Genomic DNA, 72,089 nt, shown 5'->3' with positions numbered 1-72,089 from the left:
ATATAGCCCCGATGGGCTCTCTCTCTGGAACATATTTACATATATGTCCCTTCATCTGGTGAGAGGTTCTCACTGGGCCTGCAACATCCGGTTCTCACCGGGTCTTCCGTTGCCGGGTACTCCACATCCGGTTCTCACCGGGTCTTCCGTTGTCGGGTACTCCACATCTGGTTCTCACCGGGTCTTCCGTTGTCGAGTACTCCACATCCGGTTCTCACCGGGTCTTTCGTTGTCGGGTACTCCACATCCGGTTCTCACCGGGTCTTCCGTTGCCGGGTACTCCACATCCAGATTCGGCCTCGGCCAAGTTGCTCATCAACACTGTTCTTCTCACTTCCCATCCAGAGGGACCTATTTCCTAACAAACTCCCCCTTCACTCCGGCATGGGATGTCATACTAGTCCGATCCGCATCCGACATGCATCCAGCTTGTCGGGTATTAGTATTTTGGTCAGCATATCTCACCCGTTCTCGGCCATGTGGATCTTCGTCAGTGCGAACTCTCAATCTTCTACTCGCTCCCGGATCCAGTGATACCTACACTGGATGTGCTTCGTCCTGGAATGGTACGTTGTGTTCTTAGCAAGGTGGATGGCACTTTGATTGTCGCAATAGAGCCGGTATTCATCTTGCCGGATACCGAGCTCACCGATGAAGTCCTTCATCCATAATATTTCCTTGCCGGCTTCCACAGATTCCATGTACTCCGCCTCCGTGGTTGACAACGCAACCGTCTTCTGCAGCCTCGACTGCCACGAAACAGCTCCCCCTACATATGTCATTACATACCCGGATGTAGACCGGCTGGTATCCACATCAGCCGACATGTCCGAATCGGTGAAACCGTCAAGTTGAGGTTTACCGGAGCCAAATCGGAGACACATATTCGAAGTGCCCTTCAAGTACCGAAGTATCCATTTGACCACGTTGTCGTGAAGAAAACCGTCCACAAGCAGAATCGGTGCACCAGAGCGTAGGAACTAGCTCTTCATGCCCGTACGCCTTATATTGTACATAAGGGAGAATTAGGTACATAGGAGATCCTAGGTAGGTAGATTTACTGGGTAGGAAGTAAAGGGGAAACGGCTCCTTCCTTGCCTATAAAAGGAGGGAGACGAGAAGGGGGAGAGGATCGCGTTTTAGAGAGGGGACGAAGTGTTGTCGGGTTGTCGACCGAAGGCTTCTCTCTCTTCCATACTCGGCAGCTTCTTTCTGTGCAGGTTTTCGGGAGGCTCGCGCTGCTCTGAGGAATGCCCGAGTGCTTCCGGCAGCACCTACAATCTACTCCTTTCTTTCTGTGCGTTTACGAACAGGCATCGGCATCTGTTCGCCGGCCTGTTCGGTTGTAACCGACTTTGTGCTTCTTGTTGTTTGTTTTGTTAATATATATATTTACATACATTCGTGTCTCTCTGTGTCGGTGTCCCACTCGCGTCTTTGTGTCGAAGGGCCGTGTCCCTGTGAATCTACGCTCGCACGTAGTGGGTCCCCTCCCTTCTCCTTTCTCTCTTGCTCTTCGGTACAAGACCCCCGAGGTCCCGCCTCATTCCACGCATCCGCGAGGAATACCTCGACATCTTGGTGAACCCGACGTGAAGGAGGCGGCAGAAGAGCAGAAGATGAAGGGGTCGGATCTTGCGGAGGCCATGGCTTTGGTCGTGGATCGGATATTGAGCACACGCGAGGGCACCGGCGCCCTCGACAGAGCCATTGAGGTGGTTGTCGGTACGATCGGCCGGTTCAGCGGAAAGGATGCTACGAAGTATTTGGCGTCCTACGGGGCGGAAATGCCGATGCGGGACATTCCGGAAGAGAGGTGTCTTGCCGGGTTTCCTCGAGTGGCGATGCCGAGCATCCATGCGGAGGTGCTCGAGGTACGGGCGGAGAGCCGTACCTGGGAGGAGTTCGACGGCCGACTCCTAGAGAAATACGGGTTGGACGACGCGCTCCGGCTTTCGAAACGGGACTTCATGGAATGGGTGGAGTCCCCCGGCAAAGGAAGAAACGCGTCAGCACTCCTCCGGGAGTTTGAGGAACGCTTGGCGCGCCTTTCGGCGCTTGACCGAACTGTTCTGGATACGAGCCGGGTCCTACTGTTCGTCAAGTCGGTGGACGAGCGGGACCGGGATCAAGTCGGCTCCTTGCTAGAAACCGAAGACGGGCTGACGACCGACTGGACTGCGGTTAAGAGAGTCTGTGGCCGTTTCGACAAACGGCGAGAATGGGCTGACAACGGGGCGACCGGAGCGAGCTCTGTCACAGCAAGGAGGCCTTAACCGGCACCACAAGGGCGAAGGGCAGAGACCCAGGAGTGGCTCGAAACCGGTTCGGCTTCGACCGGCATGGTCATTGACTCGTCCGGAGGAGCAGCGCCGGAGGAGTTGACACGGGCGATAAAGGATCTCCAGATCGCCCAGACTCGAAGGGAAGGCGGCGAACCGGCTCGTGACCGACGACCGGCAGCAGGGAACAGGTGCATGTGGTGTGACGAGGTCAGCCACATTCGGAAGGACTGCGGCGATTTCGCAGAGGCGTTGAGGAACCGGGTGGTGTACCTATGGGAAGGCCGGGTGCACGCCGGCGACACCAGAAGGGCCCTAAACCGAAACGACGGGCGAGAAGGTATGAAGAGACTGATGGAAGAGGCAGCGGCCCGACACGTGGAGGCCGTCCACTACTCGGCGTCGGCCGGCATTCGGGTCGGGGGCAGCGAGGCCCGAAAGGAGAGCAAAGACGGATTCTGGTCGGCAATGTTGGAAGGCCTCGCCGGCGCACGGTTGAGGAAAGATGAAGCGGACCGCGCTGAGAGACAGGTCCGGGAAGTAACCGGGTGGAGCGACCCGGTCGAGGAGAAGACGGGCTTCGTAGAAGCCGCCTGCCGGAACTACGAGGCTCTGGTAGAAGACAAACGAGTGGGGAAAGCCGGAGCGGCCGGGCCCTCACAACGGTACGAGACCCGATTCGGGCAACGCCGGAACGATGCCGGTGGGTCCAGCTCGCAAGATAACCCCAGGAAGGGCGGATACCGACTGGGAACGGAAATAGAAAGAACCACGGACCTACGAAAGGTCCTAGAAGAACGGATCCTCGACAGCAAGGTGGAGCTGTCATTGCGGGAGGTGCTAGGGATCGCCAAGAAGGAGTTCCACGACTCCATTGTAGACTTAGTGAAACGGAAGAGGCTGTCGACGGAGACGGAACCGGAAAGACCGGTGGAGGTGTGGACAACACACATCGACGACTTGGCGCTGGAAGATGAGTGGGCGGAGAGCCACTATTCGAGGCCACACTGGGCCCGAGCGACCACGGAGACCCCGGTAAAGATCGGAGATGTTCAGGAACCGGTGGTAGCACTGGTGGACCACGGTTCGGAAATAAACCTGATGTCCATGGACTTCTATAAGAAGGGAAAATGGCCGATCAACACCAAGCACAGGTGGAAGATACGGGCGGCGACGCGCGCCACCGAGGAACTACACGGGGCCTGCCCGAATGTCTGAGTCAAGATCGGCGACGTCGAGATTGACCAGCACTTCTTCGTGCAGGAGACGTCCTCGCATCCGGTCATATTAGGGGAACCATACATCACGGCGGCGAGAATGGAGACCAAAGTGCTAGACAACGGTTCGGCCTACGCGAGGGTCAAAAGCCAGGACGGGCGCCATTCGGTCCAATTTCTGACGGTGCAGCCGAACCACGAGCGAAACCGCGAATCCCTCGGTGGCGAGAACCGGGAGGATTTTTAGAGAGGGCTGCCAAGGCGTGGGGCCGAGACAATCCAGACACTCGGGAAAGACCCCACAGCTGTACAATAGAACCGAAACCGAAGAATCCTTGTACGATGGGTAGAATATTTTGCTTCTCCAACAACGGAGGGTGTATGATAGTCGGCATCGTTGGCCGAGAGAAGGCAAGGGCGGAAGAGCGACTTCGAGCGTGCGGAGTCCTCGGCCCGGACGAGGAAATCAGCGCAGCCGTGGAGGCAGTCTCCTTCGACGACACCTTGGGTATGCTGAGGAAGGTAGCCGGAGAAGACCTAAACGAAGACCGGACGATACCGGTATGTTCCGAAGAGATGTATGAAGTCATCGCGAACTTCAGTCAGGGGCTCGAGCCGGATCGGACGGCCCGAGTTAGCACGAAGTACAAGACTGTGGACCGGAAGGTAAGGCCAGTCGCGGCACCCTTACCGGAGGGTAGCGAGTCCCGAATCAGAGGGGTTGCGTCGGACCCCAGTTTGCGAGATCCGGTCTGCATAGGACACACCTTCACCGACGGGACGCTCCGGGAGCTCAAAATGGGTGGGGGCGGGTTCCTACTGCCGGCGGAGGAAGACCGGTTTCGGAGAATGCTCGGAAGGCACGGGAAAGCCTTCGCATTCTCACCGGAAGAGATCGGGTGCGTAGACCCAACAATCGTGGAGCCGATGGTGATATTCACAGTACCGCATGTACCGTGGAATCTCAAGCCGATTCCGGTACCAAGAGCTCACATCCCAAAGTTGATGGAGCTACTGAGGCAGAAAGTCGATATGGGCATTCTCGAACCGTCGAGTGCCCCATACTCGAACCGATGGTTTCCCGTACCGAAGCAAAACGGAACATTGCGCTTCATTCAAGACCTGCAGCCGGTCAACAGAGTGACCATTCGGAACGCAGGAATCGGACCGACCATAGACGAGTTCGCAGAGGCCTTCGCCGGAAGGTCGATTTACTCGGTCGGTGATCTGTACTCAGGGTACGACCAGTTCCAGCTAGCCGTGGAGAGCAGAGACATTACGACGATGCGAACTCCCCTCGGCCTAGTGCGAATGTGTACCCTGCCACAAGGAGGGACTAACTCGGTGGCCCACATGGTGAATGCAATGAACAAGGTACTGAGGGATTGCATCCCGGACGTCACCATGCCGTTTCTAGACGACATCCCGATCAAGGGGTGCCCGGTGGAAGAGAAGACGAGACACTCGGGCCGGACGGATGCCGGCGATTCGTGACAGCACACATCGACGACTGCGAGAAGGTGCTACAAAGGCTAGAGGATGCGAGGCTCACCTTCTCTGGGGAGAAATCGGCCTTCGGGCAATCAGAAATCCTGGTGGTCGAACACCTATGTGGACCATATGGCCGGAGGCCGTCTCCGGCAAAGGTAGAAGCCATCTCCGCGATGAAGACCGACTGTAGCTCGGTTACGGAAGTTCGGAGGTTCCTGGGGGCGTGCGCGTTCTACCACATATGGATCCCGCATTACGCCCACGTTGCGGAGCCGCTATACGGGTTGCTGAAGAAGGGACGAAAATTCGAGTGGCGAGACGAGCACACGGAGTCGGTCCGGAAGCTCAAGGAAGCTCTTGCGGCAGCACCGGCGCTCCGGAAGGCTGTCTACGAGAAGGGTACCCCAGTATACATAACGGTGGATACGAGCCCGACCGGGATCGGATGGGTCGTCAACCAAGAAGACTAGGACGGCATTCGGTTCCTGATCCGATTCGGCGCGAAGGTTCTCAGTGAGCGACAGCGAGGGTACGCCCAGGTTAAACGCGAACTCTGGGGTATCATTTCGGCAGTAAAGGCCGACAAAGACTACCTAATCGGGACAGAAGTGGTTATCGAGACGGATTGCCTGCCAATTCTCGGCATGGTTTCCGGATGCGCGACACCGGACCTGGCGATGCTCAGGTGGATAGCGTACATCAAGTCCCTGGACCCGGAAATACGACACATTTCCGGAAAGGACAACGCCATGGCCGACATGCTTTCGAGGGCGAGGTTTGATGACAAGGGCGGCATGGTTTCGGAGGACGAAGAAGTCGGCGTGGACTTCTTTGAGGCAGCGTACGTGACGACCGATGGGACGAGCACTCCGGCGCTTAACGGCTTCGACGAGAGCAAGTACAACGGCGAGTGGCTACAGATCAGTGGGTTCTTAAGGACCATGACGCCGGATGCGTCATGGACGAGGGACAAGACCAGCCGGATCCGGAAGAAAGCATACCGATTCTTTCTCCGGGACGGATACTTATGGAAGCACCCGAAGAAAAGGAACGGCGTCCCGCTCCGGGTGGTCGCGATGAAGGAAGAACAGGAGGAGCTGCTGACGGCCTACCACGACAGCCCTTGGGCTGGACACCATGGAACGTGGGCCACGTTCGAGAAGATAAAGGGGAAGTACTGGTGGCCGGGACTGTACCGGGATGTGCATCGGTTCGTGACAACTTGCGAGAGCTGTCAGATGCACTCCGTAGTCCGACATCGGGACGAGCTTCACCCTACGTACCCTCCGACCATCCACTTCAAATGGATGGTAGATCTCGTGACGATGCCGATGGGAATAGGACAGATGCGGTATCTGGTCCTGGCTCGGGAAGATCTGACGAACTAGGTAGAAGGCCGAGCCCTTCAAAACAAAACGATCGCGGTCGTATGTCGGTTCCTGATTGAGGACGTGATATGCCGGTACGGGTGCGTCGGGAAGATAGTGGCTGATCGCGGGGAGTTGGACGCCGAAGAGGCCGAGGAGCTGTTCGACCGGCTAGGAGTCAAGCTCTCGCTCACCACTACATACAATCCGGAGGCGAATGGGAAGGTGGAGCGCGGACACGGACCGATCGTCAAGGCGTTAGTTCAGGCATGCGGAGGTCAAGTCGGGAACTGGCCGCGGCTGTTGCCTTACGCGTTGTGGGCGGACCGAACTACGCACAGTTCGGTAACCGGATTCATGCCGACAGAGCTCATGTTTGGGCAGAAGCCGATCATGCCGATGGAACGTACGATCTCCTCCTGGGCAACCGTGGACTGGAGAGACGAGATGAGCCGGGAGGAACTGTTGACGGCACGCATACGGCAGCTCGAGCAAAGACCGGAGGACGTGGAGCAGGCTGCGGAAAAGCTTCGGGTGGCAAGGACGAAGAACAAAGCCCGGTTTGACCGGACGCACCGGCTCCGACCGAAGAAGATCGAGGAAGGTGACTAGGTGCTAGTCTACGACAACAGCCTCGACAACCAGCACCGAGCGACACGAAAGTTCGCAAGAAGGTGGTTCGGGCCTTACGTGGTACAAAGCGCCAACGACAACGGGACGTACCATCTGGAGGAACTCGACGGTACGAGAATGGCGATACCGGTAGCTGGGAAGCGGATCAAAGCGTTCAAGAAGCGTCACGACGACGAGCCGGATCCGGTTAACCTGGACTGCGACGACGAACGATCCGAAACCGAGGAAGAACCGACGGACGGGGAATGAAGGCTGGACCGGTTTTCTCCGTCCCGACTCAATTTGGCGCATGTCGGAGGATGCGCGGTTAGGTGGGGGCGGATGTCGTGAAGAAAACCGTCCACAAGCGGAATCGGTGCACCGGAGCGTAGGAACCAGCTCTTCATGCCCGTACGCCTTATATTGTACATAAGGGAGAATTAGGTACATAGGAGATCCTAGGTAGGTAGATTTAGTGGGTAGGAAGTAAAGGGGAAACGGCTCCTTCCTTGCCTATAAAAGGAGGGAGACGAGAAGGGGGAGAGGATCGCGTTTTAGAGAGGGGACGAAGTGTTGTCGGGTTGTCGATCGAAGGCTTCTCTCTCTTCCATACTCGGCAGCTTCTTTCTGTGCAGGTTTTCGGGAGGCTCGCGCTGCTCTGAGGAATGCCCGAGTGCTTCCGGCAGCACCTCCAATCTACTCCTTTCTTTCTGTGCGTTTACGAACAGGCATCGGCATCTGTTCGCCGGCCTGTTCGGTTGTAACCGACTTCGTGCTTCTTGTTGTTTGTTTTGTTAATATATATATTTACATACATTTGTGTCTCTCTGTGTCGGTGTCCCACTCGCGTCTTTGTGTCGAAGGGCCGTGTCCCTGTGAATCTACGCTCGCACGTAGTGGGTCCCCTCCCTTCTCCTTTCTCTCTTGCTCTTCGGTACAAGACCCCTGAGGTCCCGCCTCATTCCACGCATCCGCGAGGAATACCTCGACAGCGTTCTAGTGCTCCTTGCTGGGATTGCTCATAAACTGGCTCACCACTCCGACTGCTTATCCAAATCGGAGACACATATTCGAAGTGCCCTTCAAGTACCGAAGTATCCATTTGACCGCGTTCCAGTGCTCCTTGCCGGGATTGCTCATAAACTGGCTCACCACTCCGACTGCGTATCCAATATCCGGTTGAGTACACACCATTGTGAACATTAAGCTCCCGACAGAAGAAGCATATGGAACCTTCATCATATCTGCCTTCTATGCTTTCGTCTTCAGGCTTTGCTTACCGGATAATCTGCAATTTGTCGGGAGTGTCGATCCAACCGGTTTCGCTTCTAACATGTTGAACCGCTGAAGCACCTTTGTCATGTATTTCTCCTGTGACAACCACAATTGCTTCTTTGACCGGTTCCGAATGATGTGCATCCCCAGTATCTGTCTTGCCGGGCCCAAGTCTTTCATTGCGAAGGTTCGATTTAGAGCCTTCTTCAGCATCTGTATTTTGGCTTGGTTCCGTCCGACAATCAACATGTCGTCCACGTACAGAAGGAGTATCAGGAAGTCACCTTCTTCGAACTTCTTTACAAACACGCAGTGATCGGTTTGCGTTTTGTGATACCCTTGGTCGGTCATGAAGGAGTCAAACTTCCAGTACCATTGTCGGGGAGCCTGCTTCAGTCCGTATAGGCTCTTCTTCAACCGGCAAACCAGGTGCTCCTTCCCTTTCTCCACGAATCCTTCCGGTTGCTGCATGTAGATCTCCTCTTCGAGGTCACCGTGAAGGAATGTCGTCTTCACGTCCAGCTGTTCTACCTCGAGGTTCATGCTTGCCGCTATACTCAGCACCGTTCGGATGGAAGTCATCTTTACTACCGGGGCAAATATCTCGTCGAAGTCCACACCCTTCTTCTGCTGGAACCCCTTCACCACGATCCTGGCTTTGTATCTCGGGGGTTTGCCGGCATCTCCCAGTTTCAACTTGTACACCCACTTATTTCGGAGTGCCCGCTTTTCTTTCGGCAACTCCACCAATTCGTACGTATAGTTCTCATGTAGGGAATCCATCTCATCTTGCATGGCACTTAACCATTTGCGGTTGTGGGTGTCATCCTTCGCTTCTTCGAATCTTTCCGGCTCTCCCTCATCGGTCAACAGCACGTGCTCTACATCCGGAAATCTCCGGGGGGGGCTTCTCTCTCTGAGAGGATATCTCCGTCTTTGGCTTGCGGTAACCGGCTCCACTATTTGTTCTTCATCCGAATCTGATTCAGGGTCTTGGCCGGTTCCGATTTCAGCTTCCGCTACTTCTTCTTCTGTCGGTTCGGTATCCTCACCGTAACCGGTTGGTTCCTCGAGTGTCAACCGGCTCTTAGCCGGGTGGGTCGAATCTCATCGGAGTTCATTATCTTCTTCTTCGACTCCCAGTCGGCAAGGGTCTTGTCCTCCATGAAGATAATATCTCGGCTCCGGAAAGCTTTCTTGTCAACCGGATCCCACACTCAGTAGCCGAACTCATCATCGCCGTATCAGAGGAATATGCATGGTCGGGTCTTTGGATCCAACTTTCCTCTCCGGTCCTTAGCAGCATGCACGTACGCGAGACACTCGAACACCTTCAGATGCCGATAGGACACTTCCTTACTGGTCCAGACCTTCTGCGGCGTGTCTCCATCCAAGGGCACTGAGGGTGATCTGTTTATCACATACGTCGTTGTCGACAGCGCCTCAGCCCAAAACATCTTGGGTAGCTTAGCATGTGCTAGTATACTCCGAACCCTCTCCATTATGGTCCGGTTCATCCTCTCGGCTAGCCCGTTTAGTTCCGGCATCTTCGGCACGGTAAATTCAACCCAGATTCCCTTCGAGCTGCAGTACTCCTCAAACTGCCCCCGATATTCACCTCCGTTATCTACTCGAACCGCCTTCAGCTTCCGGCCGGGTTCTCTTTCCACTCTTGTGTGGAGCTCCTTGAAGACAGATAACACTTGATCCTTCGTCTTCAACGGTGTGGCCCACAGCCTCCTATTGTGGTCATCTATGAACGTCACGAAGTACTGCAATCCTGCATGTGACTTCGTGTCCACTTGACACACATCAATATGCACCAACTCCAGTGGTGCATTACGTCTCATTGGTGTCCTCGATCCGAAGGAGGTCCAATTTGTTTACCGGCTAGGCAATCGATGCACCTCTCAAGATGCACGTTCTTCACTGGAATGTGGTTGTCATCGGCAAGCCTCTTCATCCCCTTCATGCTCATGTGACACAGTCTCTTGCGCCACAGCTCACCGGCAGTGTCGGAAGCCACGTTCACTTTTTCCGGGCATAACCGGGCATTCATCAGGTACAGCGTGTTGACCTTCCGAGCCCGAGCCACAATCAGGCTCCCTTTGCTGAACTTCATAACACCGTTCCGGATGCTACCCGTGTAGCCTTCATCATCTAGCCGACCGGCTTATATCAGGTTCAGTTGAACCTCCGGAACGTGTCGGACATCCTTCAGCAGCAGCTTGCATCTGGTTGGTGTTGTCAACCACACGTCTCCTATGCTGACAATTCGGCATGTACCTTCATTCCCCATCCGGACACAGTCGTGATCACCGGCTGAGTAGGATGAGAAGCATTTCTGGTCCAGGGTAAGGTGGAACGACGCTCCGGAATCGACCACCCAAGTCATCTCGTCGCCGGCAAGGTTTAGCTCACTCTCCTCGGTGATGAGCATCAACTCTTCTTCACTTGCCGTGATTGCCGTCGTTCCCTTTCAGTCCGGCCCCCTCCGGTGTTTACCGTTTCGGTCCAGTGTCCACTTCGAATCGGTACCGTCGGTTTCCTTGTCTTTTCGGAAGTGCCGACAGTTCTTTTGGAAGTGTCTCGGCTTGCCGCAATAGAAGCAAGTAGGCCTCCCCCTTGACTTTGACCGTGTCCCCGACTTTTCCCGGTTCTGGGGACTACGGTTCCTTTGCCTTCCGTGTTCCGATTCGGTAAGGAGCGCTTTGGAGTCGCAGTTCGTATCCTTGTCTTTCCGATGCGCCTCCTCATCTAGCAAGCTTGACTTCACCCTTGCTAGGGATAACCATTTCCCTTCCAACCCAGCGTTGCCCAAAGTGACAACCAACGTCTCCCAACTATCTGGGAGGGAACCGAGCAGGAGTAGTGCTAGTACCTCATCGGCGAGAGGTACTTCTAATGATGTTGCCTGGTGGATCAGCCCCTAGAAGGCATTCATGTGCTCCGCCATGCTAGAGCCGTCTTGGTACCGGAGTCTTACTAGCTTCCGAAATACCGAAACCTGATTCACAGCATTTTTGTTTTGAAACATAATGTCGATCTTCTCCCAGAGCTCATGAGCCTTGCTCTCTTCATTGAAGTTTTTGTATAGACTCATGTCGATGAAGCACCGTATGTACGCCATTCTCTTCATGTGCATCACTTCCCATATCGTGGCATTGATTTTGTCTGGCCTCTTGTCCCCGAACTAAACCGGCAACCAAATATCTTTAACCACGAGCATGTCCCTCATCTTCGACTTCCACACTGAATAGTTGGAGCCGGTGAGCTTGAATATGCCTCCCAACGAATCGTCCATTTTTCTGTATCATTTCGCTCTGATACCAATTTGACGAGAAATGCGCGGAATAATCTCCAACCACAACCGAAGCGTAGATCACTTGATGACAATAATAATAATAAACACAGAAGAAATGGGAATGGAGGTAAGTTGACAAAACAGAAAGAGAATACACAAGATATTAACGTGGAAAACCCTGAGAGGGAAAAACCACAGGAGTCCACAGACTCCAAACTATCACTCTATAAAGTAATACAACAGGGAACACAGAGGCAACGACCTCTTGCTCACAATCTTCGCCTAGCGGCGGTTACAACAAAGACATGCTTTGTATCGCTCTCTCTGTCTCTCTCTTTGTACAGTCGTTACACCAATAACTCTATCATCATACAATTAAGTTTGCCCTAGGTCATATTTATACTAATATGACTTTCGGGTTATATACAAATATAGCCCCGGTGGGCTCTCTCTCTGGAACATATTTACATATATGTCCCTTCATCCAGTGAGAGGTTCTCACCGGGCCTGCAACATCCGGTTCTCACCGATTCTTCCGTTGCCGGGTACTCCACATCTGGTTCTCACCGGGTCTTCCGTTGCCGGGTACTCCACATCCGGTTCTCACCGGCCTATCGGCCTCGGCCGAGTTGCTCATCAACATTGTTCTTCTCACTTCCCATCCGGAGGGACCTGTTTCCTAACACGTTATTCTGCACACGCAGGAGAAACCAAGACGGAACCGCGGGGGTCCTAAACCGGGGAATTACCGAACAAAAGGAGGAGCACCACGAACCAACGGCCGAGCCACGCACACACAGATACACAAAGAACTCACAACAAGGTCAGACAACACGTGAGGCAAATGTATATATATATATATATATATATCAAGATTACAGGCGGTTGGCCGGCAAGCGCCAACTCACTAACACCAACTCACACAACGCACACAACAAAAAGAGATGGAGCCTCTACCGGAAGCACTCGGGCTTTCCACGAAGCGGAGGCAGCCTCCCCAACCCTGCAGAAAACGATGAAAGACAAAGGAGAAGAGCTTGGTTCCAAACTCCAGTCCGACAACACTTAGTCCTCGACAGAAAGCAATTCCCTCTCAGCCTTCTCCCCTCCCTTTTATAGGCCTTTGGGGATAGACTGTTATACCCTGGTTACATCATCTTTATTCCCTGTCACCTCGGACAAAGATACACTACGATTTCCTAAACAATAAATGCGTACAACCTAGTATCTTCACATCAATAGAATCACCCCTAAGTATGTACAAGTAATTAAATAGCGTACCCACATGTAAGGGCCAATTCTTGTGCATATTTCCTTGATTCCTCCTAGGGGCGGTTTTCTCCACTACAGCGTCTGGAAGGTTGTTTTCCACTCATCCCCAGGCTTGATGCGCACCAAATTGTAGGCGCCTCGAAGGTCGATTTTGGAGAAGATATGCCTTTTTAAGAGTCGATCGAGGAGCGCTGAAATTAAGGGCAGGGGGTAACGATTATGCATCGTAACTTTGTTGAGATCCCGATAATCCACACATAAGCATAAGGAGTCGTCCTTCTTTTTGACAAATAAGATTGGTGCCCCAGCTGGTGATTTGGAGGGTTGAATGAAGCCCTTCGCGAGATTCTCAGCCAGATATGTGTGGAGAACCTCAAGTTCGGGTTCAGATAACCTATAGATAGGACCAAATGGGGGATGCTCGCCAGCTTGGAGTTCGATTGGGCAATCATAGGGGTGGTGAGTTGGTAACCGATATGTTGGCATAAAAGGTCGACTCCTTCCACTTTGTATCCTAGTGTGAACTCATCCATATAGTTAGGGCTTAGTATATAAGCAATAACCTAACGTTGTAAAGAAGAGATCACTTGATCATCCTGTACATCGAGTCTCTTTGAGAGAGAGAGAACAGAAATAAAGAGAGCTTCCATTAAAGCTTTATCTGTGTGTATCTATCATTTGTCTATATCTTCTTGCCTCCCCTCTCTGTTGTTCACTGAGCACAACCGACAGGTCCTCACATACGTTTCCGCGCATATCTGTCTTTCAATTGGTATCAGAGCGATCCACGGTTCGGCCACAACAAACAGCAAAAAAAGCTTAAAGGAAAAAGACCAGGTTAGCAAATCTCACTTTCAAAAGAATCATGGCATCAACATCTGGTACAGGTGTTGAGATCCAAAAATTCAACGACAAAAACTTTGCCCTATGGAAGGAGATGATGCAGGACGTAATATTCGAAGATAGTTCGAGACCATTCAACACTCCGAAAATTCTGCTTCAATGTTAGCCGATGAGTGGAGATTAATCGACAAAATCGCACACTCCACCATTCAAATGCACCTAGCCGAAAATGTCTACTTCAACATGGCAAAAGAGACGATAACGTTCTCATTATGGGAGAAGCTACAAGCCGTGTACGAGAAAAAGTCCTCATCTTCAAAATTGATCTTGATCAAACAACTGTTCAACATCAAGATGAGAGAGACCGATCCGGCTACCTCTCACATCAACACCTTCATCCGGGTGTTGTCAGGACTCTCATCACAAGGGATCAACTTCGAAGAAGAAGTGAAAGCCCTTGCCCTCCTATCGACCTTGTCGACGAGTGGGAGGTATTTTGCACTATATACGCCAATAGCCGACCGATCCTAAATCTGGATGAGACAATCGGCCAAGTCCTCACCGAGGACATTCGGCGAAAATCGATGGGACTTACCATCGATGAATCGGCATAAGCCCATCACTCGACCGACAAAGTCGAATGAGAGAACAAGCCGACAAAACCGGTCGCAATACCAATTGATCAAAAACAAGGGGGGACTGGCAACAGTCGAAGTTGAGAACGGGCTGATCAAGCGAATTCTACACACACTGCAAAAAAGTTGGCCACAATGTTTCCGACTGCTGGTCGATCAAGAGGAAAGAGAGTAGTCAGCGATCTGAGCGAAATCGTGGACAACCCGACTCAGACCACTCTCCAGTAGGCAACCAAATCAACGTTGCCGACACCTGATCAAGAGAAATCCTTTGTTTAGATCGGAGAAGTCCTCTACACTGCACAGGATGCACTCACGTGGCTACTGGATTCCGGTGCCACATTTCACGTGACCCCCAACATTGAATGGTTTTCGAACTATTCAGTTGACGCCAACGCCATAGTTTGACTAGGCAACGGGCAGGAGTGTAGAGTCGCAGGGACCGGAGAGGTTCCCATCCGATTGCCCAATGACAACATGATCACCCTCCACCGAGTTCAGCACGTACATGATCTGAAAAGGAGTATGGTCTCCATCGGCATGCTAGCCGAAGACGAGTACAAAACGACTCTAAGTGAGTCGGTATGGATGATCAGCCGAAGAAGCCTGAAGATAGGGGGCGGGCACAAGTACAATAACTTGTACCCAATTATGGCGATCAATCCAGAAGGGGCCGTGAGTAATGGGAAGCGTCCAGCGGCATGGATGCTACTACAACCGGACTTGGTTGTTTTCCTGTTGTTGAGGAACCTCCACAAGACGTGCACGATGGAATTGATGTCGTGGGCCCCGCACCGAGCAGTGGCGGATGACATGGCCGGGGTTGCCACAATAGAGACAGAGTCCATTGTCCTGACGATGTTGGCGTTGGACTTTAGTTAGTGGTTGGAGATGGTCATTAAAACACAATACCCATCCATGGTTCACATATAGTCCTATGTATGGTTTTTGGCTAAGATGGTCTATAGAGGTCAATGCCTAGGAGCTAAGAATATATGCCAATCTTGAACTTGTGTTTCATCCACAAATCAAGGCAAGGAGATATAGTTTAAAGTCAGTTGTTGAACAAAGACACTTGTGATGTATACGAAGGCCGTGTCTCCATCTTATTATTGGAAAAGACAATATATTGTCATCAAATGTGACTATATTTTGTATGTCGTATATCTTTGCAAGAGAATAAACCCACAGTTTTTCTATCTTGTTCTTGAAAACATTACTCAAACATAAAATTCCACACCTCACATAATCACTTCAATAATGAATCTTCTCTATTGAGCTTAGATTTTCGTAACTTTTTCCAATTCGCAATCAAGTTGGTGCTAGCTTAACCCTCTTGATGTCTCCAAAAAAGACATTGTAATTGAAAAACTTTATTTATAGGTCCAATGCATAAAAGTATAAGCATTTGCATTTAGATTTGCTTCTAAGACACACTGTTGAGGAGAAAAGTTGCATTCCAAGCTAAGACATGGATATTAATATTCTTTTCAATAAGCCAAAGCCTTTCCAATTATGTTTAGTTTAATGTAGAAAATACTCGAGCATAACGACCAGGAAATTCCCTCGATGCTTTCTTTGCCAAGGAATCAATTAGAAGAAAATTTTATGTTAGCCATAAGCATAAATTGCACCATTTGTAGAACCATACATGCATAGATCCGATCTCTAATTTTTAATGTTGAACTTATCTTTAATCTTTTTGGCTATCCAATCCACATTATCTCTAGTGAAAACACTAAAATTCTAGGGAATACCCAAGTTTTGCCAAAAAAATTGATTAGGAAGATATCATTATTTGTTCAAGCCAACAGAGGGGCCAACCAAGATTGACTAAAGTCTATCATCAATCTTGTAGTGAAAGAAAGGTTAGAGTGAGATTATCATAGTTTGTAGATCTTGAGTCATACGCTTTGGTGTGAAAAAGAGTAATCAACAAGTGTAATTGTTAGACCAGTTTTGGATCACAAAATTGATTATCATGGTTATATTATGGATCTTATGTAAGTTTAATTATGTTACAAATTACATTTGAGAAACTTATTTTTTAGCAAACTATTTAAACGGTTGCAAATAAAAAATTCTCATGCCTTTTCAAATTTGGATGGTGCATAAAATTTTACCTTTAAGGTATAACAAAAGTTGTAAGCTCTTATTTAACAAAAGATAATGAATTTACAATTATTGTTTGCATCTAGATTAAGGATGTGCATATGATCCTTTTTATCACAAGTAACTTGAAAAGTTAGCAAGAATTATATGAGATACATACACACGTTGTGTATATATATTCAAGTGAGGGGTTACATATTGTATTTGCATTGAGGTGGGAAGACATAAATAAATACACATCATTTATTCTTTGTGAGTTTAATGGTCTTAAATGAAGAGACATTACAATACTTTTCTTCTACTCTAAGAGTGTCCATGAAATTTGAAGAACACTACTTTAAATATAGCTTATAACAAACTTATGTGCATGGGCCCTAATCCTAAGTTCTAGTTACTATTTACACCACAATGTAAATGTCTTGAATATTTTTTTGAAATGGGATGAACCAACTTGTGACAAGCAAAACCAACTCGAAGAGATGAATCGTCATAATATAACTTTGTTTTTTCCTCTTTATTCTGTTTTGTTTATCTAATGTCTGCATTAATTAAATGTCTAGATCATGTGTTCATAGGAAATGGATCTACAACATGTAGCACATTTTATTTCAAAATAACTTATATTATCGCTCAAGTAATTATGTAGATCGCTATAACAAGTTTACCTACCTAGGATTCATTGGTAACTTTTCTTGTGTGAACACAAAGACCTAATAGCTAGCCAAAGCAATAATATATAAAAGCGAGAGCTACTATCTTATTAGAGTAGAGAATGTTATAAAGACCATGTTGACAATCTATTAACCTCATCTAGATTTTGAAAATTCTAGCTCGAACATGTTGACCAATCCAACCCATTGAAGTTTCCTGTGGTAAATTAGATTTTTCAAAATATTATCATGTTGTTTTGCATTGTGAATGTTTGTTCTCATGGCATATTATATATCTATAGGTTCATATTAAATTTCATTTATGTATATGCCAATATGTGTGTGTGTGTGTGTGTGTGTGTGTGTGTGTGTGTGTGTGTGTGTGTGTGTGTGTGTGTGTGTGTATTTGTATAGACATGTCAATAAGAATTAGCATTTAGGTGTGGGTACGTATATGAGTGTTTGTTATATGTATGTCAAGGATGAATGTAAGTCTAAATATTTTGGATATACATATGGATGTCTTGGCTCAAAGATCATATTTACTCCACTTTGCAACTCAAAAAACAATCCTTGACACAAGCACTCGTTGCTTTATGCAATGAAGCTACGAGAAAATATTTTTGGATACGAGCCAAATGTTTTTTTAAGATATTGGGTTTTAGCTATCAAGAAGATAATAAAAAAAAACCCTAGTGCCCATTCAACACCGTATTGATTTCTTATTGGAAAAGAGTGATGAAACATCTATTGCTAGGTAGGTAGGGAAGGATGTTGGTAAGGTAATTCGATGAAGCTATGAAGTATCCATTGGAGTTTTCCTTCTTTTCAAAAGTTGGTAGCCAACTTAAGCACTATGAGGTATATTTTTGTCTCATGAAATGGATAAAAACTGTAGTGGATGTGATGTTGTCACAAATGTTGGAAATTTATTGTCTTTCCTGAATTGAAGACGGAGATATGGGTTTGGTATGCATCATAAACGCTTGTGGCATGAAATCTAAATGATTAATTTGGACCATAATCCCCAGCCCCCCTTTTCCATTGTTGAATGAAAAGCTTGAGAATGGTCAAATGTTTGAGTGTCTCCCTCAATTGCTTTACATATGGAACAATTAATGGAGTATGGCATGTTCAAATGTGCAGAAATCACTAGGCATAACAATATATTCTACTTGGTTTTGCTATTTTTCACAACCGTCTTTTGGCTCTTGCTAATTTATCTTTCAATGCTTGTCTAGAGTAATCACAGTCTAATGGATAAAGGAATTTGTGGTAAAAATTTTAATACTATTAATTTAACTCTTGTGGTGAATGGGAAGAAAGGTTTTAACAAAAAAACATTTAACAAAGGTATAGCTGATATTGCCCCTTATAGTATAGACCAATTATTTATAATTGATTAGTTAATCTCTAATATAAATCACTCCATTTTTATATTTGGCTCCAAACACGCAAATGAAAACAACTTTAGCTTCACAAAACAAAGGGATACATATATGCCAATCTTCACCAATTGGTTTAACAAACCACATATTAATAGCACTCAAGCAAAACAAAGTTCAAATCACACTTTTGGATGTGGTGTGAACTCTTCATAAAAAACTATCTTAGGCAACTAGCTAAGATGGTAACCCTGGTCAACGAGATGATAGTGATGGACAAAAATAAACATATTGTGACCAAACTTTATGTAAAGCAAGACGTGATTTTGATCGTGTTAGAAAGAAACCTTGATGTATACATCTTCCTTTATTAAAAAGAAAACATTTATTGTAAACCTTTAAAACATAATACATAGGTATCGTTAGAAAGTAGGCATAAAATTATTAAACAAACGATATCAAATATATGTATATGTGACTGTTTGTATGTGTGAATGTATAAGAGAGAAAGACCTCAAATGTTCATAGTCTCTAAGCTAAATGATATGCTTAAATATTTGTCTCGGAAACTATTGTTGTCAAACTTACTCCTATATGTATAATGCCTTTCATTTATACAACTCAAACCATCACAATTTTTGTCTAAAGTATCTTTAAAGTTTAACCATGAATTTAGATTTACATATACTACCATTATGTATGGTATGCATATATGTGGGGGATACTCTAATGATGTTCTTATGATGTTTTGAAAATTACAGAAGTTTTGGTTTTAAGTTTTATAATTGCTCTCTCGTTTTGCCTATTTTTTAGTGATATATGGATGGGTGAATCTAAAGAAAAAATGTCCGAGATAGTTGTAGATAATTGTCTTAGGATTAATTTTGTCTCTTTGGACGGCATCTAATCCCTTTGTCTCCATGCCTATATGATGGTGGAAAAAAAAATGAAAATTCATGTTCATGTCCTCTATAAAGAGAAAAGTTGACATTGAGAAGTTGTTTTTGTAACCTAGGAATGGTTAGGGAAAGATGGATCACACCAGCACAAGGTTTAGGTTATAATTGCCCTAGTTAAAATTTTTGTGTATTACAAATCACGATATAGAAACCTCAAGAAGTGCCTCTTTCTCATACTTCACTCATTCTAAGAAATGCATGTTGGTGTTCCATATGTGCTTAGTCTTAATAGTTGGACGTATCCCAATACCATTTTCGAAAAAGAAAGAGACAAAGTCGATAGCCAGATAGATAACGAGATATTTTTAGCATCCATAGAGAAGCCAATATTGACCCATGGGACCTAAGTACAAAAGTTTTCTTGATGTGGGTGTCCTTCCTAATAAGGGATATTCATACTTAGAGGCACCAATTCTTGATGTGTGAATAAGGCATACACATATGAGCTCAACCTTCTAGGTGTTCTCTTTAGTGTGACACTCAAGTCATCGCCCCTCTTCAATAGAGAACAAAGGGGGTGGGTGCCCAACTTCTAGAGAGCCACAAAAAATGCAAAGAAAAGAAGAAAAACCCCAAGAGAAGAATACATTTTTTAGGGAAGAAGGAAAAAAGCAATAGAAAAAACAAGAATATTTGCATAAAAAAGGAGGAGCTTGTGGGAGGTGGTCAATAGGATTGAGCTCTTAAATAAAGTACTGTTGCTTGTCGTCAAGACAAATAATCATATCAACCAATACAACTCTTTACATATTCTACATCTTCGTTTAGACAATTTTATTCATACTTGTTGAGTGAGAGTGAGAGTGCGAGCACGCCCACAAGGCGTGTCACAATTTAAAAAGTATCACTTCAAGAGAAAATCACCTATGAGCCTAAATGGCAAAGTATGTCTACTTTTCTCCTTCGTTTAGGACTGTACACAGCTAGCAGTTGGGAACAAAGTGATCCTCCAAGAATGCTTTACAATTTCAGTTCCCCAATCTTAACACTTTTTTTTAAAACCATGGCTTTATAGATTGATGTTCCACAAACAAAGGGCCGAAAAACAGTGCTAACAACCAAGTTCATGACAAGGTAATGAGTACCGATCTACTAAAGGGACATATTGTGTCTTGTTATGCATTTGCCACATACGAGTGTTGGCTAAGTGTGTTTTGATGTAGAAGTACCCCGACGATAACTTCTTATATCACGTGCAATTTCAAGGTGTTATCGATAGATGTGTATATCTATCTACATATCTTAAATTATTTTCATTCAACAATATGCAGTGTACTCATCACATTGAAATGATAACTTGTTTAGATGTCCATATTCTAACACTCAACATTCATATGTGATTGGTATTGTATCTTTAGATTTGAATAATGCATAACAATGTCTCACATGTTTGATTAGTCTTGAAGGATTCAATTGGCTCGTTCTAGGTGTATAGTTTCATTTTTTAACTTACATTTTGAAGCTCCTTTGTTGCATACAAAATCTTTAAACCATCATAGACCACATCTCTACTTATATGTATTTCCTCTAGTATTTCAACCCTAGCATGCATATGCTTCCCTAATAAACTTATATGAAGAGGTTCTCTTCAACTTGTACATGACCCTAATGCAACTTAGAGTGGAGTAATCATGTTTGTGGGAACATTGGTGTTCATTACAATATTCCATACTAGACACCCTCAAAGTAAACTACTATTCAGACCATCAAAGCATTCCATGACACCTTCAACACAAGAAGTCTCAAAGCATGCATATTCTTTATGTTACATTTTTAATAGACGTGCATTCTTACTCATGTAGAAATACATATTGTCGGTAGTACCTATATAATTTATGTGCCTTCTTCCAATACATATTCTTTATATATATTCACATGAGACATCTTTTTTTGAAGAATATTTTAGCGTTATAGGTTTATGCGGGTCCTCTTCTTTAATTTTGAATCATCAAGCATTTTTTGGCTTGTGCTTTAGTGCTATTTAGTTTTATTTTAGAATGAACAATGTGTGTTGGTGCTAAGATTGGTGGAGCACCATCCCAAAGTCTTCGAGGTTTGGACCATTTTGGGTAGCCATTAAGATGCTCCGAAAACACTAAAGTATGGGAAGGAAACATTGTTGTCAATGCATTCTCTTGGAACTAAATCCTATTCTTCCTAGATGGACGATTTTCCCCATTTGGTGCTACTATTTTTCACAAGGAAATCATACCTTATCACTCACCTAAACCGAATGATTAGGTGGGATTCAACAGTATCTCATGAAACATACCTTCTTTAGATTCAAAATTGTGATATCCTCTTCTACACCGAAAAGGACTAATACTAATTCTATGATTATACAAGCCTTCCCTTCTTCTTCTTTTCTTATTTGTTTATACTACTTTAGTATTTTTTATCTTTTGGCTCGCCCGAAGGCTACAACTCACACGAAGTCATGTTTTATTAGCAGTACATAGTCCATCAGGGGGTGTACCGAATGGTACGAGTGAGATACATGCACAGGATGACCTCTAGGATATTCCATCATGCAACTTGTAGACAAGCTACATTTTACCTTCTTCATCATCGAAACCGTCATTGTTATCACCATCCCGTAAACCCTTCATTGTCACCATTTGCGTCATCGCCACTTAAGGGCACAAACTTTTTTAGGTACCACATGTATGTTGGTGCGGGGAGACTCGAACCTCCAACCTAGCGGTTGGAGTGTCCCCCCATTACCATTACACCAACACATCACGGGTTACAAGCCTTCCCTTTTAGATTCAGCCTCACAAAATAAAATATTTTTGTATGTTGACATGGCATATGTTGTTATGAGATCTTGTTAACAAATTGACTGATGACTAAGATTAATGAGATTTTCACTTATATTCGCAAGAAGAAACAAGTTGTTTTTTCTTGCAACAATCTTGAATCAATTTAGTATCATGCGCTTTCAATGTGATTGGGGGCCCATGTTTTATTCTTTTTGTACAAATGGTGAAAGTAACCAAACTTCTAGTTGAAGTTGTGAATTGAACATTTGTGAACTTTGTCGGTTGGAAATAATTATATAAGGTGATATAGGGAACATAAAGTTCCCTATTTAAAGTTTCCAACAAAATGTATAAAAGTTTTTGCTAGATCCTTATTTATTTGTGGTATTTTTTTATATTTTTTCCATTGTTTATGCAAGGGAGCCCGATCGATTACTTAAAACAAAAGAGAAAATGCACAGACTTTGGTAGTGATCACTATTGTGCAAGAATTTCAAATGCCAATCAAGTGATCGAAACTTCTCATTAATTGTTGCAAGCTTTTTAAAAATCACAAAAGCATAATTATGTAGCTATCACAATTACTTTTAATGCCATGAAATATGATGCCTTATGTGTCATCATGTGTATATATAAATACGTTATGTTTAATTAGAAATTGTTCACTATTGTGAATACCATACCATCGTTTCTCATCTCATAAATAGACTGTGGGCATTGTCAAGGGACCATACCCTTTATACTTATGTTTGCTTGTATTAAACGCATGCATATAGAGAGTAACATATATTATGGGGCATTAGACTCTATGATGAGTATTTTTTCCCCATAGTGATGACATGCTCATGTGATTTTGTCCCTATCTCAAGAGGAGGGATCGATAACTTTTGAGGAGACCTACTTTGTACTAGATTTAATCTAGATCCCACCTTTACTTGAAACTTTAAAATGCAACATGGTGGTGACCATACACCTAATCTCATTCACATATGAGAGGACATTATGTAAAGGAATGACCTCAAGTCGCAGAAATGTTGTAAAAATCCTTGGCTTATTATTGTGTTTCCACATTTTTTTGGGACAAAGTAACCATAATTAGGATTACATTGCCGACACACTTGAACCAATGATACGTCTATGTCAAACAACATGACAACTTTTTAATTATGTACAATTCAACATAAGTTTATATGAAATATATAGAATAAATGTTTCTAGAACATAGTTACCGACGAACAGACCCAACCACAATGGCATGTTCAAATATTGGTGGTTGTAATATTTGGTTACTCCGAGAACCTTTGGGATGATAACATTCGAACATAACTTTTTGTACACATGTGAACATAACTTGATGGATCATAGGAAAATTGTTGCACATGCATATGCCATACTAATTGTGTTTTAATAATAGGTGGAAAACAAATTCAATCATTGAATGGATAATAATGTAAGAGAGTAAGAGCAACGTTTGGAAAATTTGAAATACGGTAGTTTGAGTGAGTGCTACATCAACAAAAGCACAACAGTATCAATAGATGTAGATTGAACAAATGCATAAGAGGTCATGCCATTTTGGGAAAAAGAAGAAGAAAAAAAAAGAGGTAATGCCAATCAAGACATCTAAATTTAATCGCATCTTCTATTATAGTAACTTAAATGATGGAGAAGTTCAAAACATCACTAGTATTCACTATGTCCATCCTATATCATGAACATTACATTTTAGATTCGACCTTTGATTTGGTAATTCAAATAAATTCATGAATGGCCTCAGCAATGCTAGCGATGATATTGAACGGTCAAAACATCACTAGTACTCACTATGTCCATCCTATGTCATGCACATTACATTTTAGATTGGACCTTTGATTTGGTAATTCAAATAAACTCATGAATGGCCTCAGTGATGCTAGGGATGATATTGACACAGTTAAAATGTCACTGGTACTCATCATGTCCAACCTATATCATGCACACTACATGTTAGATTGAATCATTGATGTGATAACGTAAATAAATTCATTGAATGGCCTCACACATGCCAAGGATGACATCAATAAGGTAATTTCCTCATTTAACTCCATAAGGAGTTCACAAAGAACTATAGGAGCAATAACATTGACAATATCATGCTTGTAGCCTTGAGCACGTGTTGCATTAACATGACACTATTCATTATCAAACTCTTACAAGTTACACGGAAGTACACACAATATGCCAAAGAAGTTGGCTTGATCAAAAAACCATATTCCTTTCTCTTACAAGTCATGACATTGACGAGGCTATTGTATCAAATCGATCTTCATGAACATCTATCAACTCATAACATTGAAAAGATATCATGTGAAAAGTGAACGAATGATCATGGGGAATGTGGGAGGACCGACTACAACTAATCATATAACACATATTTGGTTCACGGTCTTCCATTAATTTTACCAACTTGATCAAGTTAAAGTTCTCGAGTACATAACAACTAAAGTGATATAAGCAAGGATGACGCGGTTCCTTGGGATTGAAACTATAGATCATAGTGCAAGGGTGAGCGTTTGTGTGAGAGTTCCACCATCTTGGAGGAAGGTAAAGCAAAGCCAAGATGGTGGAACTCTCACACGAGGGATGATATCAAGTAGCTAGTGCCAACGCTGACACCAACATGAACACGAATACAAACGCCAAAACAAACCCCAATGTCAATGCCATCCCCAATGTTGAAGCCAATGCCAAGACCAAGACCAAGACCAAGGCCCAGGCCCAGGCCCAGGCTAAGACCTGTGCAAACTCCAAGACCAAGACTAAGGCAAAGCCCTAGACCCAGGCCACGACAAAGCCCAAAACCAATCCCAATACTCAGACCAAGGCAAAGCCCAAGACCAAGTTCAAGACCTAGACCTAGACCTAGACCAAGACCAAGACTAAGGCCAAGACCAAGGCAATGCCCAAGACCAAGCCCAATACCTAGACCAAGACCAAGACCAAGACATGTACAAACTCCAAGACCAAGACCAAGACCTATACAAAGTCCGCCTCGAAGGACGAACATGAACACGAACAAGAAGAGAGGAAGGTCTGAGGGGTCACTTTGGGACTCCCTACAAATTGCATTGATTTGAGTGATATTCCATTAACCATATCCTCCATAAATATCACTCCTCTTTCACTAACTTCACTCTTTTCTTCTTCTTCTTCTTCTTCAACTCTTCTTTTCCTTGTCTTTGGTACTCTCTCGCCATAGCTGAAAAAGAAAGAAGAAATAAAGAACAGAAAACCTTCATCTCCACCTTCGTCTTCTGCTTCACTAATCTCCCCCCAAAAATAAAATGCCCTTTCTGTTGTTAAAGAAATCTACCCCTCTCTTCTGAACCCTTCTTCTTCATCTTCATCTTCATCTTCATCGTCTTCTTCTTCTCCTTCTTTCATTGATTCATTCTTTACTAAATTATTTCTAATCCCTCAGGCTTTGTTTCTGCTATCAAAAACCACTTTCCGATATGTAATTCCTCCCTTCGCCATTCCCGATCTTTACTACTGCCGGCTGCTGTTGCTGCTATCTCACATTCTGGTTCTCAGATCAGCGATTTCTCTTCTTCTTTTATCGTAACGATTTGGGTTCTTCAGATCAGAGGTTAGATGAACTGGGTCGTCTTCAGATCCTCGTTTTTTTCTTCAGACAATATTGGCAGATCAGAAGCTACGGAATCTTGATCTTTTCATTAAATAATTTGACGCATTGCTGATGGAATATAGACCTGATCGACACATCCAAGGATTCCTCCTCAACTTCTTCGACAATTATATCTTCTCTCTCAAGGCAACTACATCCAGAATGGCAATATCATCAATTCTCAGAATCACCTCTTAATTCCTCTGTCAGGACAGTTGCTACTTCGGAAGGTACAATGGCCATCATGGGAATCCTGTCATTAAATTCCTTCTTTCAATAGACAGCTGCTTGCAAAGCTTAAGAGGTTTGCGAGTTATAAATTTACATGATTCTTCCTTTCAAAAGAACACATAATTTGTAACCTTCTCTCTGACAGTCTATTGCATTTTCTCATGCATTAATTTCTTGAGTTAAATTCATAGTTGATTCAGGCTTCACTTGAATTTGAATCCATCCTCACAGAATTGATTTTATCCATCCCATCCATCCAACAATCCATATATATATATATATATTTTCATTAAATCATTCACTCATCCATAATCATCATTCATATACACATATTATCTCTGTGTGTGTACATAGATTCTGCAATGTGGCACATGGGCCTAGCACATGAACCTCCACAAGGAAGGCCGGGGTCGGGATCAGGATCGGGGTCGTTTCCTGAGCGACCCGGACAACCCAATTGTGCCCACTACATGCGCACCGGACTCTGCTCATTTGGATCTCGCTGCAAATTCAACCATCCAACCCCCAAAAGCCTGGTATGCTAATATATATATATATATATATATATATATATATCTCATCACCACTTCATACCTTCTTTTTAATGCCCATGGCTCTACTTGTTTTGACATGTTCCTGTTGCTGCAAACCTTCAATCCCACAAAACAAGAGACATGGATCCCTTAGTTTTTTGAACTTCTATTTCTAGGGTTTCTTAGTAGCATGGTCTCTAAGAGCGCCTCTGTGGAGAAACAAATCAACATTGAAAGCAAAAAAAAAAACATAGAAAGTCTCTAAGTTTGTGAAATGCTTGTTGGTCAATGAATGATCACCAATAAGAGGGCTTGTGCTTTGCAATATGTATGTAGTTACATCTCAGTTTTCTTTTCTCTTTGTTTCGCAGGCGGCCATTGAGACAGGGACATGGACCAAAGGAGATTACCCCGAGCGAATTGGCGAGCCGGAATGTCAAGTAAACTAATCAGCCCATTACAAAGATAATGCCATAACTATATTTAATAAGTGGAAAACATCATGCATTGATCATTACAAAGATAATGACATAACTATATTTAAGTGGAAGACATCATGCATTGATCAAACAAGTGTTGTTCATCATGAACTTGTCATACACACATTCCTTGGATCAAATCCTTGGATTAATATATGCATCGAATCTTTTTTCTTTTCTTTTTTGCCTGTAACAGTATTATCTCAAAACCGGCACTTGCAAATTCGGAATGACATGCAAGTTCGATCATCCACGAGACAAAGGCCAAACTCAATTGAATGTCTTGAATCTACCTTTGCGCCCGGTATGTGGATTCATCGATAGGCATGCATACAAAGGTCCGATCCCGATGCATCTTGCATATACATATGTAAACCATTTACACATGCATATAATTTCATTTATGTATTCCCAAAAGTTCTAAATTTTCAAAGGATTTTTTGGAAACCTGGGGTTGTTTTGATGACCAAGGTCCTTAAAAGATATAGGATAGGCCCACAGTTGTTACCAAAAACAACTAGCAATATTCACCAAAAAAGTAAGTCTAAATGTTTTGAAACAGTAAATTTAGCCCCCAAATTTTCATACCTCCTAGGAGTTTCATAGCCTAAAACATCCACCCAAATCTGGAGGGATTTCTTTAACTTTTTACTCCATAGATTCCATACCACATATATATATATATACACACAACCAAAAAAAGAGAAAAACATCTATGCATGCCATGCTCATATGCTTGCAATGGGGGAATGTTAACAAAGTTTATCATGAATAATTAATTTAGTGTGTGTGGAATGAGCAGGGTGAGAAGGACTGTGCTTATTACATGAGGACAGGGTCATGCAAATATGAGATTACATGTAAATATAATCACCCACAACCATATGTTTCTCTACAAGGTGCTCCTCCTGTGCTCCCCTCCATTGGCATGGCATCAAATTCATCGTCACCACTTCAACTCTACCCGACCAGTTTTCCCACATGGCCTATTGCGAGGGGTCCCTACCCACCGCGTTTTCCCGCAAGTCCGTCCGCTTTCACACCTGCCGTCTTACCTTCCCGACAAGGTGTCATTGCTTGGAACCCATATCCGGTAGGTCCTTTTTCTCGTCCTAGCCTAGCGGATTATGGAAAATTACCTTTGTTTTGGGGTGTCATATACAAGTAGTGCCAGGACGGGCAAGTCGGTTTCATTGCATTTCTAATTTAATTAGAGGGAGGGAGTTCGGATAATACCCTTTTGATGTCCTTTTACCTCATCTTAAGAGGAAGGTTCCAAAAACAACATTCATTTTTGGGTTGTCATACATATAGGGGTTTAAATCCATTTTCTCGGACAGAGAGCAATTTTGTAAAGATACCTAGGAATCGGCAACGGTACGGTTTTGGTTTAATCCGTTTGGCCTAGTCCAAACCAAACCGGCGAAGCCTTAACTGGTCTGGGAGTTTTCAAACTTGAACCAAATTGGCTCTTAAACCGGTTTATCGAAACCGATTAAGCCTAATTGGTTTAGCCCAAAACGGCTCGGTTTGGCTTCAACCATCCCAAATTGAGCTCAAACCGGTTATGGAAGCTCAAGCCTGAACCAAGCCAATTTGAACCACCAAAATGTTTAATGCTCGGTTTAGGCTTGAGCGGAGCTAGTGCCGACTCCTAGAGATACCCTTTCATTTTTGGGTGTATTATGAAAAGGCATCTTGGAAAGTTTAAAAAATGCTGGACATTTGTAACCCTCGATCAAGAATTAGTCATCAAACTTAACGTAAAAATCTAATAAAGTAAAAATTTTGGCCCATAAGACAAGGGCATAAACTATTCGATCTTTCTTTTGCTAATTGTGTTACTCTTCTCCCATTCTTTATTGAGGATATAATTGGGTAGCTCCAAAGACATCAAGAGAGTGATTTTCATGTTACGCCCGTAGTGGAAGGGCATTATCCAAAGTTTCCCATTATTTCTATTAGAAAAGGATATTTTTTGATACTATTGACGACTATTGCAGACCACATCACCAACGGGGAATCCTCATGATACACAACATGCATTACGTGTGGACTACACATATAATGCCTTGATACCACCTCAACCATCTCGGGATCCAATGGCCATGAACCTCTATCCTTCATTTATAACTGGGCCAATGGCATTACGATTACCTACTCATCCCTCACCCACGTTGGGAAATAAGGAAATTATTATTTACCCAGAACGACCGGATCAACTTGAGTGCCAACACTACATGAAGACTGGTGAGTGTGGATATGGTGCAAATTGTAAGTTCCATCACCCTCGAGATCGTAATGTCTCGAGTCGAGGTGTACTTGTAAATTATGTGGGTTTGCCATATTTGTCTCCAAAGGCTCTATGAAATTTATCGTTACCCATGTTATTGTTGTAATCAAATCAGGTTGTGTTTTTTTGGTATAATTCTCTTATCGACTCATGACACTTACATATATATGTCTATTACATGTAAGTGCTAAGCTAAATTGTTACAGCCCCTACATGTCCACTATGTGCTTAAGATTGCTTGTTCGCCTAGGCTCCAAGGTGTGAGCACACAATGATGTGAACATTTGATAGTTAGAAATCAATAAACCAAACTATGGGCATGTTATGTTGTGAAAAAGGTTTAATTGATAGTTGAAACCAATAAATCAAACGATGGGCATGATATGTTATGAAAAAGGTTTTATGGGATATGGTAATTTCAAACTTCCAAGGAATCACAAGTTGGTGTTCATCACAACATAATCCAAACTTGCTTAAATTGTCATAAGGTGGCTCTAGGCCTTATTTTTACATGGTAAATTCAACTACACATTATTATATTTAGGTCAAGATATCTTGAGCATTACGCATTCACGATGACATCATGAAGTTTCAAAGTAACGTTTAAATCATCATGTTCGATGCACATATTTTTGTAGTAGTAATAAGTCTCATTGTTAAGTAGATCAAGTCACATGTATGCATAAACACCACAAATCATGCATGAGGCTATTGTAGAACATATGAGTAATTCTTCCAAGTGTGTGGCATAATATAAGGATATATTGTTGAATGCCTAAAGGCGAGAATAAAGACTTTGTTAGTTACATGGTGCTAGGTTATTCATGAACTCAAGGTTATTTATAACAAACTTTGCTAGGTAGTTTTTCGAATTTAATGTCTAGAAAGTACTGGAGGATTGATTGGCAAGACAACGTTTGCCTCTATAATGTGAGAAACTAAACCTCGTGCAACTTTGACTTGCCTTAGCTACATCAATTGGAAGATAGTTACAGGGATTTTTGTGGCGTCATTCAAGAATCAACATTTGATGGGGTTTACCCTAGATCATTAGATGGCGTATGGAATTGGACATAATAAATTTCAAACCTTCCAAGGAGGTCCCGCAAAATTATTAGGAAGTGATGGGTTTTCTGTATTCAAAATCATGGCTATTTTTAATTCAATCACACTTTGTATTGTGCTATAATCTAAAACCGACAAACGGGTAGAAATTGAAATGTTCGGAGTTATGTGTCGAGAGTGGGCGATTCGTAGAATTCTCTTCAAAAGCCCGCCTTACCACCCCTAGTGTGAAAGAAGCATCTGTAGAGATGCTTCTATGATGAAAGGGCACGCAAAATGGTGTAAGAATCAAATAGCCTTTGCAGAGTAAAATTTGTTAAAATGACTATATACGACACAGTCTCTCTCTCTCTGTTCAAAAATCAGGAACAAAAGCAAGTAGGAAAGGAAAAGAAACAAAATCCATTCATGGCAACAACTTATGGGCGATTTAGAATCTCTGAATGAGTATGTCAAAGCATGAAACGCTTGTGGGCGATTTTAGAATCTGTATAAATGATGATGAGCAAATGCAGAAAACGATGGTTTAATTTATGGTGGGCAAAATGACGACGACGAAGACTGTAACCAACAGAGATTAGATGGATCTGAGTTATAATTTGGATTGCTTTCATGGGTGTGATGATGACCAAATTGTAGCCTTGATCTTGAAACAAGAGAGAAAGAGAGCCAAGGTAAGAAAGAAGTTCCAACACTTTCCAATGAATCTACATCTATTATGTATATATATATATATATATATATATATATATGTATTGATGAATGTGTTTTTTCATAGGATCTCAAGACTAGTAGGTTTTATCTATGAGATTTCAAAAAATGAGTTTCTTAATCGAAGAACACACATGTTTGATGCATATTTGTGACACCACCCAAGACCTTCGTGATCACCTAGCCATGTCCAAGAACCTTTAGTCGGTTGCCCAATGTCTTTGCCTGTTGGATAGTCCAGACTCCACACCAACCTATTGTACGTTTTTTCGAAGGATTGTGCATTTAATTTCCCGATCGAGATCATCTCGTGACACTCCCATCTTGATTCCCAAGCTTCCATATCTTGGATGTGGCTACTTGGATTAGTCAAGAATCTTCCCGGGGAGATAAGGACATGGGTCTTAAGAGGATTAAAAGATAAGTCTAGTTTCATTTCATAGATACAAGAATTCCCACCTTGTCCACACTTAGAGACTCCAACGCCAAATGTCTTATATTGTTTACCACACAATAAGACATCATCAAAATTTAGGGTTATGGGTAGGTTCAATTCCTCAAAAGGATGATTGGTGGAGGATGAAATTTCCATTAAAAAATATACTTTCGTATTCAAGGATATGAGCGTGAAATGCTAACCCATTCGAAGAGACATTGTGATTGGTAGACGTTCTATGAGTATACAACTTGTCAAACGGCAATGCTCAACTTTTTCTAGCTCTAAAAAATTTGTTCCATGATCTTCAACTTCCATCTATAAGAGCTTCCAACTTTTAGCTTTTCTAGTTTGGTTAGAAGGATGTCTCTAGTATATGAAGTTGTTAGATTAGGTATTCTATATTTGTCGATGCAAAGGGTGTCAATGCGGGAAATGAATATCATGATGGGTCTATTACCTTATTCATAAGATAAATTTTAATGTTCTTGTTGAATATAGAGTAAGGAAATACTCTCATTTATTTACTAGTGACATTATAACAGTATGGACAATAAGTAATGTTAACTTGTATTTAGAAATTGTAGCTTGGTGCCTTTAGTAATCTCAATTTAAGGTAATAAGTAATTTCTTGAATTTTGAATGAATTAACAAGAAATTGGAGGCTCGAATAGTGGAGTTGGAGAGTTCTCTGAGAAGAAACGATGATTACATCGAACATTACAAGAAGAAGGAGGAGACAACACGGAAGGATTTAAAGAAGCAAAATCAACGACTCCTTAGGAAGGCTAATTTCACATGGATGCTTGCTTCCTTATTAGGTGTAAACCACATTCCACTTATGATACACGCACATTAGTTTACATTCACATGTTTTGTAAGAAGGAATATATCTGGAAATGAGGATAACATATATTAAGTGATCAAGTTCATAATCATTTATGAAAAGAACATTAGTAAAAATGTGCTATTATGTGCATTTTCTAACTCTTTTAATTGCCAAATTGGTTCTTCATTTCCCTTCCTATTAGATCCTTCTTTGGAGTTTCAAGCATCCATAGATGTATCTCAACTTGAACTTGCTCAAAGATTACAAGAAGATAAAGAATATGAGAGCCTACTTGCAAATAGACCTTACGAGAAGACAAGATCCCTAAAATCAAAGTACAAAGATGTTCATCATGATACTAGACAAAAATTAAACAAATCAAACTCTTCGAGCGACAAATACGTAAGGATTCTTACCTTGTTGGAGCTATATCACACACACACACACATTCATTCTACGGTGCATAAAAAAAGGTATAACATGTCGGTTCAACATAAGGTTTTCCTTACATATGTAAAGGCTTTATAAATGCATAAACATAATAATTTAAGAGATACTTGTGGAAAAATATAGAAATTTAGAGGTTATGGATAATTTAAGTAGGCTATGAATGCACCCAGTGCCCACTATAGTAGCCCATATTGGCTATTTGAACCTTAGTAACTTTGGGTTATTTCATACATTTCATTGTAGTCTTTGTGCAAGGATATCATTTGTTTGCGTGAGTATTTACGCGAATCATGCATAGTGTCTAACAAGGTGTTTCCGTTTGTGCGTGCATTGGCTTGTGAATATATGAAATGCTTGAAACTTAGGGATTTGAACTCCTCACCATCTTGTTAATGCATGTTGAAGCTCATAAGACAACATTGGTATCTGCTTGTTATTATGCAAGTTGAAGCTCACAGGACAACATTGCTATGTGCACCTTAATAATGTTGTTAATGCATGTTGAACCTCATAGAGGGGGCGATGCAACTATGTCACATATATCAACGTAAAGATCATGTCAAATTTTCCAAATTGGTCAAGTGCTTGTGAAAAACGTAGTGTGTTGCTAGTCCCCTTTGTCCAAATATATTGCTTGAAGAGGTCATCTTCCTAAACCATTTTTCTTCTCACATGCAATGCCATCTCATTCTTATATTCCATTTCACAAGAGCCACAAGGGGTAACATAATCATTATGAAATCGTAATCTACAAATATTGTCTTCCCATTATTCAAAGGCATGAGATGTTCCCCTTTTGTGCTATATGTATCCTTGGGAGTTTCAAAAACCATCTTCATACATGCCATGGTCACATGAATCATGTTTTCCTTCTTGTTAGACGCATCTCTCTTAAGTTTTGGATATAGTGGGGGTCTCATAGACTTTTTGGTGCACCTTCCAATCTTCTAATACAAATAAGTAGATTCCTTCAATATAAACAAAACTCTCTCTTTTTTTTTTTCCAAAGAAGAATATACTCCATTAGTTAAAATGACATACAATACACAACTTTAGACATTACCTATTTCCATATGGGCTACATCACTTATTTATCTTACACTAAATAGCCCACATGTTTGTCATGTCATTCACGCCCCTCTATCATCTAATGGGAGGGGGGAACAACCATCTCGGTACTACCTACTGCCATCGTATATCCACTCCAATTTCTACAGCCATTGGTGTAGTACACCATCGTTTTCTAAAATTCAACCTCATTAAATCTGAAGCATCATTTGTTCCATCAATCCGCTCATAGTACACCATTCCATTTTAGAGGGACTTATGGCTACATCTGTTCCAACTAAACTCTTGTGCAAGATAATCATCAACGTGCTTAATTTGCTTTAGACTTTGATGAATAGTCCAATAACAAATATGCATCATCCTCCATTACACCTTTGGCATGCTCAATAATGTCTAATGTCATGGAATATATTTGCCCACCCACCAACTTCCCTTACCAAGCCTAAATGACCTCATTCTCAACTTCAACTTGCATTTGTCTATACAGATCAAATTATATATGTGATAGATAAACATGAGTTTCTTTGAGCTACAAGATCTTCACATTCTTTACTCTTCACTATTAGCATGCCTCAATTGTCGTGAGTTAAGAATATCTTTCTAGGTTAGTTCTCCTTGCATGTGGGTGTACATAAATTAATAAGTACATGTGGACGTTGGTCAAATTTGTCCTAACCTAAGATTAAAGTTTAAGATTCAACGCAAGTGTAATTATGTCACTATGCTATTGTGACTTGTCATTCAATCAACTATATTCATACATTATAATAACAACACTTCTTGATGCTTTACTATATTGTGACTATGGTGCACATTAGGTCGTATATATATATATATACATGATGACGTACTATTATTATATGCATCCTTACTATTTCATGCACTCTTTGTACGACATGAATAAAACCTTTATGTTTCTGGAAGTTGGAGACTAATTATCATCCCAATTAGGCACGCCTACATTCAATGTGTGACAACAATTATGACCAAGAAAGCAACTTTAGTGATCAACGAAATACTAATGGAGCACACCCCTATAAGAAGTAAGTGTGACAACTCTACTATATCAAGAAAGACACATAGAGTATATAAAACAATGCCCTAATCAACCTACAAATATTTTTTTCATGATTTGATTTCAAGAAAGACACATAGGGTATATAAAACAATGCCCTAATCAACCTACAAATATTTTCCATGATTTGATTTTGCAGACAATGTAGAAGTATGAAGTACAACAATAATGATCATAAACAGGGAGAAGTAGATCATTCCACATTCATTTCTAACTCTCTTGAGGAAAATTATATGCAAGGAGACTTGAGCACCAAACAAGGTGCTAATTATTTGCATCACCATGAAGATAAACACAACCAACAACAAAATAGATGGAGTAATCAGGCGGTTTTGAAGGAACGTCAAGCACAACGACAATGCATCATTGATTGCCACAACGATATCATGACGATGCTCCACAACATTAAAGATAATATGAACTATCTAATTGAAGATCACCATAAACATCGATATTGATTCTATATATACATTCACATATTCATGTATATAATTGTTACTCTTGGTCCTTACAATCTACTAATATTTTAGACAATAAGGGCACATGTGCAACAAAAATTTCACAACACGAAATACTACAACAAAAATAAAACATGAGCATTATCTCAAACAATGTAATCAATGACAATTTCATTATACCAAATAGTTAAAACTTATTCTAAAAAATAAACATGAATGTTCGTTTTGGTAGATCATGAGTCATGAGTCATGAGTTACAACTTTGTTAAAATATTGAACTTGCAAATAGCTTGATCAACCTCATCATAGTAGTCTTCAGTTTGACCTTTGTAGATATTATGAGGCTCAAAAGCCTCAAAATCACTACGGAAAATTCTCATGTACTATGAAGTTGAAGTTCTCCATATATGGTGTGACATTGAGATGTTGATACACTAATGGTACAAGGTGGTCACCTAGGGGTTCAAGGTGGTTCTTAATCTTAACGCGCCTTTATTGTGCCTTCGAACCAATGACCTTTTCCTTCCAATAGTCTCAAGCATTGTTTCGTTATACATGTACCTAAAATTGTTGTTAATGAAGAATGATAATCAAGCAAGAATTCTTTAATTTCGATAAAGCATTACATAGATTGTCTGAGGTCTCCTTCTATAATTCTCATTAAGGTCAATGAAATGTTTTTACCCATGGAACGCAATATAATTAGTTTCTTGTAAAATGAGTCTAGTTAAGTGATGGTCATTATCAACAATTAATTTCTTTTTTGGAAAAAAAAACAAAACAATTAATTTCTAGTTGTTTAAATTCAAGTTATATTCGTAAGAGTTTTCTCAAATACCATCATCAATCATTTTCAATGGCTGGCATACATTGGGCATCCCTGATGAGGTGCTCATTACCTTTTGGAAGGGTCTCTAGCGTCTCCACTTGCCGGAAAAGATAAAAAACATTTGGTGGCAAATCTGTCATAATGTGGTTCCCGTTGGCGAATGGCTAAGTAAACGTGGCGGCTCGTTAGGCTGCCCACTTTGCCATTCACTTATTGAGACTCTGAGGCATTGTTTGTGGGATTGCCCTCATGCTCAAAAGGTATGGGATAGAGTGACTTGCCTCCTTGCAACATGTGAAGTGGAAGGAACAACATCGTGGAGTGTTGTGGCATGGCTTGATCACTCTGTTGATAGGTGGACAGACACCTTCAATGCGGATAGTTGGTGTTACGTATGCATGAGAGGCAAAATCGCCAAGATTCGATTTGAGAGAGGCTTGCAGTCCGCATCCCCTAGGTTCCCGGACATTTGGATGTTGATCGCAAGCTTCACCCTGTGGTATGTATGGAAAGCGCGTTGCCTTAAGGTCTTCCAAGATCTGGTGCAGCCCTCGGAGGAAGTGATCATGGACATATGGTTTGCACTTATTAGCTGCCTACAAGGGCAATTGGACGAGGTTTGCAGTCATTCCTCTGACGTGGGTACTGCCCGTTTGCGCTTTTGGCAGAAATGGCGGAACACGCCTATGGTGACACAAGGAGGAAGTGGCCCGAGGTGGAACTACTAGCCCCCACGCTGGCTGTTTCCGGCTCACTTACCACCCTCCCTTCGTTGTCTACCCCAAGAGTTGTCTCGTACTAGCCATCACTGCAGGGCACCGTTTTAGTCGTAGGTACTTACATTAAGTAGTCAGTCTGAAAGGCAATGTAACTAGTCTCATTTTCTTGAACTTGATCGGAGGGAGATTCCCCAATTTATGTTTAAGCCTCCTTGTACAGTCTCTTTGTAATAATCCTTCCGAACTAATGGGAAAGTAGCTTCATTTTGGAAAAAAAATAAATTTATCTAGTAAGAGATTAATTATTTACTCACTACCTCCTAACATAAATTGTTTCAATAGTTTTTTACGTCAAACCTTGAACAAAGTTGCTTCACATTGAACTATATGCGCCCAAGGTCAATTAGCTAAAAGAATAGGTAATTTTGAGCAAGACCTTTTAGCATCCTTTTCGTTTGACTTCTTTGGGCCTACTATAAACGCTCCATGCAATATCTTGTGTTTCATGAGCTTCTTTAGTTCCATCTCCACAAAAACAGATTCATAGTCAACAACATAACTAATGCTGTCATGTAGAAGTTGTCATAATTCACTACATCAAGGCTTATTTGTGGAACTAAGTTCTAATCTTCTTTTTCATCAACAATGTTTGACATAATGAATACCTACATGGGTAATTTGGGCATTTAAGTTCGTTGTCCCAAATAATGATAGGCTTGCTTTGGTCAATATCTTTGATGCTTAGAAAGCATCGTGTGAAAGGCCTCACTCTTAAAGCGATATAGTAAAATAAACAAGAAAATAAATTTTTTTTAGTCCATGTCTCAAGATATTAATGCACGTAGCTTAAAATATTAATATATACAATAACTCAAAATAAAGGTAGCATTAATAACCATGTAAAGGCTCTTCCAATAGACCACCTAGGAAACAATGTAATATATAATGATATACATATACATATACATATAATGAGGGAGAGAGGATGGTAGACATCAACTAGAGAAATGATGTAGAAAGGGTGATTAGGATGTATCAACATGTTATAATGCAATTGACATAGGCCACAACTAGAATTTATGGAAGATTTTTTGTTGAGTTTCACACGATGTCTAGGACTACCTAGGGAAAAAGACAATTGCAAATCAAGGGGTTGCATTTGGTGCAAGTGGTCATCATGGAAATTGAGGGGACAATTATAGGATATGATTTCTTGCCGAAGATGCTTTTTTGTTGCCTTGTGTCGTTGATTGTAGCAATGGTCTAATGGAAACACAACAAAAGAAATGAGTTTGTCCATGATGACTAATCAATGTTTGATTGAGGAGATTTTTTAGCACTGCCTTTTGAAGGCCAATGGTATGGTTCTCAACTCTTGGATTGTGGAACAAATATCAATGTCAATTTAATAAAGCCATATTTTGGGAGGAACTTTTAGCATACATGATCTCAAATTGCAATTTTGAGGAGATTTTATAAAGAATGCTACGTCAAAGGTCATAGTGAAAATGTTACTATCATCTTTGTAAAGGTCATTCTTAAGTAATAAATTGTTTGTTTCGAGACATGGTCTCAAACTAAAATTATGAAGTGCTTTTACAACGAGCATGATTTCAAAGACATAAGTGTGCTAGTGCAAGACTTGTTTCCACTACCACGGATTATGACTGTAATTGTGTTTTGGGCGAAACAAATACAACACATACTAAACTTTGAGTTAAAAAATTGTTATTAATGTCTTTGATATTGCACAACGTTACGAGTGTTCCAACCCTAATTATCCTCCAAGTTTTCCCATGAAATTCATAATATTACATTTACTCATTATGATTGAGAGCAGGGCCTGAATTTGACGGTTTAGTATAAAAGTTTTTTGACGGGCATTTTTTAAAGATGTATGTCATATGACACAAGAGTGCAAAAACTAAAATGTCATTTGACATACAAATTTTAATAATGAACATTACTATAGAAAGTGCACAAAGATGCACAAATAAACATAACTACCTCACAAAGATAATGAAATACATAAAATTAATATCATGTTAATGTTTTTACTAATAAGTATGAAAAAAAAGGTCAGTAAAAATTTAATTTTAACTTAAAATTTTATGTAAGTAAAAAAATTTAGTTTTTTTTTCCGAAAAAAACTCATTCCATTAGTTATAAAATTTTACAAATGAGACGATTATGTACAAATCCCTAAAGGGACGCGATAGTTCCATCTAATGTGGAAGCCCACTGACTCAAGAAAGGGAGAGGACGACCATTGTTGGATGAAGGCTATGCATTGTCTTTCAACTCCCTCGGAGCCACCTTTAAGGCCATCATATTGGCTCTTCAGAGTAGCTACAATTTCACTCCATATCTCTTGCAGTAACCTTGTTGATGGGTGGTTTGGTTGGAGAAGACTCGCCTACATCGTTGTTTCTATACAATCCAAAGGGTTATTGGGCTGACCAATTCCAACACCTCTTGAGATTTGTCATTAAGAGGAATATAGTGGACATTGCCGCTGGAAAAAATTTAGTTTTAACTTAAAACTTAAAACATTAAAATCAAACCTAGAGTTATACACTTCATAAAGTATGTATTTAATAAAGGTTATTGTTTAAAATTTCAACTAATATTATTAGTAAAGAAATTAAGACTAAATATTTGAGAATATATACCATTATTACATGATAATGATATTATTTTAAGCGTGTTATAAAAAACATATAATTTTTTGGAAAAACATTTATATACTATTAATATATTATAATACACACTTCATATCTATAATAAGTGACATATGTATATGTATATAATATATATGACATGAAAAATGTAATTTTAACATGTCATTTGACATGCATAATTTGTAGGGGCCTTTCGCATGAAAAATGGATATTTAAACTTTATATGTCACTTGACGGGCATTTTTATTATGTGTATGTTTTTGACGGGCAAAATGGCCTTCGACGGGCATGACACCCGTCAAATTCCTGCCCTGATTGAGAGAATATAGTGAAAATTATTTCAAAACTTTAATGGAAAAACAGAGAGAATGTTTTTTTCTTGATTTTGTAGTAGGTAGTTAGAACGTTGTGTTTTTTATCTTTTCAAAATGACTGTTTATAAATGAAGTGTAATAAAAGGACCTTTGAGCTTAATGAAGATTAATCATAATTTCAAAATAGGACACTCATTGGAAAGCACAATGCCAAAACATTGGCTTGTATACATTGGATACCTAAATATATTTTTCACATGCTCCTAGTTATTGCTTATAGATTCTTTGAGTCACTTTATTGAAATTCTAGAATCCTAACACGTGAAAGGATAGTGTAGTCTAAAGCGTGCTCTTTATAACAATGAGGTTATGACCTTGTGGTCTTGAGCAACGAGTTTAATGCAACAAAGAAACTCTTTATTATTTTAGTTTGAAATAATCCACAAATTATGACATTAGAATATTGTAATTCGTCATTTACATTTTTCCAAAGAATGAAAACAATAACATTACACGATAATACTAATAATAAGATATGGTATGTGAAAATGTGTTCAACAAGGTGAACAACATTAACTTTAGCTTCTTCAGATAATAATTGAGCATTATAATTTTTACTCATCCAACCTAGTCCAACATATTCGAATTGTACACACAATTAAAAATCATAAGCAGTTGAGGCTTTTACTTCATGACTTTAAAATGGTTCTATGTACACACTTACCACAAAGATTCATCTCACAAGGTTGGAGATGGTATGTGTTAGAGAATACACAAATGAATAAAAGTTTCACTTTACATTACATGTATTCGACCAACGGTTTTTCATGATCGCTTAATTTACACGAATATTCCAGGATGCTCGATGCCAAGTTGGGATCCATCTACATTTTTTGAATCATGAAACATTTTTGTTGACTGTGGTTGAGTTTGTATTATTGATTTAACAATATATGTGAAGAACAGTCCATGCCAAGATGGACATTCCAATCACCATGCATATAAAAGTCCAATATTGTTACTACCACCATTCGTCAATTGTGGTTAATTTGTATGCCTATCATTTATTTGGTTCTAAAGATTATGTTTTTTTTTTTCAAAATGAAGCTACTTTCCCATTTGTTAGGACGGATTATTACAAAAAGACTCTACAAGGAGGCTTATACACAAATTAGGGAATCTCCCTCCGATCAAGTTCAAGAAAATGAGACTGCTTACATAGCCTTTCGGACTGACTACTTAATGTAAGTAGATACCTATAGCTAAAAACAATGCCCTTCAGTGTTGGCTAGTACGAGGCAATTCCTGGGGCCTAGTTTTAAAGATTATGTTTATCCAAGACTTTTTGGAACAAGAATCATCCCACATTAACATGAGTAAGTTCCAACAACATGTGGCAAAGGATGATTTTCTAGGTGCCAAAGGGAAGCTCAATTTTTGTAGCGTTTGTGTTCTTTGAATTAAGGAAACAACTTTAGGATTCAGTTAAGCTCACATAAATGTTCTAATATATGTGCATAAAAGTTCAACGATTTTGTCTATATGTTAGTGTGGCCCTCAACTCATTTTAGAATTGTACACCTTGGTTGTCCCATTAGCCTTTGATGATTCATCACCTTTAGATCCTCTAGATTGCCATTTTGATAGTTTGTTGCTCGAACATGATCAAATCCCATTTTTTAAGATTATAAATGAATAATCAATGACATTTTCATATTGGAAAGGGGTATGACTCCATCCACAACCATTTGCATACTACCATGAACTTGTTCAACCAATCTTTTTTAACCAAATGATATACTTTGGGTATAGATGCCAAAGTGAGGTAAAAACCCATCCACCCAGCCACACACACATAAATACATATCGGTGACATTATTTGATTCATTAAATTATAGTAACACTTTTATATATGTACTAGAGGTGAAAGAACTAGTACTAGCTCATATAACATTTTCTAGAGTAACTATTTCCCTCTTTTGATATCTTCGCTATCTAGGAAAGATGAGGACCTACAAGCATGCGAGTTTGATCATGATTCATGACATGCTTCCACCATACATTGTTTTAACTTTTTAAGCATACATAAATACCAATGCCATTTCAAAGAACGTGACCCATCAATCCTCAATTAAACAAGAAATTTGGAATCCAAATTAAAAGTTTACATGTTTTGAAATGATTCTGTGTTATTAATTTAGGAAGAGCAATAACATATACAATTTGGACATGATTTTATGTATGTTGCATTTTATTTTTACTATTTATGATGGCAATTGCATTCTATGAAGTGCAAATATATCACTATACGAAATGCCAATGTATCACTAACTTTTAAACAAGTTTGACATTAACAAAGTCATATATAAGTGGATATTCATAGTGAGCGACCCCTCTAGTTGGCCAAGTACAATAAGAACGTGGCGTATGTATGACGCTAAGTCTGTTTGTCTCTTTTTGAGGAACTATGACTGTCTTGATGGCTACTTGAATAGCTTGTGTAGGATTAAGTTTGTTCTATAAAGTACAAGAATGGAGTATATTTCACAACTTAGGTTTCTCAAGGGTTATTATGTAGTGCTAGGAAAGAGGACATTTTCAACATAAATGGGCATATTATACATTGCAAGAGTGCATTTCTTAATCTATCTTTTCAATGAAATTGACAAATATGACAACGAACATATTTGAAATTTTTTGTAGTATCAATCAAATGACACTTCACAAAGTGTCAATTAGATGATACAATTTGAGTGGTATATAGTTTTTGATCTTCAATGAACTTGACTTTAACAATGTTGTACATGATGTTCCTAGCAAACCACCCAACTTGACGCTGATTGACTTCAACTATACAACCTTGGTTTATGAAGATCATGAGAACTTTCCCAAAGACTTTGTGGAAATGGGTTTATGTAAGAGTGGAGTCTCCCCACTCATGTTGTGAGGGTTGATAGCGTCATGAGGATTAAGATAACTCGTCAAAAAGCTCTACGATTCTCCTAGATTAAGTACATTTTAATTGGTTTTGTAATAATAACAATATTTCAAATTAAACAATTTTTTTCTCCCAAAAAGAAGTTACTTTCCCATCAGTAATGAGAGATTATTACAGAAAGACTATACAGTTGGCTTATTCATAAATCGGGGAATCACCCTTCGACCGAGTTCAAGATTATGAGATTACGTACATATCCTCTCAAATTGACAACTTAATGTAAGTAGGTACCTATAGCTATAAACTAATGTCCTTCATCACCGACCAGTAAGAGCCGGATCTTGTGGCCTACAACGAAGGGAGGGTGGGAGGTGAGTAGGAAACAGTCAATGTGGGGGCTGGTAGTTCCACCTTAGGCCATTTCCTCCTTGCGTCACCATCGGAGTGTTCTGCCATTTTTTGCTAGAAGCACAAACGGGCAATGACCACGTCGTTGGAGTGGCCGCAAACATCATCCAATTGCCCTCGTAGGCAGCTAATAATCGCAAACCATATATCCATGATCAATTCCTCCGGGGGGTGTACCAGATCTTGGAAGACCTTTAGTCAACATGCTTTCCATACATATCACAAGGTGATGCATGCGATCAACATCCAAATCTTTCGGAACTGAGGGGATGGGGTCTTCAAGCCTCTCTCAAATCGGGTCTTGACGAGTTTACCTCTTGTGCATTCATAGCACCAACAAATCAATTCTTCAAAACTCAAGAGATAGTTTTCTTAAGATTATAGATATTTCTTTGTTTTTTCAGACTTTTGTGATTATTTTTAGAATTCAACGACTTGCATCAAATATATCTTGGGAGGATAATTTCTATTTGATAAGGATTAAAGTATTATATAAAGTGGTATGAGTGAAGAAAACTCTAAACTATGTTGATAGATGTGGGGAGTAAATACACACTACACTCAACAAGGTGCGGATTTGTTTTGGCTAGGATTGATAAATATGTCGTAAGTAAACCAATTGTCACCCTTGATAGAAGTGCCACAATGTTTGGACTAAACAAGCGTGTTACTTTTAGATTGATTATGAAATTGTTTTGCTCTAGTATGATGAATGAGATACATGTAATTAAATAATATGCTCAACATAACAATGTGAGATTCATTTGGACTAGGCCCGAATAGACGTGTCTAAACTTGAATTGTTAAAGTGTTTGAAGTAGGATAAATTATAGTTTTCATGAAGATAAAACAATATACTCAACAAAGTACTAAGGTATCTCGTGTAAAGAATGCGTCAAAGTTGTAATAGAACTACAATTGAAAATGTTTGTCATGATTAAACAATACATGAGTGAGCACTAAAAAGTTAGTATCATGCTTGAGATTGAGTGGTAAAGTGCGGTCAAAACGTTTTGCACAAGGATGATATAAATGGTGAAGGATTTGAATAAATTAAATGGATGAAATCATTCACTAATACATTCCATGATCGGCACTTTGACTGAATCAGTCGGTTAAGGACACACAAATCCGAAACCAATCCTTGGAAGATTAGACTTTGGAAATACTAGGGAATACATAGAACGAACGCTTCGAAACTATGACCACGAGGAAAATGCCCAAGCGATTGGGAATGCAAAAAGGGCAATGCATGCCAAGTGTAGAAAGGGACATAGCTAGTTACAAAGGATGATGAGGAATCACAAGACAACTAACAATAGTAGTGATTAACTACCAAAGCCAGTTAGTGGCTAGTGTGGTAGGGTCACTATAGTTGCAAAGCTCCTCTTGTTCTTCTTGTTTGTGCTCTTCTTCTAATTCAACATGATCATAATATTGAAAGAGAAGGTTAGCTATGGAAGAAGATTTGTTGTATATTTGGTCATGGTGAAGGGGGTTTGTCATCACATCACCACTAGGCATGTTGCTCATTTTAATATGGTCATTAATAATGCTGTAGTAATTATTGTAAAGCATCAAATGAGAGAACTCCCATGAATCACTCAAATATGGATCATGATCTACCAGCGAACATGGAAGAAGAAGAAGAGGAGGACTAGATGAATTATACTCATGGCTAGGTGTTGTCATGAAGATGGGTGGTGGTGATGATGATGTTGTTGATGATGATGATACCACATCACTGCTTATCGACGGTGGTGTGTCATCGGAAAGATCATCATCCGCGCTGAAGCTAGCGGCATTGCTAGATTTAGTATCATTTCTGCCATTTTTAGTTGGAAGGTGTGATGGAGAAGAAGAGCTAGTATAAGCCACTTCATCTTCACTAGAGCTAGTAGTAGTAGTGCTACTACTTCTACTACTACTACTACTACTACCATTACTATTGCTACTACTACTAATATTAGAGGTGGCATTGCTACTTTTAGCATTGGTGCATGTGTCCATGATGAAGGCCGACTGTTGTCCCCAAGTGTATACGAGTGCCGCAGCCTCGCGAGATGCGAGCTCTTGGATCTTGCGGTGCGGCAAACCCTGACCCGCTTCGTCCGGCATCGGCTTGTCCGGGAAATTCAACAATCCCCGTGCCTGAGGCCCCCTCAGACACCACAGCCCGACGTCGTATGCGCGTGCCGCTTGCTCCGCTGTCCGGTATGAGCCGAGCCACACGCGTACGTGTGAGTTCGGCTGCCGGATCTCGGTCACCCACTTCCCCCACGACCGCATCCGCACTCCTTTGAAATGCTGTGCCCTCGGCTTGAACCCTGGAATGGGCCTAAGGTCCACATTCTCGTTATCGGCATGGGCATTGACGTTGGCATGAACATCGGCATGGACCACTAGAACTTCTCCGGGATGATCCCCCTTGGTGCACCTAGCCACCATATTCCTTGTTCCTCACCAACAAAAAGAAACAAAGAAAAACACGAAAATGTTTTCGAGCTTGGGGAGGGGGGGGGAGGGAGCTTTTCTTCTTTAGCCTAGTCCCTTGATCATCCCTTTGTTGTGAATTCGATCCTTTGTTTTCGTGGTATTTTGAGAGTTTATAGTTCCTAATGCCTTTATGAAAGTCTCTCCCCCCCCAAACCCCAAGCTCCCATCTATCACTTTCAAGTAATTTATGCAATAATGTCGTTTACTATTTGACTAACTTGTCCCCATCCAAGTTCGTTTGTGGTATTTGGCATCTTATGTGTCAATATGGTGCCACCATGATCAACTCCATCGCCCTCATGACAGATTAGTTTGGTTTTAATTTATGATATTTTGTGGTGTGCCATGTGGTCAAATATGTTCACTCGTAGTGCCATGAGGTCAAATCATATCATGCCATGCCTTTCTCATTGTGAATTCTAAGGTCATGTTAACATGCTTCGGTATGTTAAGAGTCTTCATTGTTTTGATGTGATTTACATACTTACATTAAGCTCACATCCCCAACATGTGTTCCATTCATGTCTTGAATCTATGTATTAAATGCTCGGAAATGTTTTTTGACATTTACGTTGGTGGCAAAGGTTTTGGATGTAATAACTTTGCCATTTTGCAACATGTTTTTATAGAGAGTCGGTCTATTATTTTTGGGATGCCAGCTAATATGAAAGGTTACTATAAAGCCTATATTCGAGGATGAAAAAATAGCCCAAACCTTTTTATTGTTAAAAACAAACCAATGTTTCCTTTAAATATTCGAGTTTTTTTTAAGTATCCAAAATTTGGGCAGTAGTAGAAGCTAGGGTATAAAATCTTATGATGTAATGCCAGGCAATTTCTATCTGTGTTGTAGAACAAGAAGCTGCATGTGTTTTAAAATATCATTATGAGAGCTTTACATAGTCTTGGTGTAAATATACTTCGAGAATAATATGTCTTTTGATTGATTTCTGATAAGTATATGATGATCTTAACTTTTTACTTTTTGAAAATCATGGGGTACTCGATGTATGCTTTTCGTAATATTTAGCACCCATGGAATGACCCAAATTTGCATCACATATGTATGCATGATAAGGAAAGAAACCAACACATGCGGAATTGTATGTATTCTTTTACACAAGTTCAACTCCACTTAATCTGTATGCTTGGAAGTTTATGTGACAAAAAGAAAGCTAGCCAGTCTTTTTTTAATGAAAAAGTTTAATTACTTTTATGAAAACTGTAACTATGGGTGGGCCACCTCACAAAGAGTGCACTCAGCTTTCATTTCTCAACATTTCAATGGTTAGAACAAACAACCTTGATATGCTATGATAAGTCCAACTCACGTTTCGAATATTTGATGCCTTCCAACAGAATACAACAATAAAGTTACATAGCTGAAATTGTGATGTTTTACGTAATTTATGTTGCAACCATCAAATATAGTTAGGACGTAATGCAACCAACAATATGGGGTGCTAGAACAATCCATGTTGAACTATGGTGTTGGATTGACCCTATAAGTATCACACTCTACTTTTATATTATTCCATTCAAGGGCTACAATATAACTTTAAGCATAGAACCACAAAAAGTATACCAATATTGAAAGATTAGAATTACACATGCTTTAGACATCTTATACATTTCTCATAGTTAAAAACTGAAATGTTTATGTTAGAACCTCATTTTGTGTTAATGTAAATATGTGTTCGCATTAAATCAACATTAAAACTATAACACTTAAAGTGTTAAGACCACATTCACCTTCAAGACTTGAACAATAAAGTTCGTACAATCAACTTACATGTTAGGAGCTTTTTAGGACATCTCATGCCATGACGCTTTCGAGCCTACACCAAGGAAGTATTCATACAAACCATAATCTGCTATCATGAGTCACACATACATGTCTTCATACTTGTCACCCATAAACATATGACAATAGTAATTTGTTTCAAGAAGGCTATCGAGTGTATCTACATCTACTTCAAGTGTATCGAGTGTATCTACACCCATAAACATATGACAATATCTGTTGAAAGGGCTACGATACGTTACTCAACCAAAACATCTCCAATTTTAAACCTTAACATCAAGTTTTCATATCTGAGTATTAACCAATGAAGGCTTGAGAACATTGTTTTTAACATAACTTGCTCATTTGGAGTTGTAACTGATAGTGAACCAATCTTTTTTCAGTGTTACACTTCATCACTAAGTCAATTTCTTAAGATCCAAACTTCTGGTTTTTCATGAACTTAACAGACTCTCTTGATCAAGTTATGTATGCAATCAACATTTAACAATTGACAATGGTTTGGTTTGAGCTAAACCGAATTGCAAAAGTTGTGGCTTACTGGGGCAATGGTTTAAACAATTTGGTTTGATTCAATTCAAATTTAGAAATTTGCAAATGGTTTGAATTAGCATGGAGGTTCAAGGGTTTGGGTTGAGCCTTTATCGACCTAATAGTTTTTTGTTTAAACACCTTAATGATTTAGGTTAGGAAATTTGAAAAATACTAACTAAATATGAATTAACTTTATAAAGTTAAGCAGTATAGCCTTTATTAACTTCAACATTTGCGATCTAATATTTTCTTCTCTCCTCAATTAAAAGCGTGAGCTTTTGGTCGAAAGACTCCTTGTTAAAGAATCGTGCAAAAGTGAATACAAAATACTGGTTTGTAATGGACCATGAAACCACCGCTTTACAACTTAACGATTTACAAATATCTTGAATTGTTTAGTTTGAGGTTGGAAATCCCTCAAATTATTTGAGATTTAGTTTTGAGATTCTCAAACCTAACTGAACCGAACTGTTGCTAATTGTGAGGTACATTTAAGGAAAGAGAAGAGATGGACTACCTCGAAGGAGAAACTCAATTGAATGAATGTTTGTCTCTAGGACAAAATCATAACTCTGACAATTAATTGGGATGATTCTCTTGCATCTCACAAATTAAACACGCTACAAAATTGATGAATCCGATGAAAAAATGTTTTGAAAATTTGTTGATTGAGTTGTTACCTTATAAGATGCCATATACGTTTGATGTTTGTACATGCATTGATTATGTATTTAAAAGAGTAATATGAGACATATGCTTTGGATCAAGGGGCTTTGTGAAGTTTTGTTCAAAGACAAAAAATAATGTCAAGGACAACTTTACTGCATGGAACATGAGTTATCTATGTTCCTCTATTCCTCGTTCTAGAAACAAACGTTTTGATTTCTATTGCATATTGGTATGCCCACACCCCCCTAGGTACCTTAATTGTTTGTCGAGATCCGAATGTGGGAAAATGTTGATTTAAGCTTAAGCAAGGAAAAATTCACACATGTAAGTTGAGTGCACAAAAGTACCATTATAATATTCAACCTTGATGGAAGAAACATGATCACAAAATTTTGGTAAGTTACAAATCAATTGATTGAATACGGTTGGCATCCTACAAGCTACGATAATAAATTCTCCGAAGGATGTCGGTTCTACTTTTTGTCATGGCCAACAAGTCATTAAATTAAGCCACGTGAGACATTCCACATGTCCTTTTCATATCAAATCACAAAAAGGCAATGAATCCAAAAGATGATGTCGGAGTATGTTCTAACGTTGGAGCTAGGAGTCATAATGACGATGTACTTAATAAATGTGTTAAAATTTGTTGATGTCTCTGGAGGAAATTATATCAAGATGGACTATTCATACATATGCTACATAAGTTTTATCTTTTGTTATGGTCATCACGATTACTTTTATTGTTAGGTCCCAAAATCTTGATTAAACTTATCACACACAAGAACACACGAATGGAAACAAACATGAGTCCAACAAAAAGTTTGCTATATTATATTCACAACTCAATGCATATATTACAAAAGTCCCAATATTGAAACAAAACAAAACATAAGTGGGGACGAGTTAGGATGAGTTTGGACAAATCAACACAATTTTAGATGCGCCACGACAACTTCAAAATTGATCCGAGGGAGAAAGATCACCACCAGAATCCTTTGAGACAAATGAGTGAATCTAAGAATGAATGGAATGAGGAATGACTCCTTATATAAGGCTCAATATGTCCGTTTGGACTAGTCATTGGTGGTTAACCTTTGGGACTAGTTGTTGGACTATTAATTGGGACTCTAGGTTGGGATAGCCATGGTGGCACCACTTTTTGGACTTGGATTGGGCTCTCTAGTGAGGCTTAGTTAGTTTTGGTATTTTGGCTCAATTGGGACAAAATAGAGATACCACATTCACATGGGTTCTCTAGAGCTCGACTTCCATGAAGCTCACAAAATTGTGCCAAGTACTTTGATGCCTTTGCGTGACACCTTGTGTTGACTAGGCCAATCTTGAACTCCCTTCTATGCATCTTCCAAGGCAATGCTCCATTTTAACTTCTTGCCCAACCACATTGGTTGAGCTCACTTCACTTGGACCACTCCAATCCTTCGCTCCATGGTCCTTCGTAGGAGTCCCTCAACCTTTTGCCTCTTGCTCAACAACTTTGGTCGAGGAAACCTTGATCTCGACCTCATGCTCCAAGCCACTTCGAGGTGTTTCCTTCATCATGGCACTTTGCTCATCCAAAATTTTTGAGCACACCTTCATCAAAGCCACCTTGAATCGCTTGGGTATCCAACTCCTCTTCTTCTTCATCATCAAGCTCCACTTGTGCTCCTGCCACTTGAGAGGAGTTGGGTGACAAGCTCAACATGAGCCAAATCGTCTAAAGGCCAAAAGGTCAAGTTGGCTGAAGAACTTGAAAGTTGGATCGGTTGTAGAAACTGAAAGCCTGGTTGGATGGAGGATCAGATGTAGAAGCCGAAAGTCAGATAAACTGGAAGCCGACACACCGTTAGGTCTACATTCCTATTTTAGTAATAGGAATATTATAGACAAGTTAGTGTCAGAGCTCATAAGTGAGCATTAAGTACCTTGTCGGTACTTATGTTAGAGGCTTGTATAAAAAGTGCTTGATGAGCACATTATATGTACAATGTCTTTTGTAATAGAATTTTTTGTTGTCTGCTAATTCTGTCTCTCTCTGTCTCTCTCACTTTGTACTTGCCTCTAACACTCATTCTTTGTGTTTTACCTAACTATCTATTGTTTGCTAACTAAGTCGGATACCTATGTAAACTTTTGCACGCTAACGTTTTCATGGTATTAGAGCGCGAGGGTTAGAAGAATCCTTTGCAGCTGTTTAGAATCAAACTCAACTTCCCGTGACTGGGAACACACTCTAGGATACTCAAGTGTGTGAACACTAGCAATGGGCCCAGTTTCGGCTTAAACCGAACAGAACCATTAAACCCACGCTTAACGGTTTATTGGTTCAAAGATAAATAAACCGTTTGGTTTGGTTTCAAATGTTATGATCCGGTTTGGTTTCAGTTTAGTTTGGTTTTGAATTTCATGGTTTAGAGGTTTATCGGTTTCGGTTTAAAGGTTTTGTTGAGAGTTGAACTCAACTTCCCATAGTAATAGGTTTCACACTAGCTCATGGTCATACCAGGCTAGTTTTATAAATAGTAGAAAGGGCACTTGCCCTAGTTTAGTTGGTATTTAAACCAACCCCTTGTAACTTAGTTACTGTTGGAAGTATTTTTTATTAATGTAATATATAGTCGTTTTTATCTCTGTTTTAAGCTCTCTCTCTCTCTCTCTCTCTCTCTCTCTCTGTTTTGCCTTATGCACACACACGACTTCAACTAGCCAATAGTTCAGGAATTACGCATCGAATTCCGACTACGACGATCGTAGCAGAATGTTTATAAATTACGCCACGAATTCTGACTATGGCGACCATGACTGTAGCAGAATGTTCGTAATGAGGCACGACGCACACTCGATGTCAACACGGGCCTCAACTAGCGCCTCCGCATCAAATGATGTATGGTTTGTTGACTCGAGAGCATCCAACCACATGACGTCTCATGAAGATTGGTTTCGGGAATTACAAAAACCCGAATGACCCGGATATGTGGAAACAAGCGATGACACAACTCATCCAGTACAACATATCGGGAATGTCCCATTCAGAAACAACGACAACCAAACCTATCTCAAGAACGTACTGCATGTCCCTACCATCATGAAAAACCTGGTTTCGGTTGGCCAGATTGTCGAACAAGGAATGCAGGTATGATTCCACAACAACGGGTGCTTCATCGAAAGGGGCAGACAAGTCGTAGCCCACGGTCGACGAGAAGGCAATATGTTTATCCTCGAATTGAACAAGGTAAAGTTGGCCATGTTCGCAAAGGGCCTCAAAGTCGAAACAGACTAAAATATGTGGCACAAAAGAATCGGCCACATCAATCTTCAAAAACTTCAGAACATGCAATCGAAAGGAGTTGTAATCGGACTCCCGAACTTTACTGCAAAGGAGATTATGGGCGTATGCGAAGAATGCCAGTTCGGAAAGCAACGCTGACATCCATTCCCAAAAGAGCGGAATGTGAGCAAAGGGATCTTGGATGTCGTACATTTAGATGTATGGGGACCTGCCTAGACAAGCACACTCGGCAGATGCCAAAATTACGTTACGTTCATTGAAGACTTCTCCAAGAACACCTGGATCTACCCAATGAAACAAAATAGCGAAGTGTTCGGATACTTCCAGAGATTGAAAGCCGAAGTCGAAAAAGTTACGGATCGGCATGTACGCTGCCTTCGATTGGATGGAGGCAAAGAATACTTTTCAGATGAGTTTACGACGTATCTCTGAAAGGAAGGAATCCGACGAGAATTCTCATGCCGTCACACACCTCAGCAGAATGGCGTAGCTAAGCGTAAAAACCGGCACATAGTAGAAGTCGCATGGGCTATTGTTGCAGACCAGCTCTCGGCCACAACCGAGGAATAAGATCAACTCACAGAAAATAGGAATTACAAAGTACACGAAGACTATAGAGAGAAGAGTACACAGGATATTTTACGTGGAAAACCCTAAATGGGAAAAACCACGGGAGTCCTCAAACTCCAACTATCACTATGAACAGGGATGTACAATGGTGAATGCTTCAAGGCAACGACCTTGAGCTCACTGTCTTCGCCACAGGCGGCGGCAATATACAGAGGCAACGACCTCTTCGTCTCTCTCTCTCTCTCGCGGCTGCCTTTTTCACTCTCTCTAAGTGAAAACAGAAAAATAAGCAACAACATAAAACTGTTTGCCCTAAGTCATATTTATACATATATGACTTTCGGGCTATTTACAAATATAGCCTCAAGGGCTCTTAGCAAACATATTCACAAATATGTCCCCGCATCCGAATCTCTCTCCGGGTACATTCGTCATCCGGCTCCGTAACCGGGGTCTTCAGCATCCGGCTCCGTAACCGGGGTCTTCAGCATCCGACTCCGTAACCGGGGTCTTCAGCATCCGGATCCGTAACCGGGTACTCGTCATCCGGCTTTATGCCGGGTACTCTTCATCATCCGGTTCCGTAACCGCAACCGGGCTTGCCGTCATTCATCTCCGGACATCCCATCCGGAGGGACCGTAATCCCAACAAACTCCCCCTTCACTTCGGCATGGGATGTCTCTCCAATCCGATCCTCTTCCGGCATGCTTCCAGCTTGTCGGGTGTGAGCACCTTGGTCAGCATATCCGACCCGTTCTCGTCCGTGTGGACCTTCGTCAGCACGAACTCCTTGTCTTCTATCCTTTCCCGGATCCAGTGATATCTTCGCTGGATGTGCTTCGTCCGGGAGTGATAGGCCGCGTTCTTTGCAAGATGGATGGCACTCTGACTGTCGCAGTAGAGTCGGTACTCCTCCTGCTGGATACCGAGCTCTCTAATGAAGTCCTTCATCCATATTATTTCCTTGCCGGCTTCAACAGCTGCCATGTACTCCGCCTCCGTGGTTGACAACGCAACCGTCTTCTGCAGCCTCGACTGCCACGAAACGGCTCCCCCTGCATAGGTCATCACATACCCTGATGTGGACCGGCTGGTATCTGCATCAGCCGACATATCCGAATCGGTGAAGCCGTCGAGTTCGGGTTTACCGGAGCCGAATCGGAGGCACACGTTTGCCGTGCCCTTCAGGTATCGGAGTATCCACTTGACCGCGTTCCAGTGCTCCTTGCCGGAATTGCTCATGTACCGGCTCACCACCCCGACTGCATATCCTATGTCCGGTCTCGTACACACCATGGCGTACATCAAGCTCCCGACGGCTGAGGCATACGGCACTTTCATCATATCCTCCTTTTCAGCCTTTGTCTTGGGACTTTGCTTGTTGGACAGCTTGCAGTTTGCCGGGAGGGTTGACCCGACCGGTCTTGCTTCCGACATGTTGAACCGGTGAAGCACCTTTGTCACGTACTTCTCCTGTGATAGCCACAACTGCTTCTTCTTCCGGTCCCGGATGATGTGCATCCCTAGTATTTGCCTCGCCGGACCCAGGTCCTTCATTGAGAAGGTTCGGTGAAGCGCTTTCTTCAGCGTCCGTATCTTGACCTGGTCCCGTCCGACGATCAACATGTCGTCCACGTACAGGAGGAGTATTAGAGAGTCTCCTCCTTCGAACTTCTTCACAAACACGCAGTGATCGGACTGTGTTTTGTGGTACCCTTCATCGGTCATGAAGGAGTCGAACTTCCGGTACCATTGCCGGGGAGCCTGCTTCAGTCCGTAAAGGCTCTTCTTCAACCGGCATACCAGGTGCTCCTTCCCTTTCTTCTCGAATCCTTCCGGTTGCTGCATGTAGATATCTTCTTCGAGGTCACCGTGAAGGAATGCCGTCTTCACGTCCATCTGTTCTACCTCGAGGTCCATGCTTGCCGCTATGCTCAGCACCGTCCGGATGGAGGTCATCTTCACTACCGGGGCAAATATCTCGTCGAAATCGACGCCCTTCTTCTGCTGGAACCCCTTCACCACGATCCTGGCTTTGTATCTCGGGGGGTTTCCGGCATCTCCCGGTTTCAGCTTGAACACCCACTTGTTTCGAAGTGCCCGCTTTCCTTTCGGCAACTCCACAAGTTCATATGTGTGGTTCTCATGCAGGGAATCCATCTCTTCCTGCATGGCACTTAACCACCTGCGGCTATGGGTGTCATGCTTTGCTTCTTCAAAGCTCTCTGGCTCCCCCTCGTCGGTCAGCAACACGTGCTCTGGTTCCGGAAATCTCCGGGGGGCCCTTCTCTCTCTTAGAGGGTATCTCCGTTCGGGAGCTTCGGTAACCGGTTCTTCCGATTCTTCTTCTTCATCCGAATCCATTTCGGGATCGGGGCCGGTTCCGGTATCATTTTCATCTTCTTCTTCGGCCGGTTCTGTTTCTTCACCGTCTTCGGCCGGATCCTCGAGTGCTAACCGGTCCCTTGCCGGTCGGGACTGCTCCTCGTAGAGTTTATCCTCACCGGTCGACTTGGAGCTCTTCATCTTCTTCTCCGACTCCAAGTCGGCGAGTGTCTTGTCCTCCATGAAGATGATGTCTCGACTCCTGAATATCTTCTTGTCGACCGGGTCCCATACTCGGTAGCCGAACTCGTCGTTGCCGTAACCGAGGAATATGCATGGCCGGGTCTTTGGATCTAACTTTCCTCTCCGGTCCTTTGCCACATGCACGTATGCGAGACACCCGAACACCTTCAGATGCCGGTAGGACACTTCCTTACCGGTCCACACTTTCTGCGGCGTGTCTCCGTCCAAAGGTACTGAGGGTGATCTGTTTATCACGTACGTCGCCGTCGACATTGCCTCAGCCCAAAACCCCTTGGGTAATTTCGCATGCGCCAGCATACTCCGGACCCTCTCCATTATGGTCCGGTTCATCCTCTCGGCCAGCCCGTTCAGTTCCGGCGTCTTCGGCACAGTAAACTCGAGCCGGATTCCCTTCGAGCGACAGTACTCCTGGAACTGCCCCCGGTATTCCCCTCCGTTATCCGCTCGTATCGCCTTCAGCTTCTTGCCGGATTCCCTTTCCACTCTCGCGTGAAGTTCTTTGAAGACGCACAACACTTGGTCCTTTGTCTTCAACGGTGCCGTCCACAGCTTCCGGCTGTGGTCATCAATGAATGTCACGAAGTACTGGGCTCCGCCATGTGACTTCGTTTCTACCTGACACACATCAGTGTGCACCAGCTCCAATGGTGCGCTACGTCTCGTCGGTGGCCTTGAGTGGAAGGAGGTTCGGTTCTGCTTACCGGCCAGGCAATTGATGCACTTCTCCAGATGCACATGCTTCACTGGAATGAGGTTGTCTTCTGCAAGCCTCTTCATCCCCTTCTCGCTCATGTGGCACAGTCTCTTGTGCCATAGCTCACCGGCAGTGTCAGCTGCCACGTTCAGCTCCTCCGGACATAGCCGGGAATTCATCAGATACAGTGTGTTGACCTTCCGGGCCCGAACCACTATCAAGCTCCCCTTGCTGAACTTCATGACACCGTTCCGGATGCTACCCGTGTAGCCTTCATCATCTAGCCTCCCGGCCGAAATCAGGTTCAGTCGAACCTCCGGAACGTGTCGGACATTCTTCAGCAGCATCTTGCATCCGGTTGATGTCATCAGCCACACGTCTCCTATGCCGGCAATCCGGCATGTACCTTCATTTCCCATCCGGACAAAGCCGTGCTCACCGGCTGTGTAGGATGAGAAGTATTTCTTCTCCGGGGTCAGGTGGAACGACGCTCCGGAATCGACCACCCAGGTCATCTCTTCACCGGCAAGGTTCAACTCCCTCTCTTCTGTAATGAGCATTATCTCTTCTTCACTTGCCGCGAGTGCCGTCGTTCCTTTCCGGTCCTGCCCTCGCCGATCCGAACTTCTCCGGTCCGTGGCTCCCCGGTATGCACCGTTTCTCTCCGGTGACTTCTTCGAATCGGTGTCGTCGGCTCCGTTGTCCTTTCGGTAATGCCGACAATTCTTCCGGAAGTGCCCCGGCTTCCCACAGTGGAAACGTGTTGGCCTTCCTCTTGACTGCGACCGGGTCCCCGACTTCTCCCGTCTTTGCGGACTCCGGTTCCATTGTCTTCCCCGTTCCGATTCGGTAAGCAGCGCCTTCGAGTCGGAGACCGGTTCTTTATCTCTCCGACGCGCTTCTTCGTTCAAAATACTTGTCTTTACCGTTTGTAGGGACAAGTTATCTTCGGTGCAGGAGGTGCTGAGAGTCACCACCAAGTTCTCCCAGCTGTCCGGCAAAGTACACATCAGGATGATGGCTTGCATTGCATCCTCCAACGGGAACTTGATCGCCGCAAGCTGGTTCACGAATCCCATGAACGTGGTCACGTGTTCCACCATACTCTCGCCGTCCCGGTACTTGAGGTTCACTATCTTTCTCATCAGGGAGGTCCGGTTCAACGCATTCTTCCTCTCGTAGAGGCCCGACAGCTTCCTCCACATCTCATATGCGTTGGTGTCGTTCGCCACGTGTTGTAGAACGTTCACGTCGACGTATTGCCGAATGGTTGCAACGGCTTTCCGGTTCAGAAGCCTCCACTCCGACTCAAGTACCCCCTTCGGTATTTCCGACCTGTCAATCGGTTCGTACAGGTCCCGAACAATCAGAAGATCTTCCATCTTGATCTTCCAGTCGGCGTAGTTCTGCGCATTCAGCACCATCATGCCCGGAGGCCCACTACCGCCGCCTTCCATTTTCTGTGTTACCGTCGCTCTGATACCACTTGTTGCAGACCAGCTCTCGGCCACAACCGAGGAATAAGATCAACTCACAGAAAATAGGAATTACAAAGTACACGAAGACTATAGAGAGAAGAGTACACAGGATATTTTACGTGGAAAACCCTAAATGGGAAAAACCACGGGAGTCCTCAAACTCCAACTATCACTATGAACAGGGATGTACAATGGTGAATGCTTCAAGGCAACGACCTTGAGCTCACTGTCTTCGCCACAGGCGGCGGCAATATACAGAGGCAACGACCTCTTCGTCTCTCTCTCTCTCTCGCGGCTGCCTTTTTCACTCTCTCTAAGTGAAAACAGAAAAATAAGCAACAACATAAAACTGTTTGCCCTAAGTCATATTTATACATATATGACTTTCGGGCTATTTACAAATATAGCCTCAAGGGCTCTTAGCAAACATATTCACAAATATGTCCCCGCATCCGAATCTCTCTCCGGGTACATTCGTCATCCGGCTCCGTAACCGGGGTCTTCAGCATCCGGCTCCGTAACCGGGGTCTTCAGCATCCGGATCCGTAACCGGGTACTCGTCATCCGGCTTTATGCCGGGTACTCTTCATCATCCGGTTCCGTAACCGCAACCGGGCTTGCCGTCATTCATCTCCGGACATCCCATCCGGAGGGACCGTAATCCCAACAGCTATGATGAATGAGAAGAACCTGCCGAAATCGTACTGGGCAGAAGCGGTGAACATGGCCATATACCTCATGAATAGGTGCACAACCTCGGGAGTACACGACATAACTCCTCATGAGAAGTTCTTTGGAAAGAAGTCGGATTGATCACATGTCCGCATTTTTGGCTCTATCGCCTATGTACATATTCCCGATGATACACGACAAAAGCTTGACCTGAAGTCGGAGAAATGTATCCTCGTAGGATACCCACTTGAACAGAAGGGGTACAAATGCTACAACCCATCTACCGGAAAAGCTCGAACAAGTCGAGGCGTAGTCTTTGACGAGTTCGCATCCTGGTACGCACCAGAAACAACTTCAACTCTAACTCCGCTCGACGAAATGGAGATAGAAGACGAAGATCGGCTCACGTGCAGGTTCGAAGAAAGCCCGATAATGACACGACTTAGTGGACCACAGGAGTCCCCGAGTGACCAAAGCACATTTCGATTGAGTTCGAAACTCGACAAAGGGAAGGCCAAGATGTCAGAATACGAAGATCCAATCGACAACGCATCGACTCACTTCCTCGACAGTGAGTTCGAAGGCCTGGACATCCCAATCATCCAGACAGATGGAGCGAAGAAAGCCCTGGTATCCGCAAACGAGAAACTCTGCTGATCGACCCGTGAAAAGAACCCTGTAAGCCGTTTTGGCTACAACGATTATATGGCGTACCATTACGCCTTCATGATGAAGGTAGCGTCAATACGGGAACCGGAGACGTTTTCCGAAGTCGTAAAGGATCTGCGATGGGTTGATGCAATGAATGAGGAAATGGAAGTGTTATGCAAAAATGAGAGATGGGATCTCATCCCTTAAACGCTGCACAAGAAAGCGATTGGTTGTCGATGGATTTACAAAGTAAAACACAATGTTGACGGCTCTGTAAATTGCTTTAAATCACGGCTCATTGTGAAAGGATACGCCCAAACGTACGTCGTAGACTATGAAGAGACCTTTGCCTTGGTGGCAAAGATGACAACTATGTGGACCGTAATTGCAATCGCGGCAGCAAAAGGGTGGCACCTCCACCAGATGGACGTCAAGAACGCCTTTCTTCAAGGTGAATTGGAAGAGGAGGTGTACATGATCCAACCACCCGGCTTTGAATCGCACAATCATCCAAACACTATGTGCCGCCTCAAGAAGGCACTCTACGGCCTCAAACAAGCACCCCATGCGTGGCACTCGAAGATCACGTAGTATCTTCATAAGATCAGATTTCAAATGACAAAATCCGATACTTCCCTATACAGCCGAAACGAGTCGGATAGCGTGATTGTCATCATCCTTTACGTGGATGATTTGGTCATCGGGGGAAAGGGTCTCGCCGAGATTAACAAAGTCAAATCACTTCTCTCCGGTAGATTCGAAATGAAAGACCTACACGAGCTCCATTACTTCCTAGGCATTGAAGTAATGCGGACACTAGTCGGAATAATGATCTCTCAACGATACTACGTTCTCAACTTGCTCTACGTGTTCGGAATGACAGAATGCAAACCGATGTCCACCCCTCTCGATCATAATCTCAAGATGGATGCCGATTCTGGCACAACCGTGTGCGAGTCACAACAGTTTCACCAATAACTCTATATAACAGAAAAATAACAACACAATGATACACACCCACTGTTTGCCCTAGGTCATATTTATACTAATATGACATTAGGACTATTTACAGATATGGCCCCAATGGGCTCTCAGAAACATATTTCCATATATGTTGCTTCATCCGGTGAGAGGTTCTCACCGGGCCTACGTCATCCGGTTCTCACCGGGTCTTCCTTGCTGGATACTCATCATCCAGTTCTCACCGGGCCTTCATCATCCCATCCGGAGGGACCGAGATCCTAACAACGTTCACCTCGATTGCATTAAGAGGATACTCCGGCATGTCAGTACTACGATGGATTACGAAATGGATTGCATTAAGAGGATACTCCGGCATGTCAGTACTACGATGGATTACGACATTTCGTAATCCATCGTAGTACTGACATGCCGGAGTATCCTCTTAATGCAATCGAGGGAGAAGATGAATCCAGATGTGGATCGTCTATCCGCTTTGTATCCTGGCTAGCCCACGTTTGTGTATCCTTCGAGTCGAATGGTCGTATTTGACATGCTCCTCATTTCTTTACAGGTTTATAAGTTTAAAGGTTTATAGGTTAAAAAATATTCTTAAATTTTCATATCTAGGCTCTAACTTTCAACTTTTAATTTTAAACCTCTAGCCTGTAACTTATTAAAATTTATATGCATTTTAAGTAGTCTCCTTTTGATGTATGATTATCAAATTTATGATAAGTATGATGTCCAAATTTATGACAAGTATGATGACCAAATTTATAAGAACTGTGATAACCAAATTTATGATGATTTTCTCACACAAATTCATAATATGTATGATAATCAATATCTCTAAAAATGATTTAATTTGATTTAATTTATGATAAACCGGTTTGGTTTGGCTCTAAATTTTCCGTAAACGGTTTGGTTTGGTTTTTATTATAGATAAATGGTTCGGTTTGGTTTCAAGGCCAAGAAACCGAACCGAACCGAAACTGAACCGGGTCCATTGCTAGTGAACACCCCACCTCCTTGTATAGTAACTAGTGTGTCATAGCAGTTAATGTCCTATGACACATATTCTGTTAAGAATTAGGGAAGTAATTAAGTATGGGTTAATTAATACCTAATTATGTAATTAAGCTAAGCGAAAGATTATGTGATATGTATGTGTATGTGTGTGTGTGTGTGTGTGTGAGAGAGAGAGAGAGAGAGAGAGAGAGAGAGAGATACACTTATGAACAACACAAGATGGGGGATGAGTAACTATATTAAATTAGCATTATCATCATCAAATACAAAAATACCTACAATGAGGTATATATAGATCTCATGTGCAAGGGTGCACATGTGTGAGGAGAATATAGGTACAAAGGTGTAATTCCTATATTAAATGTACTTAGGAGTGGAGGATCTAGAATATCCCACTAAGTACAAGGTTCTATTTAAGGTGTTATAGTCAACACTCCTAACTAGATTCTATATAGGTAACTACGAAGTTAAATGGTTGACTAACTAACTAAACTAAGTTGAGCTTGATCTCTCAACATGCCCCCTCAAGCTCAAGTGTGAGGCGTCCGAAATCTACTTTGGCTTTTGTTGGCTTTGTGTGCTTCTGTCCGGCTTTCGGCTTTCTTTGCCGTGGCAATCTCGGTGCCGGTGACGAAGGCTTGTAGTGTGTGGGCGAAGGTCGACTACTTCCACCCATCGTGGGTTACGAGCCGCTTTGGTGGAGCTCTTGGGTTCTTGTTTGGCCGTTCCCTTCATCGCGAAGGCATAGTGATAGGCCATATACTCGTTGTAGCCGAGCCGTTCCTACCTCTAGATGAGCGTCGAAGTTTTTTGCTCGCCGATGTGAGAGCCTTCTTTGCTCCGGGTATCTGCATGATGGGTACACCGAATTCACTGTCTAGTGAGGGAGCCGACACATTTGAAACACTGTCGTCAGGGTGATCGAATTCGTATTCAGGCATCTTACCTTTGCCTTTGTCCATAGTCGAACTTGGCCGCGACGTGCTTGGGTCACGTGGGGGCTCTTGTGGCCCACTAGGCCTTGCCGTAATCGGACTTTCTTCGAACATTTGTTAGAAGCGATCTCCATCTTCTACCTCTTGTTCGGCAGATTCTGGGTCGAGCAGAGTCGGAGTCAAAGTTTTCTTTGGTGCGTACCAGGATGCAGACTTGTCGAAGACTATGTTTCAACTTACCCAAACTGCTCGGGTAGAAGGGTTGTAGCACTTGTATGCCTTCTTCTCGGATGAGTATCGTATGAGGATACATTCCTCCGACTTTGCGTCAGGCTTCTGTCTGCTTTCGTTTAGGATGCGTACATTTGCAATGCTTCCGAACACCTTGAGGTGCGACAGGATCGGCTTCCTTCCGACGAGGAGCTCGTATGGAGTTAGCTCATGCACTCCATTAGCGGTGCACCGGTTCATGAGAAAGACATCCGTGAATGCCCCATCGGCCCAATAGAAGTTCGGCATGTGCTTCTCCTGTAACATGGCCCGTGCTACCTCGAGTATTTGCCGATTTTTCCTTTCGGCTACTCCAATTTGTTGTGGTGCGTGTCGGCACAATAATTCTTTCCGAATGCCTTCACTTTGGAGGTAGGAGGTGAATTCGTCGGAGAAGTACTCCTTTCCTCCATCTGATCGTAGGCATCGAATGTGCCGACTAGTTTCATTTTCGATTTGCCTCTTGAGCTTTTGGAAGTGGGAGAACACTTCACTCTTCTTCTGTTGGGGAATGGACGCTTTCAAAACCTTCACCTCTCGGCCACAACCGAGGATACACGAATCAATGCAGAAGTAAATCAAAAAACACAGAGAGAGACTCGAATGCACAGGGTTTAGCGTGGAAAACCCTAGACGGGAAAAACCACGGGAGTGCAAGACTCCAACTATCACTATACACAGGGAATGTACAATGGCGAGCTGCAAGGCGACGACCTTGAGCTCGATGTCCTCGCCACAGGCGGCGGTATTACACAGAGGCGTCGACCTCTTCCTTTCTCTCTCTCTCACTCTCTCTCTCGGCTGCTCTCACTTCGCTCCCTCTAAGTGGAAAACAGAAAATGAGCAACAACGAAAAAACTGTTTGCCCTAAGTCATATTTATACACATATGACTTTCGGGCTATTTACAAATATAGCCTCGAGGGCCCTTGGCAAACATATTCACAAATATGTCCCCGCATCCGGATCTCTCTCCGGGTACATTCGTCATCCGGCTCCGTAGCCGGGGTCTTCATCATCCGGATCCGAAACCGGGTCTTCGTCATCCGGCTCCGTAGCCGGGGGGGGTCTTCATCATCCGGATCCGAAACCGGGTCTTCGTCATCCGGCTCCGTAGCCGGGGTCTTCATCATCCGGATCCGAAACCAGGTCTTCGTCATCCGGCTCCGTAGCCGGGGTCTTCATCATCCGGATCCGAAACCGGGTCTTCATCCCGATTCCCGGACATCTGACCATCCCATCCGGAGGGACCGTAATCCCAACATCTTCTTCATCGGGAAGATCCACACGTAGCGCGAGTAGTCGTCGATGAAGGTGACGTAGAATCGGCATCCGCTGATTATCGACGTTTGAGCCGGTCCCCATACATCCGAGTTTATGATGTCGAGGAAGCCTTTGCTTGCGTGGCTCTCCTTCGGAATGTGAGTCGATGTTGTTTGCCGAGTTGGCATGCTTCGCATACTCATTCGACTCAAATGCCGGAAGTCCGATGACGACTCCCTTTGATTGCATTGCTCGAAGCCGTTGGAGGTTTATGCGGCCGATTCTTTTGTGCCACAACTCGATGTTTGTCTTGGTTTTGAGACCTTTGGCATACATGGCCGATTTTACCTCGTTCGAATCGAGGATCAACATTCGACCATCTCTCCGTCCCTTGGCTATGAGTCGGCCATCTTTCTCGATGAAACAACCTTTGTTGTTGAAGCGGACTTGCATGCCTTGCTCCACAATTTGGCTGATGGAGACCAAATTCTTCGTTATTGTTGGCACATGCAAGGCATTCTTGATGCAAGTTTGCTCGCCTTCTTTCCCGAATGGAACATTGCTGATGTGCTGAATGGGATGTGTTGTGTTGTCTCCTGTCTCTATGAAGCCGGGTTGGTCCGACGTTCGTAAGTCACGAAACCACTCTTAGTGTGACATCATATGATGTGAGGCCCCGAAATCGACGAACCACACGTCTTCGGAGTTGGAGGTGTTTGTGGAGTCGGAGACCGACATAGAGTTCGCTCTATGCCTCATTACGAATAGTCCGATGTAGTCGTCGTATTCGGAGTTGGCGGCGTAATTCGTGAGTTCTCGACTTGTCGAAACAGCTCACTTCTTCTTTTTCGGCACTCCTCGCAGTGGCCGATTTTTCCGCAAAAGTTGCAAGTTGCGGGCCTCATTTTCCGACCTTTTTCGGCATGGAAGCTCCCCCTTCTTCCGAAGGTTCCTTGATGGCTTCCATGAAGGTTTGAGTTCCCTTTGTGTGATGGGCCGAATTGGCCTCTTCTACTGTCGTGACCTCGTCCTCGGCCACTGTCCGAACTTGAGAAGAACATTTGTCCTTCCGACGTCTTCATCTTGGTTTGGACATGGTTCTCTTCAACCATTAGCATTGATTGAAGGTCGAAGAACGAAGGAGGGTTTTCCCTCACCAAGATTGCCGTCCTCAATGAGTCGAATCGTTGTGCGAGGCCGCCCAAGCATACTTGAACCATCTTGTCTTCGTCGACGTTTATTTTGTTGGAGCCAAGTGAGTCGCAAATGCTCTTGATCTTGGTGGTGTAGTCCGACACGGGCATGTCTTTTTGCCGAATGTTGTTCAACTCTTGTCGGAGTTGAAGCTTTCGGGTGGTCGTGCGGCGAACATCTTTTTCAAGTTCTCCCACGACTCTTTAGGCGACTTGGCATCTCGAATGTGGCTAAGCATGTGGTCGTGGACACATGTTGCCAAGCAATACATGACTTGACTAGCCGCTTGCTCCCATGTTGAGTTGTCGGCGTTCTTTGGGTCGGGTCGATTTTCTTGAGCGCTGTTGATGTAGCTCCAATACCCTTGGCCGACAAGGTATTGGGTCATCTTGTACTCCCAAGGTGAATAATTGCGCCAGTCAAGCTTTTCACTAGGGAGCGAGCTACCCATTTGTGTATTCATTTTGATGTAGTGTCTTCCGTTTTGCTTTTCTTCCTTCGATCGCGTACTCCTGCTACGTAGGGGCATTACGGTAGTGGATAGCCGAAATTTGTCGTCGGTGTTTTGAACACACAATTATGAAGAGGCGGTGGGCTTAGTGGATGTGCTAAACCACAAGCTCTTATACCATGTTAATAATTAGGGAAATAATTAAGTATGGGTTAATTAATACCTAATTATGTAATTAAGCTAAGCGAAAGATTATGTGATATGTATGTGTATGTGTGTGTGTGTGTGTGTGAGAGAGAGAGAGAGAGAGAGAGAGAGAGAGAGAGAGAGATACACTTATGAACAACACAAGATGGGGGATGAGTAACTATATTAAATTAGCATTATCATCATCAAATACAAAAATACCTACAATGAGGTATATATAGATCTCATGTGCAAGGGTGCACCTGTGTGAGGAGAATATAGGTACAAAGGTGTAAGTCCTATATTAAATGTACTAAGGAGTGGAGGATCTAGAATATCCCACTTAAGTACAAGGTCCTATTTAAGGTGTTATAGTCAACACTCCTAACTAGATTCTATCTAGGTAACTACGAAGTTAAATGATTGACTAACTAACTAAACTAAGTTGAGCTTGATCTCTCAACATATTCTTTAAGTAGTTAAGACACGACCTCTTTCCCAAGAGGCGCTACTAGTAAGAGAACATAGAGAGAAGGTTACTACATAAGCATCGTCTCCCTCTCTTTGTTACTGCTGGTTATTCTTGCTTCCTTTGTAATACAATTTTTTGATTTTCTGTAATCGTGAGCTCTCTCTCTCTCTCTCTCTACACACACACACACACACACACACACACACACACACACAATTCTTCTATTGCACAGAATCCATCCAATTCTTTATATGGTATCAGAGCATGTGGTTTCTTGATCGAAGCCCATCACCTCTACGTGTGATGTGCCCGATTCTGCATTTGAAGGGAACCGACTGATCGTCGTAGCAACAATCTGCACAGTTTGCATAAAAAAGAACAAGAAGAAGCTCAACATGAACACATAGATGGGAAGCACACTTCCTACCGAAAAGCTCGATAGAAACAAATTTGCATCTTGGGAGTACAAGATTGACCAATGCCTTCTCGGCCAAGGCTATTGGAGTTATGTCGAAGGGGCAAACGAGAATCAACGCAACCCAACACATGCCGACCACCCAACTTAGGAGCAAGCAGCGAGTCGTGTGTTGTACTGCTTTGCATCTATGTCCATGATCACATGCTCGGCTACATCCGAAAGACCAAAACGCCGAAGGAGGCATGGTGGAACCTCAAGAAGATTTTCGCGGCCAACACGACCGCAAGAAAGCTTCAACTCCATCAAGAGTTGAACGGTATACAATAGAGGGAGATGTCAATTGACAACTACACCTTGAAGATCAAGGAGTTGTGTGATGCCCTCGGGTTGATCAATGTTAGCATTGACAACAATGAAATGGTGTAGATTTGCCTCGAAATCTTAGCACCTGGGTTCGGGGCCATTCGGTCGGCTGTCCTCATGAGGGAGAATCCTCCCTCCTTCGATCTCCAGTCGATGTTGCTGGTCGAGGAGAATCATGTTCGAACAAGAAGCAATGCGGAAGAAGGACAAATGCTCTATTCGAACTTTGATGGAGGAAGAGGACAAGGTTGGGGAAGAAGAGGCCGATTCGGCCAAGGTCGGCACAACCAAGATAAACCCCGAGAACATAACTTGTATTACCGAGAAGACGTTTCGAACGTGTGAGGTGGAGCGTCCAGAAGAAGGGGGAGCAATCAGGCCGGACCTAGCTGACAAAACAATCCCACTTAGTGCGGATACTGTGGTAAATTCGGCCACTATGAGGTAGAGTGTCGGAAAAAGAAGAGTGAGTCGGCCTCCACAAGCCGACAACTCACAAACTATGCCTCCAACTCCCACTATGACAATCGTGGCGGAATGTTTGTGATGAGGCACAGAGCGAACTCAATGACAACCTCCAACTTGTCCAACACCTCCAAACTAGAAGATGTATGGTTTGTCGACTTGGGTGCATCCAACCACATGACATCCCACGAGGATTGGTTCAAAGAGCTACAGAAGCCTGAATGAACCGGCCATGTGGTAACTGGGGATGACACAATGCACCCCATTCTGCATATCGGCAATGCCCCATTTGGGGAAGAAGGCAACCAAACCTACATCAAGAACGTTCTGCATGTTCCTACAATAACAAAGAACTTGGTCTTCATCGAAAAAGAAGGCTGACTCATCGCTAGGGGTCGGAGAGAAGGTCAGATGTTCATCCTCGACTCTCACGAGATGAACTCGGCCAGAGAGCCGACGCTAACATAGAGTTGTAGCACAAGTGAATTGATCACATTAACTTCCAAAAGCTCAAAGGAATGCAGTGAAAAGGAGTCTTCATCGGACTTCTGACTTTTACCGAAAAGGAGAGAGCAAGTGTGTGCGAAGCTTGTCAATTAGGAAAACAACACCGTCAACCGTTCCCAAAGGAGAGGAACGTAAGCAAAGGGATCCTAGATGTATGGGGACCAGCCCAGACGGCAACATTCGGTGGTTGCCGATACTATGTAACATTCATCAACGACTTCTCTAGACATACCTGGATCTACCCTATGCGGTAGAAGAGCGAAGTGTTCGAACACTTCCAAAGTTTCAAAAACAAAGTCGAAAAGGCAACCGGTCGGCATGTCAGATGCTTTGATCGGATGACGGCAAAGAGTACTTCTCTAACGCCTTTACAACATATCTTCAACAAGAAGGAATCCGGTGGGAATTTACCTGCCGACACACACCTTAACAAAAAGGAGTAGCCGAATGAAAGAATCGGCACATACTCAAGGTGGCTAGGATAATGATGAATGAGAAACATCTGCCAAAGTCATATTGGGCTGAAGCGGCGAATACGGCCGTTTATCTGATGAATCATTGCACAACATCAGGTGCGCACAAAGTTACACCCTACAAAAAGCTCTACGGGAAGAAACCGGATCTATCTCACGTCAGGATATTCAATTCAATTGCATATGTACATATTCCCGACGAGAAGCAGAAGAAGTTTGATCCCAAGTCGGAGAAATGTATACTCGTAGGGTACTCACTCGGGCAAAAAGGGTATAAGTGCTTCAACCCTTCCACCAAGAAGGTACGGGCGAGTAGGGATGTAGTATTTGACGAGTCAACATCCTGGTATACAGTCAAATCAGCCCCATCCAACACAGTCGAAACCGAGTTCGACACAGATGTGGAGGAGAATGTTCAACCGAGGCCCACATTAGAGGAAAGTCCAATCTCAACCAGGTTGAGTGGACCACAAGAGCCTCCAAGCGACCAAAGCATGTCGGGGTTGAGTCCGTAACAGGACAAAGGTAAGGCCAAAATGCCTGAGTACGAAGACTCAGTTGGAAAGGAATCGACTCGCTTACCCGACAATGAATTTGGTAGATTGGATGTGCCCATCAGGAGGACACTAGGAGAACCACATCGATCCACCTGAGAAAAGAACGTAGTCAGCCGATTCGGCTACAACGACTACGTGGCATATCATTATGCATTCATGATGAAGGTGTCGACAGTCCGAGAACCGTAAAACTATTCCGAAGCTGTGAAGGACCCTAGATGGGTCGAAGCGATGAATGAGGAGATGCAAGAACTCTCCAAGAATGATACATAGGATCTCGCCCCTTCTGCAAACCACCAAAAGGCAATTGGATGCCGGTGGATCTTCAAGGTAAAGCACAACGCTGACGACACTATCCATCGGTACAAGGCCCGACTTGTGGCGAAGGGCTATACAGACGCACGGTGTCGACTACGAAGAGGGTATTGCCCTAGTGGCAAGGATGACTACAATTTGAACCGTGATTGCGCTTGCAGTAGCAAAAGGGTGGCATCTCCACCAAATGGATGTAAAGAATGGATTTCTACAAGGCGAGTTAGACGAAGAGGTGCACATGGTGCAACCACCCAAGATTCGTGTCAACTATGCATTTGACTTATGTCTGCCGACTCAAAACGCCTCTCTATGGCCTCAAGCAGGCACCAAGAACATGATTCGAAGATAACACAATATCTTCATCAAATCGACTTCAACATGTCTAAGTCCAACAACTCTATGTTCATCCGGAGCGACTCCAGAGGATAGGTATTTATCATCATTTATGTGGATGACTTGGTCATTGGAGGGGAGCTTTTAGCGGATATTGAGCACATCAAGAAGCTCCTCTCCAGCCGATTCGAAATAACCGATATGAAGGAGCTCCATTACTTTCTAGGAATAGAAGTAATTCAGACTCCTAACGGCATCATGCTCTCTGAAAAGCACTATATCCTCAATCTTCTTTACAAGTTTGGGATGACATAGTGTAAGCTCGTCACTACACTTCTCTATTGAAATCTAAAGCTAGATGTCGACTTAGGCACTAGAGAGTGTGAGCCGACGGACTATCGTCAACTCGTCGGAAGCCCCATCTACCTCACAGTGTTACCTGACTGACCTGAGTTACCCGGTCGGCCTCATCCAATTCTTGCAAATTCCGCGAGACATCCATCTCGACTGTGCTAAGCGAGTGCTAAGGTATGTGAGTGGAACCATGGATTTCGGCATCCTTTACAAATCGGCCACACCGATACGACTCAAAGGTTATACCGATGCCGACTAGGCAAGCTATAGAGCCAACCGATGATCGACATCCGGATTTGTTTATTCTCTCAGCAGTTGTGCCATATCGTGGAGTAGTAAGAAACAACCATCCGTCCCATTGTTGAGCACCGAAGCCGAATACACGGGCACAGCCGTAGCCACATGTGAAGTTGTTTGGCACAAAACATGTTCGCGTTCAGAAGTGGAAGGATCGCACAAAAATGGAAGGATAAGGAATATTCCCTCAAAATTTGGGGTTTAGATACTCTATTCACAAAACGTAATGATACCAGCATCACATGTTCTTAAAATGTCGTTGGAAAATCTCAAGAGAGTCTTGAAGGATCTAGGCATTCCTATCAAGGATCCAATTCTCATCTACTATGACAATATGGGCAGTGTCTACCTCACTTGGAACCCAGTCTTCCATGCTCAGAGTAAGAACATTGAAGTGCACTATCACTTCAACCGAGAGTGTGTTCTGACTGGGGATGTCGACCTGAAACACATTAGCACAAACCCACAGATGACCAACATCTTCACCAAGCTGCGACAGTTCACGATCAACCTGGGTCTTTCGACCATCGACCAGCTGAGCTTGAGGGGGAGTAAGGAGTAGTAGGATTATACCCCCGAAGACCAACCCGAACCAACCATTCGACGATCCGACGACCGGAAGTTGTGTTTGAAGGGGCGTGTTGAGAATCAAAATCAACTTCCCGTGAGTGGGAACACACTCTAGGATACTCAAGTGTGTGAACACCCCACCTCCTTGTATAGTTACTAGTGTGTCATAGAAGTTAATGTCCTATGACACATATTCTTTAAGTAGTTAAGACACGACCTCTTTCCCAAGAGCCGGTACTAGAGAAAGAACTTAGAGAGACGGTGACTACGTAAGCACCGTCTCCCTCTCTTAGTAATTGTTGGTTATTCTTGCTTCCTTTGCAATACAGTTTTCTAATTTTCTATAATCGTGAGCTCTCTCTCTCTCTCTCTCTCTCTCTCTCTCTCTCTCTACACACACACAGAGTTTTTCCGCTGCACAGAAAATCCATCCGATTCTTTACAGCAACCAACAAAGCATTTCGACACAGACAAGCTTTGACTTCCAAATAGAAATTGATAGGAACCTGGATAGAGGTATGGGTAGCTCCCTACCAACAGAAAAGCTCACCGAGAGTGACTATGCAACTTGGGCATACAATATGCACCAATACCTACTAGGACACAGGTATTGGAGAAATGTTGAAGGAGCAAACGATGCAACACCGGAGCCGACACATAGGAATTTCCCGGCTTGGAAACGACCATCAAGCACAATCATGTACTATTTTGCATCCTGTGTGAGTGATCAAATGCTTGGCTACATCTAGGATGCCAAAATGCCAAAGAAAGCTTGGGAGAACCTGAAAAAAATCTTCGCTACAAGCACGATGGCCAAGAAGTTACAGCTCAGAAAGGAGCGGAACAACATTCAACAAAGAGACATGTTGGTGGTAGCTGAGTATACCTCCAAGATCAAGGAAATCAAATACTCATTAGGGTCCATCAATGTGATGGTTGATGAGGACAAGACGGTGCAGGTATGTCTCGGAGGATTGATGTAAAGGTTTGGATCATTCTGAAAGACAATCTGCATGAGAGAGAAGTTGTCGTTTTTCGAATCGTAGTTGATGCTCCTTGTAGATGAGAACCACATTAGTCTGTTGATGAGCACAGACGCCAATAACAAGATGCTATACATGGAGGTGGATAGGCTCCATGGTCGTGGAGGATGAGGTGGATGAACGCACACAAATGGTGGCTGATATGAATAGAACGAGAGGCACAATAGAGGTGCCGACAATAGTAATGGACCATCCACAAGCACGGGGAGTCAGGGTGGTTCCGGAAGACGGAAAGAAAAAACCATTGACTATTGGTTATTGCGGAAGGAAAGGTCACAAAGAGAGTGAGTGTGGAGGTGGATAGGCTCCATGGTCGTGGAGGATGAGGTGGATGAACGCACACAAATGGTGGCTGATATGAATAGAACGAGAGGCACAATAGAGGTGCCGACAATAGTAATGGACCATCCACAAGCACGGGGAGTCAGGGTGGTTCCGGAAGACGGAAAGAAAAAACCATTGACTATTGGTTATTGCGGAAGGAAAGGTCACAAAGAGAGTGAGTGTGGAGGTGGATAGGCTCCATGGTCGTGGAGGATGAGGTGGATGAACGCACACAAATGGTGGCTGATATGAATAGAACGAGAGGCACAATAGAGGTGCCGACAATAGTAATGGACCATCCACAAGCACGGGGAGTCAGGGTGGTTCCGGAAGACGGAAAGAAAAAACCATTGACTATTGGTTATTGCGGAAGGAAAGGTCACAAAGAGAGTGAGTGTGGAGGTGGATAGGCTCCATGGTCGTGGAGGATGAGGTGGATGAACGCACACAAATGGTGGCTGATATGAATAGAACGAGAGGCACAATAGAGGTGCCGACAATAGTAATG

At 43.0% G+C, this 72,089-nt stretch overlaps 3 protein-coding genes across 3 annotated transcripts; 2 read left to right on the top strand and 1 right to left on the bottom strand.

Annotated features, from left to right (window-relative positions):
• The first annotated feature begins 25,929 nt into the window (after window positions 1-25,929).
• LOC147852290 (zinc finger CCCH domain-containing protein 66-like) lies at window positions 25,930-29,512 on the top strand. Its single transcript, XM_087334534.1, has 6 exons — window positions 25,930-26,063; window positions 26,419-26,600; window positions 26,969-27,037; window positions 27,273-27,380; window positions 27,879-28,169; window positions 29,080-29,512. Exons 2-6 carry the CDS (start codon window positions 26,427-26,429, stop codon window positions 29,443-29,445), a joined length of 1,008 nt encoding a protein of 335 aa, XP_087190660.1. The 5' UTR covers window positions 25,930-26,063; window positions 26,419-26,426; the 3' UTR covers window positions 29,446-29,512.
• Window positions 29,513-30,804: 1,292 nt separating this feature from the next.
• On the top strand, window positions 30,805-35,633 carry LOC147852289 (uncharacterized). The gene is made up of 5 exons (XM_087334228.1): window positions 30,805-31,108; window positions 32,237-32,402; window positions 32,613-32,812; window positions 34,880-34,971; window positions 35,143-35,633. The coding sequence occupies exons 1-5, from the start codon at window positions 31,016-31,018 to the stop codon at window positions 35,459-35,461; spliced, it is 870 nt and encodes a 289-aa protein (XP_087190354.1). The 5' UTR covers window positions 30,805-31,015; the 3' UTR covers window positions 35,462-35,633.
• Window positions 35,634-44,503: 8,870 nt separating this feature from the next.
• LOC147852288 (uncharacterized) lies at window positions 44,504-45,797 on the bottom strand. Its single transcript, XM_087334175.1, has one exon. It carries the CDS (start codon window positions 45,637-45,639, stop codon window positions 44,683-44,685), a length of 957 nt encoding a protein of 318 aa, XP_087190301.1. The 5' UTR covers window positions 45,640-45,797; the 3' UTR covers window positions 44,504-44,682.
• Window positions 45,798-72,089: the final 26,292 nt, after the last annotated feature.

This window comes from Azolla caroliniana, unplaced genomic scaffold (genome assembly GCF_043228905.1).
Source record: "Azolla caroliniana isolate FFs.n. ecotype wild unplaced genomic scaffold, voAzoCaro1.0.p SCAF_18, whole genome shotgun sequence".
Lineage (NCBI taxonomy): Eukaryota > Viridiplantae > Streptophyta > Polypodiopsida > Salviniales > Salviniaceae > Azolla > Azolla caroliniana.
Note: the sequence above shows the minus strand (reverse complement) of the source record. Positions and strands in the feature narration are given on the sequence as shown.

Excerpts from the sequence above, each read along its gene's own strand:
- LOC147852290 (XM_087334534.1), top strand. The coding sequence starts at position 26,427 with ATGTGGCACATGGGCCTAGCACATGAACCTCCACAAGGAAGGCCGGGG. Across the intron at positions 27,038-27,272 it reads TTGGCGAGCCGGAATGTCAA|TATTATCTCAAAACCGGCAC; the intron begins GTAAACTAATCA and ends TGCCTGTAACAG. Across the intron at positions 27,381-27,878 it reads TGAATCTACCTTTGCGCCCG|GGTGAGAAGGACTGTGCTTA; the intron begins GTATGTGGATTC and ends TGGAATGAGCAG.
- LOC147852288 (XM_087334175.1), bottom strand. The coding sequence starts at position 45,639 with ATGCGGTCGTGGGGGAAGTGGGTGACCGAGATCCGGCAGCCGAACTCA.
- LOC147852289 (XM_087334228.1), top strand. The coding sequence starts at position 31,016 with ATGGATCTGAGTTATAATTTGGATTGCTTTCATGGGTGTGATGATGAC. Across the intron at positions 31,109-32,236 it reads AAGAGAGAAAGAGAGCCAAG|AAATTGGAGGCTCGAATAGT; the intron begins GTAAGAAAGAAG and ends TGAATTAACAAG. Across the intron at positions 34,972-35,142 it reads GGAGCACACCCCTATAAGAA|ACAATGTAGAAGTATGAAGT; the intron begins GTAAGTGTGACA and ends TTGATTTTGCAG.